The sequence below is a fragment of the Phyllostomus discolor genome, chromosome 8 (genome assembly GCF_004126475.2).
Source record: "Phyllostomus discolor isolate MPI-MPIP mPhyDis1 chromosome 8, mPhyDis1.pri.v3, whole genome shotgun sequence".
NCBI classification, from domain to species: domain Eukaryota; kingdom Metazoa; phylum Chordata; class Mammalia; order Chiroptera; family Phyllostomidae; genus Phyllostomus; species Phyllostomus discolor.
Genome location: NC_040910.2, coordinates 50927118 through 50999206, shown reverse-complemented (window position 1 = coordinate 50999206; position 72089 = coordinate 50927118).

Here is a 72089-nt window from a genome sequence, read left to right as displayed (position 1 = left end):
ATAGAGAGAGAGAGAGAGAGAGAGGGAGAGAGAGAGGAGCACAGGTATGAAAATGGCAATGAATAAGTACCTATCAATAATAACCTTAAATGTAAATGAATTAAATGCTCCAATCAAAAGACATAGAATAGCTGAATGGATAAGAAAGCATGACCCACGCATATGCTGCCTACAAGATACCCACCTCAGGACAAAAGACCTACACAGGCTGAAAATGAAGGTATGGAATAAAATTTTCCAAGAAAATAGACAGGAAAAAAAAAAGCTGGGGTAGCAATACTCATATCAGATAAAATAGACTTCAACAAAAGGGCCATAAAGAGAGACCCAGAAGGTCACTTCATAATATTCAAGAGAAGAATCCACCAAGAAGACATAAACATTGTAAATATGTATGCACCCAACATAGGAGTACCTAAATACATAAAGAAAATCTTAGAGGACTTCAGGAAAGATATTGACAGCAACTTCAGGAAAGATATTGACAGCAACACAATTATAGCAGGGGATTTTAACACCCCACTATCAAAAATGGACAGATCTTCCAAACAAAATATCAACAAAGATATTGTGGCATTGAACAATGCCCTGGATGAAATGGACTTAACTGATAGAGATATATAGAAACCTTCACCCCAAAGAAGCTAAAAACACATTCTTTTCAAATGCACATGGAATATTTTCAAAGATAGGCCACATGATAGGACACAAAACAAGCCTCAACAAATTCAAGAAAATTGAAATCATACCAAGCATTTTCTGAGATCACAAGGGACTGAAACTAGAAACCAACCCCAAGGGAAAAAATGCAAAATCATGGGGATTAAATTATTAAACAATGAATGGGTCAAGAATGAAATTAGGGAAGAAATAAAAAAGTTTCTGGAAACAAATGAAAATGAACTCACAACAACCCAAAACTTATGGGACACAGTGAAGGCAGTCCTGAGAGGGAAGTTCATAGTGATACAGGCCTACCTAAAAAAGATAGAAACATTTCAAACAAACAGCCTAGCCCTACACCTACAAGAAGTTGGGGAAAAACAACAAAGACAGCCCAGAGCAAGTAGAAAGAAGGAAATAACCAAGATCAGAGCAGAATTAAATGACCTAGAGACTAAAAGCACAATTCTAAGGATTAGTAAATCCAGGAGCTGGCTCTTTGAAAAGTTAAACAAAATCTACAAGCCTTTAAGCAGGCTCATCAAGAAAAAAAGAGAGAAGATCCAAATAAACACAATCAGAAATGAAAGAGGAGAGATTACAACTGATGCCACAGAAATACAAAGGACTGTAAGAAATTACTATGAAGAACTGTATGCCAAGAAATTTGAAAAGCTAGGTGAAATGGACACATTTCTAGAAAAATATAATCTTCCAAAGCTCAATGAAGAAGAAGCAGAAAGCCTGAATAGACCAGTAATAGCAGATGAAATTGAAGCAGTAATAAAAAACTCCTGACACACAAAACCCCTGGACTGGATGGTTTCACAGGAGAATTCTACAAAGCATTTAAGGAAGAGCTAACCCTTATTCTTCACAAACTATTCCAAAAAAATCCAAAATGATGGAAGACTCCCAAAATCTTTTTATGAAGCCAGCATCATCCTAATCCCAAAACCAGATAAAGACACAGCAAAGAAAGAAAACTTCAGGCCAATATTGCTGATGAACATAGATGCTAAAATCCTCAACAAAATACTGGCAAACTGCATCCAACAATACATGAAAAACATCATACACCATGACCAAGTGGGATTCATCCCAGGGATTCAAGGATGGTACAATATTCTCAAGTCAGTAAATGTAATACATCACATAAACAAAAGCAAAGACAAAAATCACATGATCATATCAATAGATGTGGGGAAAGCATTTGATAAGGTACAGCACCCATTTATGATAAAAACACTGAGCAAAGTGGGAATAGAGGGAGCATTCCTCAACATAACAAACACCGTATATGAGAGACCTACAGGCAACATCATAATCAATGGGCAAAAACTAAAATCTTTTCCACTAAGATCAGGATCAAGACAAGGCTGTCCACTCTTACCACTTCTATTCAATATAGTATTGGAAGTTTTAGCTACAGTGATCAGACAATAAAAGGAAATAAAAGGCATCCAAATTGGAAAGGAGGAAACAAGACTGTCATTGTTCGCAGATGACATGATAGTGTAGATAGAAAATCCTATAGACTCCACCAAGAAACTGATTGATCTAATAAATGAATTTGGCAAAACAGCGGGATACAAAGTCAATATCCAGAAATCAAAGGCATTTTTGTATACCAACAATGAAATAGCAGAAGCAGAAATCAAGAAAAAAAATCCAATTTGATATAGCAAAAAGAAAAATAAAATATGTAGGAATAAACCTAACCAAAGAGGTAAAAGACCTGTATTCAGAAAACTATACAACACTAAAGAAAGAAATCAAGGAAGACATAAACAAATGGAAACATATACTGTGTTCATGGATCAAAAGAATTTACATCATCAAAATGTCCATACTACCCAAAGCAATTTACAGATTCAGTGCAATACCTATTAGAGTAGCAATGGCATATTTCAAAGACATAGAACAAAAACTTCAAAATTTATATGGAACCATAAACGACCTGGAATAGCTGCTGCAATTTTGAGAAAGAAGAGCAAAGTAGGAGGTATCACAATACCTGATACCAAACTGTATTACAAGGCCACTGTAATCAAAACATCCTGGTACTGGCATAAAAACAGGCACATGGACCAAAGGAACAGAACAGAGAGCCCAGAAATAAACCCAAGTTTCTACAGTCAATTATATTTGACAAAGGGGGCAGCAACATAAAATGGAGTAACAATAGCCTCTTCAACAAATGGTGTTGGAAGAACTGGACAGCTACATGCAAAAAAATGAAACTCGAGCTTCAACTTACACCATACACAAAATAAATTCAAAGTGGATAAAAGATTTAAATATAAACCATGATACCGTTAAAGTCCTAGAGGAGAACATAGGCAGGAAAATCTCAGATATTCCACAGAGCAATATTTTCACTGATATGTCTCTTAGAGCAAGGAACATAAAGGAAAGAATAAACAAATAGGATCTCATCAAAATAAAAAGCTTCTGCATGGCTAAAACAAACAGTATTAATATAAAAAGAGAACCAACTGTATGGGAAAACATATTTTCCAATGACACCTCAGACAAGAGTTTAATCTCCAAAATATATAAAGAACTTACACAACTCCACTCTAAGAAGACAAGCAACCCAATTAAAAAATGGGCAAAGGACTTGAACAGACACTTCTCCAAGGAGGGCATACAGAGGATCCAGAAACACATGAAAAGATACTCAATATCGCTAGCTATCAGAGAGATGCAAATTAAAACCACAATGAGATACCACTTCACACCAGTCAGAATGGCCATCATATACAAAGCAACAAACAACAAGTGTTGGGGAGGTTGTGGAGAAAAGGAAACCCTAGTGCACTGTTGGTGGGATTGCAGACTGGTACAACCACTATGGAAAACAGTATGGAATTTTCTAAAAAAACTAAAAATGGATCTACCTTTTGACTCAGCAATTCCACTGCTAGGATTATATCCTAAGAACCCTGAAACATCAATCCAAAAGAACCTATGCACCCCAATGTTCATAGCAGCACAATTTACAATAGCCAAGTGCTGGAAGCAACCTACGTGCTCATCAGTAAATGAATGGATCAAAAAACTATGATACATTTACACAATGATACTCTGTAGCAGAAAGAAAGAAGGAGCTCCTACCCTTTGCAACAGCATAGATGGAACTGGAAGGCATTATGCTAAGTGAAATAAGCTAGTGAAAGACAAATACCATATGATCTCACCTTTAACAGGAACCTAAACAACAAAACAAACAAACAAGCCAAGTATAACCAAAGATACTGAAATAGAGAACAGGCTGACAGTGATCAGAGGGGAGGGAATTTCAGGGGAAAAGGGGAAGGGTTTATAGGAACAAATATAAAGGACACATGGACAAAAACTAGGGAGGGTAGAAGTGGGAGGGAGGTGGGGAGGGATGGGTGGGTGGGCTGGGATGGGAGTAAAAGACAGAACACTGTACTTGAACAACAATTGAAATAAAATAAAAAAAATTAAAGAATTGAACTTGGTACTTCCGTAAATTCAGTCCAGCTCCAGGAGTCTCTGCTTTGGCAGGAGGCACAATGGCTCCTGGTTAACAAGTCAAGCACGGACTTCCTTGGGCAGGTAGGATAGCTGTGACAGCTGGGCTGGAGGGGGTGGGAGACCAGGAGCCCTGTGAGAGCTGCAGGGCTAGGGGCTGTGGATGGTCCTTCTGGCAAAGCTCTCAGCAGTGGAAGAGTGGGAAGGAATGACAGCTTGGCCCCGTGGGGCAGGGCTGTCACATGCAGGGGCCCACAGCTCTGAGGCCTGAGTCATGCCCAAGGACATCTCTGTGGGAGCGCCGGACACTGAAGCGGCACTGTGGGGCATCTGAAGTGCTTTCACAGGCGTGACCCTGTGTCCTGATAGTGACTGACGGATGGGATGGCTCATCACGGCTTTATAACTGAGAGATTTGGGATGTGCACATATTAAGGGGCAGAGGCCTTCGGCTGTGGGCCCAGCTCCACTCCCTCATTGCTGGAGCTGCAGCCAGTCACGGAGTGCACAGGAATGATGGTGTCATCACGGATGGAGGATGACTTCCACTGAATGGTCGAAATGGTACAAGTTTATGTTGAAAAGTGCAAGCTTCAGTGATACGGAAACTTTGCTTACACAGAATCCTGCTCTGATTTCAGACGAAGAGGCATCTGTGAGGCACTGCTGCAGATCAGTGTTGCATGGATATGCAACTTAGTCCCCAGTTGGGTCACTGAGATGGGAGGCGCCACACACATACACACACACAGCCACACCCGTGAATCATGCATTTAGGGACACACAACGGGGAGCAATTTGGCAAATAGTGAAGAATCGTGCTTACCCTCCTTAGCTTCACCTGGAAGTGGTCTCAGCAAGGGCAGTGGGCTGCATCTTGCAACCCAGTGTGGGCCTGTGTGGCGGGGACTACCTGCTCCTGTGAGGAAGAGGATGATAAAGACAGTGACTAAGGGGGAGTGATTGCTTATCAAGGGACAGGCAGTCCACTCACAGGTCCACGTATTGCTACTCCCATTATCTGAGATGCGGGAACTGAGGAACAGAGTGATGTGCCCACAGGGCCTGATGCTGATGTTCAAGTAGACAACTGCTGTTTCCTGCCTTGTGGAGACATGGACTTCTGCTTGGAGCTTAGTCAAAATTTGAGTCCTTGGGCCACTGTTTCCTTACCTTTCTTCCTTCCTTCCTCCTCATCTTCCTTTCTTCCACATTTCTTGAGTGTCTACTAATCCCAATCAGCCTGCATGCTTCTAGACTTGGAGAAATGAAGAAATGATGGCCTATACCTTTAAGGGATTGAAAGTCCAGGTAGGGCTGGTGTGGCTAGGAAGGTGCAGGTATGGTCAAAAGTGAAATGAATTTATCAGCTCATTTCCTTCCAAGAGAGAATGAAGGTTATAGTAGAAAGGGAACGTGGATTTCCTGTAACAGGTGGGTGAAGATAGAAAGTGGATGGACAATGGACGAAGAGGTGGTGGGAAAATATAAAAGGATTTTAACAGCTTTGAAACTCAGCTCATGCTGGGCCTGGTGCAGCCTCCTCTGTCATCCTCTTTGTGGAACTGTTTTCTTCCAAAGATACAGGGACCTGATGCCTGGGAGGAGTTCAGGCCATGGACCCCGACCCGTAGAGGCAGTGCTCATAGGCAGGCGGGAGGTGGCAGGACTGCTCAGAGAGGAACTGGGTTGAAATGATAAACTTTTCATGCAAGGCAAGGTGACAGAGGAAGAGCACTTGGCTCCTGAGGCCCAAGGCTGTGGATCCAAGGCAACCTTTCTGGGAAATATCAGCACCTTTCATCAGCCAGTTAATTCACAAATATTTCTTCAATGTAGAGCAGAAGCAAGCTGGGGCTTAAATGTGGGGAAGGGAGCAGAGGGACAGAACTCGGGGTGCATCTGCAGGGCCCTGCAGTCTGACAGGGGAGAGGAAGCTGATGTGTCCCCAGCGGTGGGCTCTGCTGTGTGCCCTGTGGGCAGCACCCAGATGGGATAGGTGGGAGTGGAGGTAGACACTGAAGAGAGAGTGGACCTGGGCTGGTGGTGGGGAGAATATTTGTGTTGAGTTGCTGAGAAAGCAGTTCCAGGTGCAGAGAGGCTGAGGGGATGATGGGCAGAAGTGAGAGGAGGGGGGTTGGGGAACTGTGCCTCCCTCCAGGGCCAGTTACGAGGCCCAGGGCTCACTGCCTGATGTTCGGTGCGGATAGAGTGGGCCCACATAGGGATGAGAGATTGGGAAATGTTCTCAGGGTCTCAGGAGAGGAGTCTAGTCTGGTGGTAACAATAAGTTCTGTTTTGCCAAGATGCCCAGGAGAGATCCCTGTCCCTCTGTTTCCCTGTCACCAGCATAGCAGGACAGGCCTGGAGAAGGCCTGGGGAAGCTCACGGCCCTGGCAAAGAGGCAGCATCGGTGCCTTCAGTCATCGTGTCTGTCCCTCTGCCCCTCTCCTCAGTCCGTGTCTGCTTTGTGCTCCATTGGCTGGTCTGCAGGTCTGTCTTTACAGGCCTATCTTTCTCCCGTTCACTGCTTACTTTCTATTTTGGACTCTCATCTCTCTCCCTGACCCTCTGCCCCTTCCTCTCCAGGCTCTTTCCCATGTTTTGTTCAGTGTGCCCTGGCTCTCATCCTTGAGGTGTGACCCTGCACATCCTTGATGTTTGGTCCTGCTTGTTTTCATAGTGATGCTCATAGGGAATGGAAAGGGCTGCCAGCGTCCTCTCTTCCTGTCTGGAAGGAAACACAAAGCTCTGCCAGGCCAGGGGGTGGGAGCATCTTCCACACCAAAGTTCTGGGCATCAGGAAGGGAGCCGGCAGGCAGCAGCTGGGTGTTTTACACCAGCAGGTGGGTGCTGCTTCCATGGCAGTGTCAGGCAGATGCTGATTCCTCGGTACAGGCGGGGCACATGGGGGTTCAGATACGGTCTGGAAGGGAGGAGAGGAATGGGGGCGTGTCTCCCTTCTGTATAATAGCCTCTTTCTGACAAGGAGCTTCTGTTTTCCCTCCTCCACTGGAAAGCTTTTAAGAGCGCTGGAAAGGACAGGCAATTACAGGAAGGTTAGGTGCGCCTGATTGGCTGTTGTTACAAATCACTCATTGTCATACATGGGGTTTGCAGAGGAGGCCATCGGGGGACTGAATGCTGTTTAGGGTAAGTGATTTCTGTTTAGAGGAAACGAGCAGATGGAGGCTTGACTGACACTCATTGCCTTTCTGCCTGTTTGCTGTTGTGTTGATGGTTTTTCTAGGCAAGGAGGGGCCGTTTGAGATGCTTACAGGATGTATGGATGGGAAGGGGCTAGAGGTCAGCCTGCTCAGCCCACCCCACCTCACCCTAAGACCCATATTGACCTTATGGGAAAACAGCCTACAAGGCAGAGAGGAGACTGGTGCAGCCTCACACAGCAGGCCAGGGGAGGTGCTGGACCAGAGCCCATGGCCACACCCCAGGCCAACGTTCTCACTCAGAGCAAGGCCCGAGCCAGCGGTCCACACAGACCTGGGATCCCATTGACCTGCCCTGTGCACAGCTGTGCAATGTGACTGCATCTCCTGTGGCAGCCCTGCTGCTCCAGGCCCCACACCCGACCTGACCCACAGCCTCTTCCTCTGGGTCCTCTCACACACTGTCACTTGCAATGTCCCTTGACCACATGATGTCCCCAAGAGGCAGGAGGCAGGAGGCAGGAAATACATCAGGACTGTCCTAATGTTCTCAATTCCACGTCTGTCTGTCTGTCTGTCTGTCTCTCACACACACACCCCTCCTTTACCTCCTTTATCACAGAAACACTGCCATGATGAGGAAACTTCCTCAGACCTTGAAATCTATTCCATCTCAGGCATCTAAATTAACACGCAATTTCTGGGAAGGACTGAACCGTAAACAACCAGGAGACAGTAATAGTCGAGGAACCCACCAAATGATGAACAAAGGTTGTAGAAGGAAGGCCATCACAAACAAACATTAGCGAATCCAGGACTTTCCCAGCAAAAGTTCTTCCACAGTTTTGCCAAAGAAAAACCCGAGGCGGAGGATGGCTGGAGAACACACTGCGGCCCTGTGCCTTTGGTCAGCGAGCTTTGAGGGTGGACTCTTCAGGGCTGACTAGTGTGCCCTCAAGAGGTATGTGAAGTCCTCACCCTACTGCCTCAGCGTGTGGCCGTCTTTGGAAATTGGGGATTCGGAGAAGTAATCAAGTTAAGGTGAGGCCATTATAGTTGACCCTAATCTAATATGACTGGTGTTCTTATTATAATGTTTGAATCCTCACCGAAGGATATGTTCATTGAGTTTAGAGAGAGAGGAAGGGGAGGGGGAGAGAGGAAGGTGGAGGGGAGAGAGGGACAGACGGAGACAGAGACGTGAGAGAGAGAAGGTGGAGAGGAGCCTGGACTGGGCGCCAAGCCCACAGCAGTTCTGGAGTTCGGATGACGCTCCAGCTAACCGAGTCGCCCAGCCGGGGCTGGTGTCCTTACTAAGGAGAAACGAGGACCCAGACACAGCTACACGCAGAGGGGGACACGGGTAGAGTGCCAGGTGAGGGCAGGCGTCCGGGTGATGAACGAGCCAAGAAACTCCAAAGATTGCCAAGAATCCAGCAGGAGCTAGAAGAGAGGCATGAGACAGATTTTCCCTCACAGTCCTTGAAAGGTACCAACCCTGCCCACACCTTGACCATGGACAACTGGCCCCCAGAACCCGGAGAAAATAAATTCCTGTTGTGTAAGCCACCAGTGTGTGGTCCTTTGTTAAGGCAGCCCTAGGAAAGGAATACAGTGGCCTTTCTTCTCCAAGAACTTCCTTCTGTACTATCTTTCTGTTTTACCTCCTATTATTTACTTGGACTCTACAGCTTAACTTTATCAGGGTGACAACCCCTGGTTGTGAGGTGGGTGTTAATGTCATAAGGATTTGGGATAAAAGATACCACAGTTATATACTAGAGACTGAGGGACAAGCAGGGGAATCCATTCATTTGACCATTTAACAAGTAGTTGCTGAGGGCCTACTATGTGTCTGGCACTGTGTTCTGTGATGGGGACACAAGGACATGCAGAACACTGACCTTGCTCTCGAGGGCTCACATTCTGGTGGGAAAGATGGGCGTGTAGACGGGCAATGTATTATTGAGCGTTATGAGAGCACAGAGTTGGGAAGAGGTGGGAGGAGCCAGGGAAGGAGCCTGAAGAAAAGTCCACAGGAGCTGAGCCTTCAAGAGTTCGTCTAGATGATCAAGTGGGGAAGGCTCTTCCAGGCAGAGAGAGCATCATGAGCTAGGGAACAGGGATGTGGAAGAGCAGGGGGGTGTGAGTGTGTGTGTGTGTGTGTGTGTATGTGTGATGTCCTGTATCACCATGGGTTCATCCACACGTACTCTGCCAGCCTCTGCAGGGCATGGTGAGCAGAGTGGACCCCTCACCAGCAGAGTGATGCTCACTGTTGGAAGGGGTCTTCCATCCAACTTGGAGCCCCTGTGAGTGTGGGCCAGGTCAGGGCCTCTGTCTGCACTGGAGCTGGTCCTTACTTTACTAGTGTCATCTGCCGAGGCTCCCAGATGAAAGTTGCTGAAGTTGTCTTTCTGAAAACCTTCCCTTTCAGTGGAAATTTCCTTTTAGTTTCTAATTCTTTAATCTAACCTTGGACACGCAAGTCTGTTCAGAGAGTTCCTTTGTTTCTCTCGACCAGACTCTTTCTAGCATGTATATACGTGTGTGTATGTGTTCATGTATGTCCTCTTCAAATTTTTTTTAACTAAAAAAAATTAACTAGTTGGGAGACTGGGCACAGCTCTTGATGATGCTTGGGAGCAATACCTTACTCCTTACTGGGTGAATTTAATAGGCTGAGCTGGGAGGATGGAGAAAAAATCAAAGGAATAGCTTTACACAAAGATCTAGTGATTTGGTAAAACACCTATGCCCAGCCTCACGGTGAAATGCTCTCACAAAATCATAGCAGGCTTCTCTGTACACACTGTTCTGGGACCAAGCTCTGAAAAGCCAGATGAAGAAAGTCATTAGCATTGACCTTAGTGCCTAGAGGATGACTAAGGTGTACTTTACTGTTGTGTCCATTGTAACTGATCTTATGGAGCGAGCAGTGGACCAAGAATCAGGAGACCTGGTTGTACTGTAAATGACCTTGGGCACATCACTCCCATTCATTGGAGCCTGGGTTTCCCTATATACAAAATGTCCCTCCCAGTTCTGCCATTCTGTTATCTCTCCTTTGTATATGCTCATCTTCAAGGCCCGGGAGATGTTAATTGTGCTAACGTGGTCATTTGCAAGTCAGGCACGTGTGAGTAGGGCACACACAGTAGAGCCAGATTCGCCACCTGGTGCTTGTGGCTCACAAGCTGGAGGGGTGGGGTCAGGTCCAAGGCCCATGTGTGCGTGTGCATGTGCATGTGCATGTGCAAGTACATCAACTCCTTTTCCTTTTCCTCTGAGACTGGGAGCTATGGTGGAGTTCAAAGGACAATTCATAGCTCAGGGAATGACTTTTTGAAACAGAGTGTGAAGGTAGAGAATAGTGATGGGAGAGGGTCCTAATTTAGACAGGGCTGTCAGAGAGGATGTCTGGGGGTGGGAAGGAGTCGGCCGTGCTGGGGTGAGGGGTGGGCAGGGACATCGAAGATAGTCCAAGGGGAAGCAGCAGTGTGTGCGTCTGTGATGGGAGAGGTCAAAAGAGATGGCGTATATGTAAATGCCTTGTCAAACTCTGGCATTACAAGGATACGAGAGATTCAGATTGGATCTGCTAATGCCATGTCTCTGGTAGCCCTAAAGTCTGCCTCCTTTTTCCTCTTGAACTCTTACAAAATGTGTCCCCACCCCAGTGTTCTCCCATGACCCCACATTTTCTCAGGTGTGGGTAGGTGTGTGGGGGGTGGGCGGGAGAGGATAGTGTGCGTGTGAGTGTGCACATTTCCACGGATGCATGGGGAAGCAAGCAAGTGGATTGCAGGCCTGTCACCATCTCAGCTGAGAACATCTGGATCACCGCCCTGATGATGAAATTAAGTCCATTTCACAAATAAAATCAGTTTGCAACTCTGAGCCAGGGACCAAGTGGTCTGGCCCACTTTCCTTGCTTGACTTTTTCTGAAGGTAAACAGGTTTGCAAATTGTGACATCCATGTCAACTGCTAAAGGTACGGTGGAAACTCTCCGACAGAACAGATAAACCTCTCAGGCTGAGGACAGACTACTAAGAGCCAGCAGCTCCAGATGCAATATTTGGTGCTCACATCCAAGAAACACTCACTGTGGTGCGTTCAGAAGGGATGCCCTAGGGACAGAAGAGCTGGGGAGGAATCGCGCTGGTGGGAAACAGAAGCTGGTACATCACCTTCAGCCTTCTCCAAGGACCTGAGCTCTAAAATGTCAGTTCAGGGAAAAAAAATAAAAGAATATCTGAAACACTGGCAAAAACAAAAACAAACCAAACAAACAAAAAGAAAAAAAGCCCCCAAACCAAAGGTTCCTAATCTATGAGAAATTTAGGTTCAGCCATGCTAATGCTTTGATGAGGAGATACGAATGGGCAGGGGAGTATGTGGGAAGTACCGCGGAAGGCACCGCCGGAAGAGCAGCATGCAGTCCTGGGGGCTTGCTGTCCTCCCCTGCCCTGTACTGTGTTCTCAGGGCCACGTTCAGAGGAGCGGCCAGGCCTTCGTGTCCTCCATTCACAGTGAGACTGTGCTTTCCAGCTTGGTGAAGTCTGAGAATCAGGATGTTAACCCTCAGATATGCATCACCTTGTCCTGTTCCCTGCCAGTGTTCTCGTGAGCTCTCCTCACCAGCGTGCACAGGTGTGTGTGTGCAGGGCAGAAAAGCAGGTGGAAGGGGGAAGGGGAGCAGAGAGCTGCATCCCAGAGCCAGGAGGGTGTCTCTGGCCTGGCCTGACAGCCACTGATGGCTAAATTAGAGTAACCACCTTAACGGGGAATACTGTCTGTCACCTCTGAGAGGTGATTAGAGGATGAGGCAAAGGGCGTGGCTCTTGACTGGGTGAGCTGAGGTCCAAGGAGGCATCTACCTGGGGGGCCTGGTGGAGAAGCTCAGGCTGAAGGCCCATGCTCCTGGGGGCCTCTGGCTTTGACAAGACCAGCACTGCCTGGCTCCAAGCTTCTGTGTGTCAATGATGCAGGATTGTGTTCTGCTACTGATTCTCCTAGTTATGCCTGAAAGGCATCAGGTGGAGCCCCAGTCAGCCTGCAGAGAGAAAGCATAAGACCAGGGAGTGGTGGCTCCCTCCCCTGCTCTAAGTTCTGGGGAATTTACAGAGAGCCAGGCTCCTGGCCCTGCAGATATCTGGCCTCCCAGGAGTCCCCCAGACCATCTATCTATTACCCTGACCCTGTGCCAAGCACCTGCTGGCTGAGACAGGCCTGCTTCCTGCCCCTGGCCCACAGGCCTGGGCTCCTCCCCTGTCCCTGTGCCTTCCTTCAGGGGAGGGGGCCACCCAGCTGCTTCCCCGTCAGGCTGGAGAGTGAAAACCATGGTAAAGACAGACGTGACTTAGAGAGCTCTCCTGTCATTCCCTCTCTGCACTTACCCATTTCTGCAAATCCATCTGACAGGAACTGAATGGTGGCCCCCACATTCATGTGTTGAAGCCCTAACCCCCAATGTGGCTGTATTTGGAGACAGGGCCTTATTTGGGGAGACAACTGAGCTGAAATTAGGTCATAAGGGTGGGGTCCTGATCCTACCAAACTGGTGTCCTTATGGGAGGAAGAGACCCCAGACAGCTCCCTCAGTGAAAGCCCAGGGCAAGGCCATGTGAGGGCACAGCTAGAAGCAGGCAGAGAGGCTTCCACAGAAACCCACCCTGCTGACACCTTGATCTTGGACTTCTAGGCTCCAGAGCTGTTGTTCAAGCCACTGAGTCTGTGACGCTTGCTGTGGCAGCTGGAGCAGACCCCTCCTCCATCCCCAGAAAGGATCTGGAGCGTCGGGCTCCTCTCTTCTGTCTTGTCCAAACCTCTGATTCTGAGGCTGCGCCCCTCCCCCAGCTCAAACAGTGTGCTGCAATTTGGTAGCAACAATAAGAATGGAGTCAAGTGATAGGGTTAGAAAAAAATTGTGCTGATAAAAGATTCACAGCTGTAATATACAAAGAGCTCTTAGAAATGAACAAAAAGACAAAGTGGAAAATAGGCAAAGCACAGGCATCAGCAGCTCACAGAAAAGCAAATCTAAGTGGCCAATAAGCACATTAAAACAGGCTAAAGCTTACTAGGAGTCAGGAGAATGAAGATTAAAGTAGTATTTAAGTTATCACTTTACACCTATCAGACTGGTAAACATTAATAAGATCAGTAATATCTACTGTGGCTGGCAGGGGTGATTTGCATCTATCTGGTGTGGAAGGAAAGGAACTTGCCCATAGGTGGAAGCACTGGTGAGTAAGAGTTGTTTGAAAGGAAGTGCCCCCATGGGGACTGGGCTCAAACACAGTACACCCCCACTATAAATATTATCTAGGCATCACAAACGAATGAATTTCCAATTCATTAATTTGGAGAAATTTGCACAAAGTGTGAAGCCAAATGCAGAGAAGTATGTAAAATGATACTTTTTGTGAAATAGAAACAAGCTCCTCTTAGATCAATATATGGAGTAGGAGGAGGGAGGGGGAAGGCATGAGTCTCCCCAAATCCCCAAAGAATACTGATCTAACACAAACACACATGCACACCATGTCTGTGAGGCAATGAGCTGTGTCAGGTGATCCTGTTCAGTGCTATGGGATGCACACTTACACCATGAGCGAGTGGTCATGAAATCGTTGTTTTACGGTGGAGAAATTTCAGGTAATTTCTTTTTTTCTTGTACTTCTGTGTACTGTTTGAACAGATTCAGTGGGCATTTATTTTTATGATAACACTGTATTTTGCTTTCTGAATCTTGGTGGATTAGCCCACTTCTGACCCTGCCCCTTCTTCAGCCCAGCTCACGACAGTCCTGTGCAGGTCATGACGTGCCCTCGGACCCTCCTTCTGGGAAAAGGGGTGTGTGAACCATTTAGAAGCACCTTCTGAGAAACTCGGCCGCAAGCACCAGATCCCTTGCTGGCACTTCCTGTCATCCCCCCTTTCAGCCCCATCTCCTTCCTGAGGACCCTGATGCGGGGGGAAAAAGCCTCGGCGACGACTCCGCCAGTGTCCGTCTCCGGTCTCCTACTCTGCACTCTTGCACCAGCTGCCTGTGGGGCTCCACAGGAGCTGCAGCCCGGTCTTACCTGGCAGCGTGTCCCTCCCTCCATGACTGGTGATCCTCTTTGGTGAGCCCCCACGAATCCTGCTGTGCTTTTCACCTGAACATGCCTTCTCAGAAGAGTTCCTTCATTTCCTTAATCCCCAAAGTCCTTAATTTCCTCAAATCCCTTAATTTGAATTTCCTGAATCACCTTTCAGAGTATTTTCCTCTCAGTCCCCCAAGCCCACCTAGCTGTTTACCCTATTGTATTTGTGCCATTCTGGATGAAACTCCACTTCTCAGAGGTGCTGGCTGTTTGGGCAGGGCTAGGAGGGGGCTCCTGGAAGGGCTCATAAAGGACCCCCATAGCAGGGGAGGTGGAGAAATCCAAGCCAAGACCTGTGTGGGGAGCATGGGGCAGGAGCCTGAAAGAGCTGGGACACACAGTGAAGTGAAAGGCAGGAGCAGAGACCTGGGTGAGAGACAATGAGGCAAGGAACAAGCTTGGGCAGGAGCAGGCTGGGAACAGAGGCGCGCTGTGGGCTCAGCCTCTAAGCTGCAGGGTCGGGGGCAGCCTGGGGTGACAGGAGTCAGGCTGCACCCAAGGTGCAGTGGATTGGTGGAACCAGGGAAGGTTTTAGGGAATTGGAACTCAAATTGAATCCTGGAGAATAGATAATTTTTTCTTTTATCTTTTTCTGTTTTGTTTCTAATCCTATGCATATTTGAGATGATCTTATCACATTAGAGCTGAAAAGAACCTTAGAGCTCATTCAACCCTAGCTGTCTAGCATAGTAGCCAAGAGCCGCTTGAAACATAGCTGGCTGACCTGAGATGTTCACAAAGCACAAAATATGCCTCCAACTAGGGACACTTAGTATTAAAACAGTAATATAAAATATCTCACCAAAAGTACAGTGGACCCTTGACCAGTGTGGAAGTTGGGGCGCTGGCCACCAGTGCAGTCAAAAATCTGCATGTAATGTAAGTTGGCCTTCCACACAGGTGGGTTCCCCACCATGCACTGGAAATAGCGTATTGATGACATACTGCATTTTGGGATACATTACACAAGATACGATCTATCATGAAAATATATCTTTGGGAACCAACCGTATGGGAAAACATATTTGCCAATGATACCTCGGACAAGGGTTTGATCTCTAAAATATATAAAGAACTCACACGACTTCACAACAAGAAGACAAACAATCCAATTAAAAACTTGGTGAAGGACCTGAATAGACACTTCTCCAAGGATCACATACAGGGGGCCCAGAGACACATAAAAGGATGCTCAGCATCACTAGCCAGCAGAGAGATGCAAATTAAAACCACAATGAGATAGCCCCTCACACCTCTCAGAATGGCCATCATAAACAAATTAACAAACAACAAGTGTTGGAGAGGTTGTGGAGAAAAGGGAACCCTAGTACACTGTTTGTGGGAATGCAGACTGGTGCAGCCACTGTGGAAAAATAGTATGGAATTTCCTCAAAAAACTAAAAATGGAACTGCCTTTTGACCCAGCATTTCCACTGGTGAGATTAACCCTAAAAATCTTGAAACTCCAATTCAAAATAACCTATGCACCCCAATGTTCATAGCAGCATTATTTATAATAGCCAATTACTAGAAACAGCCTAAGTGCTCATCAGTAAATGAGTGGATCAAAAAATTGTGGTACATTTACACTGTGGAATACTATGCAGCAGAAAGAAAGAAGAGGCTCCTACCCTTTGCGACAGCATGGATGGAACTAGAGAGCATTATGCTAAGTGAAATAAGCCAGGCTGTGAAAGACAAATACCATATAATCTCACCTGTAAGTGGAACCTAATGAACAAAACAAACAAGTGAGAAAAGTAGAACCAGCAACAAGGAAATAAAGAACAAATTGACTGTGACCAGAGGGGAGGGGGTGGGGGATGACAGGGGAAAAAAGGGGAAGTGTCAAGTCAAGGGACATGTGCAAAGGACCCGTAGACAAAGACAATGGGGGCCGGAGGATTGCATGTGGGAGGTGGGGGTGGGTAGAGCAGGGGAGAGTAATGGGGGAAAAGTGAGGACAACTGTAATGGAACAACAATAAAAAAATAAATAAATACAAAATAAAAAATGTATTTCGTGTCTTTCTTTTTATTTAACATGGTTACTAGAGACTTCAATAATTCATCTCTGGTTCGCATTGTATTTCTATTGGACGGTGCTTGCTGCTCTAGACTAGGGCTTGGCAAGTCTTTTCTACAAAGGATCAGACAGTGACTGTGGAGCCTAGGGTCTCTGTCCCGACCTGCCAGCTCTGCCTTGGCAGTGAAGCGCCGGGACAGTCCATAGATGAGTGCGTGTGACAATGTTCCAGGAAAACTGTGTTATGGGCCCCAACATTTGAATATTCCTTAATTTTTATGTCACAAAATATTTTTATGATTTGACCAATTATTTGAAAATGTAAAAATAATTCTTTTCTCATGAGCCAAACAAAATAGCCAACAGACCGAGTTTGGCCTGTAGGTTTCAGGGGGCTGACCCCTGGCCTAGTCTGATCCCCTAATCATAAAAGTGGGGTAATCATGCTTGGAAAGGGAGAGGGCACCCAAGGGCATTTTAAGCTAATACCGGAGTTTACTAGATTGTCTGCCTGGTTTATTTACTTCCTTTCTCAGTAAGTGAGCAAGACAGTAAGTATTCCTCGACGGATAAAACTACTATTCTATGGATGTTTAAAGCCCATTTAAAGATGGTTCATCATGTCTATCCTTCATAAAATGTGTATTTGTTTTTTGTGATTCCCCAGAGACACTTCTTCGAGTGTAAATCTGACTGAAAGAGGTTCAGTTGTTTCTTTCGATGGCGTCTGGGTCTGTGGCAGCCCTCCTCACCAGTGATAGGAGTCTCTGTGACTCATGCTTCCCAGGGACACTCAAGCTCCAACAAGAGCATAAGGCCTCTGTGGTCTCAGGAAACACCTGGGTGCTCCGGGCAGCTGGGCTTGGATACATCTGTTAAACACAGAATGGAGGGGAGGGTTAAAAGTTCGTCTTGACTCGGTTGACAAGATGTACTGAATGCACCCTTCTTGGCTGGTGGGTACTCCTCCCACCCTCATGGCCTTTGCTCATCAGGATGGGCCAACATGCTGATGCTCCTGGATGGCCTGGGGACTGCTCCAAGACTGAGTGGGGATCAATACCATGGCAGGGATCACAGGTATGAGCCATTTGAAGTTTGAGTGCCTTCCAGGTAGAGACTTCAGCAAGCATGACATTTCATGGTTCCTAGAACCCCTCATGTGAACCGTGTCCCCAGTGTCCTGGCCTGGCCTTCCCCTCCATGATTGTTTCATGTCTTTCCTTTGAGAAGCACGAGGTCTTACTGAGGTGTTTCTCTCTGTTTGAAAATGTGATGGTTCCCAATTTTAAAAAATATATTATGAAATACTAAAGCCATGAAAGATTTAAGTATTGGTATAACAAATACCTGTGTTCCCAACGCTCACAGATAAGTGTTTCCTGGGCTTGATTCCCCATTGAGTCTCCCCACCCTCTGCACAGGTGATCTCTACCTTGACTTTGGTATTCATCACTCATGTGTTTCATTTTTATTTTTAGTTTATTTATTTTTTGATTTAATCTTTATTGTACTTTTATCCATTACCATTTAGTCCCTACATCTCTCCCTCCCCTTAGCAATCACCAAACTGTTATCTGTGTCCATGAGTCCTTTTTCCTTTTCACTCCATCCCTTTACCACTCCCCAGCTGTCATCCTGCTCTCTATCTATGAGTCTGCATTTCATTTTTAATATATATATATATGCATCTCTAAATGTTATGTTCTGTAGATACTAAAATGTTACAGTAATTTAAAAAATACTATAATGTATGTATTATACTACTTTTAAAAACTTTGTATTGGTTTTTATTTTTACTCAAAATTATGTTTAACAGATTTATCTACATCATATATTAAATTTGTTTATACTGCTGAATAATTTCTCATACATGACTATATTTCAATGTGTATGTCCATTCTCTTGTTGATGAACATTAGGTTGTTTCCATTTTTTGTTATATAAATAATGCTGCACTGAATATCTTGGGTGCACATTTCTCAGAATTTAGGGTATGTACCTCGGAAGTGAGTTCCTGGGTTCTAGAGTCTGTGCATCTTCAGCTTTATTATGTGGTTCCAGGTGGCTCTCCAATGTGACTGCACCAATGCATGCTGTATAGACATTCTTCACCAACACCTGGAGCCTCGTTCCCTTTTTGTTGCCATCATTAATCTGATGGTTATGATATGGTAGCATTTCAGATTGTGTATTTTTCTGATGTCTATTGAGCTTAATTTTTTGTGTGTTTTTTCATATTTTAACTGGATATTTTTCTTCTGTGAATTGCCTGTTCATATACTTTGCCCATTTTTCTATTGGGCTGTTTTTCTCTTGACATATTCTGAAAAGTAATCCTTAGTTGGTTCTATGGCTTGCAGATAGCCTTGCACAGGTTTCAGCTTGTCTTTTTCACTTTAATGGACTGTTTTGACAAAGAGAAGTTTTTGACTGTAACATGGAACAAGCTCTGGTGCCACATGGTGTCCTGGTGGAAGTGGGGGCGGGGGGGGGGTGCAGAGGCAGGGGACTCAGGAGCACAGATTTCTGGGACTTCCCTCATGCTTCTGCTCAGCGAAGCTCTGTGCAGATGAAACGGAGGCTCAGGCTCGAGGGAAGGATGGCAGCCTGTGTTCTCTGCTTAGTGATTTTCCGGGCACTTAACGCACTACTTTGAACTCCATGGTAATATTTTCAAAGAACCTCAGTCGTCAAATAACTTAATTAAACATTACTTACAAAGTTTAATATTCATTATTTGGCTGCAATTACTGTCTTTGCCCCCTCCCCTCCCTCTCTCCCACTGAAGTACTCTCTCCCCTCTCTTATTCCGAAGGTCTAATTAGGCTAATGGCTGCTGCTCGCAGCGACCTTATGTCTGCTGAAAGACAAAAAAGCATAAAGGCTCTCTTTGGTTTGCCCTCCCCGACAGTTTTTGCATGCGGCAGCCCAGCTCCCGAATACCGTGTTTCTTTTCTTTCTCAGATGCCTGATTCCACTTGTGCCACATAGCAGAATTAATGATGTGTATTTGAGAAAGGCTTGGCAGCCAAATTGCAACAAACTTGAGAGAAGGCTGGGGCACTGGAGAGAGGGAGGGATAGGAGAAAAGCTCTGGCCCTTCCAGCACCGACTCACAGCAAAGGCTGGGCTCCGCAGGCTGCTGGCAGGGAAAGGCTTTCAAAGGAGGGGCACAGGCACAGAGTGAGGCGGCTTCTTTCTTAGTCTTTCTTTCCCTGTCTTGGGGCTTAATAGCATCCTCGACTCCCCTCTAAGCAGGTTTCTTCAAAGGCTTTTGTGAGTCTTTGCCCAGCTCTGCCTGCAGTCTGCATCTGCTGCCTCTGGTTTCACCCCATGGGGGGCGGTGTTGATACCACCGCTCAGGCTTATGTGAGAGGAGGAAGCCAGCTGCGGGGCTGTTCTCTGCTCTGGCTCCAAGGTTGAGTCTACACATGATGGAGCCCCTTTCAGGTGCCATGTGTGGGTGTATGTTGGGGTGCAGATGTGGAAAAGTCCCATCTCAGGGGAGACAGGTCAGCCCTGCAGGGAATGCACCCCCAGTCAGGTCCACATGGCAGTGAAATAAGCTTTGCACTGCTTAGGGGGTCCCTGAGGAGCAGTGAGGAGCAGCAGCTGAGGAGAGGGTTTGGTTCTGACAGAGGCCGGGAGCAGGGGCGGGAACCAAGAAAGACTGACTGTGGGAGTGATGGCTGAGCTGCACCTTAGGGTGGAGGAGGTGTTTAAGTTAGGCAAGGGAGGAATGGCATTCTTGGCAGTGAAAAAGGAGACCCTGTTAAAGGCATGTTGTGTTTGGGATACTGGGCTGAACCCTATGGGGCTGGAATGCCAGGGGAACTTGGAGGAGAGAAGGAGGAAGGTAGTGTGCCCGGGAAGGTAGGAGAAGATGAGGTGCACCTCAAAGCAGTTTGGATCCCAGGGGGCAGGCCTGGAAATCTATGCCAGGGAGTTAGGGTTTTTACGTGGGGAATATACCACAGATTTACATGTGGGGGACAATAGAGTCAAACGTGTGTTGTAGAGAAGGGGGAATTCAAGGGGAAAAGGTAAGAGACAAAGCACAAAAGAGATGGGAGCTAGGGGACCAGCTGAGTGGAAGGTGGGGAGTATGGACTCAAAGTTCCTTGGAAGTTGGTTGAGTAGGACTTGGTGATGTGGTGGTGGTTGTAGACAGAGGGGCTAGCCATGGGGGTCCTACTGTCACATCTAAGGTCCCAGTGAGCAAACCCAAGTGGAGTCCAGCCTATCCCCAGGGTCTGAGGAACAGAGCAGGGAACAGGGCTTGTAAGCAGTTTCAGGGAGGGGCTGAGGGCATCAGGACTTCAATCTAATTCAGGGTTCAGGGCCTGGCCTCAGAACTAGTGAAGAGCCCTGAAGGTAGCTGTGGTTCAGGCAACCTCTACTCTCTGCCGCCAGGAAGCAGACTTGCCCGCCTATTGCTTCCGCATGTCCCTACAGGTCAGGTTTGCACCAGTGCACCCAAGCCACCTGGATGAGGAGCCACAGGAGAACTCTCGAGCTGATGTACAGGCAGCAGAGGATCCCTTCCCTTCAAATTTCTTTGCATCTGCCTGCTCATGTTTGGGGTCCTTTGCAGAGGTGAGCCTTTGGATAGCTGGTTAATATTGGGGTCACCTGGGCAGTGCTGCAGGTGGAATGGCCTACCTGCACACCAGAAGGATCCAAAGAGGAAGAGAGGGGAAATGACATGTCTCCAGGACACGGCAACTGAATGGCAGAATTGGAACTGTCACCTGGGGCTTGTAATGTCTCTTGCTGTGATTCTGTCTAACAGAACAGAGAGAATATTCTTGACTCCTCTTAGGTCTTAGACACACAGGCTACTGGTTGACAGACCCCTGGGCCTGCCTGCACTAATGGCAAATCTGCAGCGGAGGCATATATTCAGGGGGCTCTTTGTGCTTAAGGCGAGGCACCAGAAGGTTGGGCAAATTCAGTATGGCAGAGCCTGGTGGTTACGAGGAAGTGCTCCAGGTTCGAGTCTTGTTTCTTCTGTCTATTGGGCTGGCCAAAAGTTTGTTTAATTTTTTCTGTGTGATGGCTCTAGTAGTGCTTAGTTGTGTTTACTTCATTTGAAACAATTTTGTTAGATTGTATCGTGATAGATGTCATATCAGTGTGCATTAAAAATATCAAAATGGGTGAATTTTTATGTGGCCATTTTAATATTGAAGGTGGAAGAAAATAAGCAACACGTTTGGCATATTATGCTTTATTATTTCAAGAAAGGTAAAAACTCAACTGAAACACAAAGAAAGATTTGTGCTGTGTATGGAGAAGGTGCTGTGACTGATTGAATGTGTCAAAAGTGGTTTGCAACGTTTCTTGGTGCTATTGACATTTTGGCCAAGTAACTCTTTGCTGTGGGGCTGTCTTATGCGTTGGGAGATGTTTAGCAGCACCTCTGGCCCCTACCCACTGAAAGCCAATAGCAGGAGATAGCTGACATACTCAGAATATCCAAATCAATAAAGCTGTTGGTGAAAATGAAAATGTGTCTTTTACTTTATGGACAAAACTAAATGGACTTTTTGGCCAACGCAATACTAGCCATGTGTCCCTGGGAAAGTTACTTAACTTTTTTGTACCTCAGTTTCCTCATATGTAATGTGGGTCAGATGACCGTCAGTTCCAATGCTCTTGGCCGATACCTGCTGTCCCAGTGTAATTATTAATGATACCACTTTCACTGCCAACAGTGTCTTTGTTCAGATGGTAAATCATATGTTTACCTTAAGTACGGGATGATAATAGTGTCTGTGGATCATACAACCACATAAGCTTATAAAAATTAAATATGCGAAAGCTCCTGTGTTAGTGTCTGAAAATACATAGGCATCTACTGCTAATTATATAGTGTGCATTGCATTAGTTTCCTAAGGCTGCTGTGACAAATTATCATGAACTAGATAGCTTAAAGCAATAGGAATTTATTCTCTCACAGCCCCGAAAGCTATAAGACCGAAACCAGGGCGTCAGCAGGTCTGCACTCCTTCAAAGGCTTTGGGAAAGAATTCTTTGCCTCTGCTGCTCTCCGAGGGTGGCCTGTACTCACTCCTTGGGGTTCGTGGCTTGTGACGGATCACTCCAATCTCTGCCTGTCTTCACCTGGCCATTTTCCCTCTGTGTGCACCTGTGTTGAAATTTCCCTCTTGTAAACATACCAGTCACTGGGTTAGGGTCCACCCTAATCCACTACGACCTTGTCTTAACTGGATTATGCCAACAAAGACTCTATTTCCCAGGTCACATTCACAGGTTCCAGGTGGACAGTAATATTGCAGAGACGTTGTTCAACCCAGTACTGCTGCACGTATCTTATTTCCCAATCACACTTTAAGTCACTTGGCTCTTATGCCTAGCAAACACTTGGTGTACTAACAAGCACATAGTAGGTCGCCTGTTCATTGTTGATGGAGACACTGTTCCTAAAAGGTGGTCTTTGTTGGTTTATTGCAGGGCAAGGCTGGGTGATGGAATTAAGGGCAATAAAGAGGAGAGAAAACAATCTTCCTTCTTGGCAGGTCTTCCTGGACTCACTGGGGAGTCCTGGTTCCTAGGCGTTGTCCAGCTCATTGCTGGCTCAGCCTCTGGACAGTCTTTCAAAAAAAAAAAAAAACCAAAGAGAGAGAGAGAGAGAGAGGGAGAAAGAAAAAGACAAAAAATCTTCAAATCACTTTTTAAAAAATTCAACAACACAAATCAACAACCACACACACGAAACCCAACAAAAAGCCCCCTCGGCACATCACAAAGATGCTGATACCGAAAGCTGAAATAGCTTTTCCATAATGCAATGAAATATATTAAATTCAATAGACATCAAAGGAACTTTGGGAGCAATTGCTGAATTTCCGAAATAAACAGGGTTTTCAAAGGAAACAAAAACAGCACTGGGATCTTGGGGGAGCAGGCACATTTTTGAGGGGGCAGAGCATGGAATCCTCAGGCTCTTGATCAAAGGGTGAATCCGTTAAAGGGAGGGAATGAATGAAGCCTTGAAAACTGGTTTTGATCCAAACTGCCCCAGGTACGGGTGCTGCCTGCAAATGGCAAATCCGTTCCCAACTACGGGAAGCCGGCGATATCTCTGTTTTCAGCCTTACATTTTTCAGGTTATTCAAAACGAGGAAGTAATCCCAGACAAAGGGATCCAGATAAGTAAAATACAGCCCTGTGTGGGCTGCAAGCCGCAGAGGGCCTTTGTGTCTGGAATGGTTTGATGATAATTCTGGCACCGCAGTCTCAGAGACATTAACTTTTTAAATTTCCAAATTTAAGTGTGTGTCTGTGTGGGTGCGTACCTACTTGTGTGACAGGGTGTCTGCCAGAGAGGAGGGACGGGCGCCCCAGGAGGGATTGACTGCGGTACATAAACCTGTCTGTGTGGAGGATCCCAGCCTCTCAAGAGGGGGCATCGGTCCCTCGGGTGGGGGAGGGGTCTCTGAGATCCTAGATGTTCAGAGCCCTGGGGGCTGGGACTCACTGACATGACCAACGAAACAGAAGCGAGAGCCAGGTAGGTTACGAGACTTGAGCCGCATCACATGGGTTCACCAGTGGTGTCCCTGCACCAGCTAGTTAACCGCTTAGTACAGCCATGTCTTCCATGTATACAGCTGTTTGAACAACAGGAGGATTTTCTGGAGCAGTCGGAGACCTCCCAAACCCACAGTGCCACGGTTCTCCACCCTGGGTCCTTATCAGAATCCCCTCCTGTTTTCTGAAACACACATTCCCACGACAAGTGAAGCTGCTATGACCATTCCTGAACCAGCCCGGGTGTGTGGACGGACGCTTGCATCCCCCCTGGCTGTGCAGAAGGGCTGGGCCATGTGGCAGGCGTGTGTTCTCCAAGGTGTCTGTGTCCGTTTGCATTCCCATCTGGGGTGTGGGAGTGTTCCAGTTGCTCCACATCCTCACTGGCATCCGGAGTGACTGGCCTTTTTAAGTCTAGCTATCCCAACAGGTGTGTAGTGACACCTCATCATGATTCTAATTTGAATTTCCCTGATGATAATGGTGTTGAGCATCTTTTCATGGGCTGATTTTCCAGCTGATACCTTCCTTGGTGAAGTGTCTATTCAAATTTTTTCCTCAATTTTTAAATTGGGTTGTTTCTTTTCTTCTTCCTTTTTTAAGAAAAATTCTCACTCAAGGACATATGCATTGATTTTGGGTGCAGGAGAGAGAGAAAGAGAAACATCCATCAGTTGTTGCCTCCCCTATGCACCCTGACTGGGCATCCGACCGGCAGCCTAGGTATGCGCCCTGCCCAGACTCCAGCCGGCGACCTTTTGATGCATGAGACAGACGGAGCCACAACGGTCAGGGTAGGGTGTCTATGTTCTTCTTAGCAAGGTTTGAAAGTTTGAATGCCAGTGTTCATACAAGTTTTATTTGTAAGAGCTGGAAACTGAAAACACCCCAATATTCACTGCCAAGTGACGGGGTGAACAAGGGGTTGCATATCTTAGAATATGACCCACTTGGCAGTAGAAAGACGAACTGACACACACAACCATATGGCGGAGCCTCACAACAACCACGCTGAGTGACGGAAGTTAGGCAAGAAGAACACCTACCACACGATCCCATAAACATAAAATTCCATAAAATTCGAATTAAGCTACTGGGACAGAAAGTCGGTCGTGGTGGCCGGCGATGTGTGGGAAGGGGTGGGGAAGGGAGGCAGAGGACGGTTGCGAAGGGGCTTGGGGACACAGCTGGGAGACAGATACAGTCACTAACTTCAGTGTGATGATACTTTCATGTGTCAAAGCTTATCGGATGGTACAGAGAATAAGTAGCATAGATGGTAGGGAGAAAATAGACAGGGGGAGGGCAAGAATAGTATGGGAAATGTAGAAGCTGAAGAACTTATGACACATGGACTTAAACTGAAAGGGGGGGAATGTGGGTGGGAGGGGGTGTGTGGGGGGAGGGGAGTGAAGGGGGGAAATGGAACAACTGTAATAGTATAATCAATAACATATATAAAAAAAGAAAAAAACTTATCAGATTTCCACCTTAAACATCCATTTATTGTAGGAAAAAGATCTGTACTAAAATGAAGATTCCTGGACTCCACCCTAGAATGACTGTATTATAAAGAATCCAGAAATCTGTGGCAGAAAGTGATATAAAATGAAAACATACTACTTTAAACATTAAAAAAACCCCTAGGATTGAATTCTTCATCACCCACTCACCAACTGTGTGTGACTGAAACAGCAGTCAAGACCACATAACCTCTTAACCTCTTAGCACCTCAGCATCTGCACAAATGCAATAATAACTAGAGAAATACTTTTCCAGTGCCCTTCTGAGGCTTAAACTCAGTTGCCACATGGAAGTGCCTGGCATGAAGGAGATCTCCATAAACGTGGGTTTATTTAATTATCATTTTCCTAAGAACCCCCGAAAAGGAGTGGCTGGCTCTGGGCGTGAAGGCAAGGTGGGGGCCGGAGAGTGTGTGCCTGGTGTGTGAGCACACACGTGTGCCCAGTGGGGCTGAGCCAGCCACTGGCGTCTGCACGAAGGTCCCCGAGGCTCAGGGAAGGGGGATTATCATGGCAGCCACATCTGCCGACTTCACGACTTGCCCTCAGCAGCAGGGAGCGGCCCCAGCTCCCACCGGGACAGCAGTGATTAATGTTTGCCTCCTTCTGCACCAGGGCTCCGGGCTGGGAGCTGCTCTCCCTTTCTGCCATCCTTTATCAGGGTTCACTGGCTAACCGGCTTGGAGGGCGCAGCCAAAGCCCAAGGACCACAGCCTGAGTGGGCGCTTTCCTTTACTTCCCTGCCTTTTGCCCCCCTTTGTGAGCTCTCTGCCTTTGCTCCACTGTCAGAGCTACAAAAGCCCTCCAGGTGCATGTGCAGGCCGGGTGTGACACATGTAGTGACACATGTGCACACACACATGCTCGCACACATCCGGGGCCAGGGTGATGAATAGCAGCGCTTGAAAGTCTCCTTATCGCAGCGGTGCACTCGGCTGCGACGTGTGTGCCGGGGGTGGGGGTGGGAGAGCAGGAGGAAGGCCTGGGAAAGGCCAGAATGAGAAAGCCCAGCTCCTGGCTTCGCTTGTCCCTGCCCTCTTTGTCTCGATGAAATTTCAGATGCTGCTGGGTGTCTTGTCAGCAAGTCTTTTGCAAAATAAATGGAGGCAATATTTAAAAAAAAAAGCTGATTTCCCAGGATTTAGCCTACGGAGCAGATGTGTACAAATACTAGTGCAATGCCTGCTCCTTTGCGTAGGTGTGGGTCTTCATCCAACAGATAAAAGACAGCCAAGAAGGAAGAAAAAACCCTTTATCGAGTGCCTACTGTGTGCTGAGTCCTTTCATGTACACAAGCTTTTATTGCTCTTGGGTCCGCCCCTTTGTGGAAGGTGCTCAGTAAACATTGCCTAGCCTGAACAGAGGGGAGAGCTGGAGCGTGGAGGGTGCCCCCCTGCGAGTCACTGACCCCTGGCAGACAGAAACGACCCTGCGCCGAAGAAGTGTGGCCACAGGGGCGGGGCCTGAATTTATACAGCACCATACTTTCCCAGTAAATCAGACCACTTTTTAGAAACTTATTAACTGGCTTCATTAAAGACATCTCCTGCTTAACTATTAGGCTACAGGGTACAATAACAGAATTAAAAGAAAAAAAACCCTGCAGGCAATGAAATAAATACTTTTGTTCTGGAGACAGCTCTGGAAAACAGGATGCATCGTCTTCAAAGACAAGGGTGTGGAGTGATAGAGACACCCTTGTCACCCACTCTTCCCACCACATCTCCCTCTGGGGGCAGTGAAAGCAGGAATCCAGCTCTTCTGGAACTTTCCATCTTTGTTTCACATATTGCCAACTGGTCTTCCCAATTCACTCCAGTGACGGTGGTACTAGGAGTGTTTGATGCATGTATTTCTCATCAAAATGTCACTACTCGAGGTGGTAATTTTGAGGACGGAAAGCTTGAGGATGTTTTCCAGATAAACAGGGTAATAGGTAGGAACAACCCTCAGTTGAGATAAATAATACACACGGGGAGTTGTCACCGGTCTCTACCACTTGCAGCCCTACTACAACACAGGCAGGTGGTGCCAGCCCCATTTTACTGTTGAGGAACCTGAGGCTCAGTTTAAGAAAGTTTGAAAATTGTGCTGAACCCCGGCCAGTGTGCCTCAGCTGGTTGGAGCACCGTCCTGTAACTGAAAGGTTGCGAGTTCAATTCCTGGTCCAGGCGTGTATAGGAGGCAACCAACCGACGTTTCTCTCTTGCATTGATGTTTCTCTCTCCCTCCCTCCCTCTCTCTCTAAAAGCAATGAAAAAAAATGCCCTTACATGAGGATAAAAAATAAATAATTAAAAAAATGTGCTGAAGGTCAGACAGTAGTGAAACCTGGACTCTGGTCTCAGACGTCCTGATCCCTAATGCCGTTTCCTCAGTGCCTGGGTGGCGCTTTTGCGAAACTGGAACTCCAGGCACACTGTTTGAGAACACTGAGTATTGCAATATTCACATCAGCTTGATCCTGGCAAATCGAGGGGTTCAGTCTTCACAAGGACAGCACACTGCTGGGCTTGCCTCCGCCCCCGGGGAACCGGCAGAGCCTCGCTCACGGAGGGAGGCAGGCTCACGCTGACCTGTCAAGAAGTCAAAGTGGGTGCAGATTCTCAGAACTTCTGCCTCCTTTGGCCTCTGGCACTGTTCAAGAAAATGCCACTTCCTCTCTTTGGTCCCCAGGTGGTTTCCCAGTCTCAGTGTCTTCCAATACAACAGCTTGGAATTGGGTGGCTGATTCACATGGATGACTGGCTTTCAGCTACCTACTCACAAATTGTTGATGGTCACCCACCCAATCTGTCCTGGGCAGCCTTGTCCTGGGTGCCAGGCGGCCGAGTTCAGAGAAGGATTAAACGTTGAATTCCCCACTTTCTTGTCTGTTGACAAAGGCTTTGTTCCCAGTTCACTGGAGTGATCTGACTTTGGCCTTTCAAGGAAGGACATGGCATTAACATTCTGGAAGAGTGGCAGCACCGGTAGTAGCAGGAGAATCCTTTCCGCACACACAGAGCTTTGGAGCGTGTTTACCAGTGCCCGCTGAGTAGCCACATGCAGCTCAAATTCAACCTCCCAGACTGAGTTGTTCTCTTCTCTGCTCCCTTCACTTGCTCCCGCCCGACTCAGGAACTGTCTCCGCGCTCAATCCGGATGATCCGTTCTGCTCTCCACATCCAAGCCATCTCCCAGTGATGGCAGATCTTCCTCCAAGGTTTTCAATTTATCCAGTTTTCCTGAGCAGCAACCCTAACCCATTACTCCAAGCCAGGTCCTGAGAACACACGACCAGTCTCTTCACACGAAATTGGAAAAGTCGAGACTTGGGCTCCCAGATCCAGGCAGATGGGCTGTGTATACCGACCTCTGGGCAATCGGATGCTCGCTTTTGGGACTTGGAGTTTGGAGTAAAAGCTATAGGGAAAGCAGCAGGGGTGAGGAATTGGTTGTAGTGGTCGGTGCCGCAGCAGCACACTCACCTGCACAGCAGAGCCAGAGATGCCGCTGGCTGTGCAGGACACCAGCTACAGAGATGTGGGCGGCCTCCTAGCCGCCTGGCCTCTGAGCTGCTGTAGCTGGGGCCTGGGCTCCTTACCTCCTTGGTTCCCACTTCTTTCTTATGTCAATTCTGTGAGCTTCCCCATGGCATGATGGTAATTACTTATGCTAAATAGGTTTGTTTCTGTTGCTTACGGCCAGGACCCTGACTAGGACCTGCTCCTGTGTACTGTGTGTCAGGCACTTCCCAGGCTGCTATGACAGCAGAAACGAAGGGCAAGCCAGGCTCAGGGGCCTCTGAGCACAGGTGCCTGTGGACCGCAATCTGGGGCCCAGGTGGGCAGCACTGATAAGGACTCAGCCTCACCCCCTCCAAGCTTGTCAGAGTCCAAGGAAGACTCAGAGATACGGCCTTTAAAACCCTGAGAGGAAAGAGGATGTCTACCCACAGAGAAGGTTTTTAAAGGACTGGCTTTTCAACTCTAAAGTATGACATCTATTTAGCGGGGGAAAAGCACCGGCTTCCCAAAGTTACCAAGTTTATAGTCAGTCTGTTCCTAGTGGACAGAAACAATTTTCTTCCATAATCATTCTGCTGTCCAAGAGCATGCTACCTCTTCAGGTGGCTGTGAAAAGTCAGGAGTGAAGCTGTTCTTGTTACGGAGCCAGTAACTTTTAGGAAGGTTGCAAACAACCTTTATTTCTGAAACTGGAGCTAGACGGTATCGCCCCGGTTTTTGTCTTGTTCAGTTATCTGTGTGTGTGTGTAGTCGACTCCCCGCTAGTCACGGCAGTCACCTTCCCCAGAGCCGCGGTGAACACTGAACCGGTGAGTGCCAGAACGCCTCCTCCAGGGGAAATGAAGGATAGATTCCTGCTGCCCTCTGGTCACAACATTTCTGCTCACCAATCAATGCATAAGCTTATTTTAGATGTGTTTGTTTAATAGTGTGCATGTATATGTGGTGTTGACTCAGTAGCATCATACTCACAGCCTGTCACAGCACTAAAACTCGCGCCTGAATGCAGCAAACCCCACACACATCATTTCCCCATGAGGCCCAGCACAGCCTTCTTGCACTCAGGACCCCAGGGCAGCACCCCAGCACGATGCTCTGGGGCCACTTTTAAACAGCAAAATCACCATGAAGAAGCACAAAAATGCAAACACGAGGTGCTAGGTAGACTTTGAGAAAGACATTGTTTCTGGCATAGGAGTAAAACAAGAAGGTAGAGCAGAGCATCACCTTGTTTGGTCTCCACTGGGAACAGGTTGTTGGATGACCTATGACCCCTCCACATTGGGACCCTTCTTCCTGTCCTGACCCTGGTTTGGATATTCCCTAGCTGCCTTGGGTTCTCCTTCCAGTCAGGCATGCCAGCTCTGGGGAGCAGTGGTGACCATCTTTCTTCGCCTTCCTCTCCAGCCTCTGGCACATGGATAGCCAAACCCTCTCCATGGGTATCCTTGCCAGGCAGGGGCACCCAGGAGTCCTAAGGACCTGGGTGAAAATAGGGGGGCTGCCTCTGTGTGGTAGGGCTGAGGCCAAAGCCCAGGGCAGCCCTGTGGTTCTGTGCAAACCGACCCGTCCCCACCCGTGGGTGCCTTCTTCCTGCTCCACACCCCTCCTCCAGCCCTCTCCCTTTCCTCTTTCCTCTGCCGTCTCTCCTCGTTCTCACTTGGCTTTATCCAAACAGGCAGCCCAGTGGATTTGTATCAATAAGAAGCAATCAGGAGCAGCTATAATACTTGCAATCAATATATAATTGCATCAGGGTTATTCCATTACCTTGGGCCTCCTGCACTGATTACCGCAGAGGCCTCCTGATTCCAGCAGCTGTTTCTCCTGGATTCGGAGTTTGGCGGAGAAATTCAGAGTCAGGGTTGCTGTGTTGAGCCCCAGGGAGCCTGCCTCAGGCCATGCGTTCCACTGCGGGGCCCAGAGGTGTGCAGGGTCAGGTCTGACAAGGAGGAATCAGACGCCGGGGGCAACAGTTTCCTGGGCTAACAGGAGGTGGCTCCAGGGATGGCCTGGGGTCAGGCTGCAGGGTCAGCTGGACTGGGACTGAGAGGGGTCAGTTGGACTGGGCCCACGGGTCCCTGTTCCACATTAGTTGATTTGACTTGTACAGCATGTTTCAGTAGAGACCATGCCTTTTCATGCACGACCCCCACCAGCCTGTGGCTGATTAGGACGATCCCCATTTTACAGATGAGAAAGCTGATCCCAGGAAGGGACAGGGCTCAGCACCACTCAGCCTGGAAGCAGAATAGCCAGGGCTCAAATTCAAGATTGACCTTAAGGTTTGAATCCAAGGCTTAGGGCACTTTCTACTGTTTCCAGAAACAGACAATGAATCAAAGGAACAGAAATGCCATGGCCTTTGGATTGCACTCACGGGAATAGTTCGTTTGGCTTGCCCAGCAGCTCCATGAGAGGGCAGCACAGTGGGCTGGGCCCGCGCAGCGGGTGAGAGGGGCAAGGCTCAGAGCAGGGCGGCCCACTGCCCCAGCCTGTCCTAGCCTGAGGCGGCGCTCCTGTGATGCTCAGGGCTGATCTGCAAGTCCTGGGACATTAGTTCAGGTGGAGCTCTGTTGGTTTACCAGAGTGTCCGAGGGGGCGGTGTCCTTTTCCACACCCCCCCCCCCCCCACCTTCCAGGTAGCTGCCAGTGTGCCACTCTTCTGCTTATCTGTGGAGACCAACACAATAACCAAAACAATCTCCTTGATTCCGAGAGGGCTCACTGTGCATGTTGGCCTGCTGCACGTGTGGTCACAGCAGCAAACGCTTGCACAGCATTTACCGTGCCGCGCACACCGTTCTCAGAACTTCACGAATGTCAACTGTGTGTGTGTGCTAATCCACAGCTGACCCTTTTACAGAGGAGAGAGCTGAAACGCAGGTTAAGGACTTTGACCAAGATGGTAAAGCGAATGAGGGCTGCAACCAGAGTTGGAATGGAAGCCACCAGGCTCCCGAGTCCGCCCTCATCTCCCGTCTCACCAGTCTCTGTTAAACGTAGGTGATAGCAGGTGTTGTCAATGTGATCTTATGGAAAGCTGAACTGAGGCAGAGGGTAAGTTCTGGTTAAATGAATGAATGAATGGATGAATGAATGAATGAATGAATGGGAGAGTCCTATGACTTACCTAAGAATACAAAGCGAATGATGCCAGATTCCCCCAAATCAAGGAAATACTAGTCAGCAATGAAAGAGAGAGGAAGAAACAACAAAGATGAAAGGCACAAAACCGTATGTTGAGGGAAAGGAGCCTGACACACAGGGCACCTTCTCTCTTCCAGGAGTCCCTTCACATGAAGTCTGGGAATTGAGCAAACAAACCTACGACGATAAATTTCAGAATTGCGGTTGCCTATGGATGGTGGGATTGGTTGGGAGAGGATGTGAGAGAAATTTCTGGGGTGATGGAGATGTCCTTTACCTTGATTGGGGTGTTGATTACATGACTGTACCTATTTCAGGACCCTTGTTGAATTGTACGCTTAAGACCTATACATCTCACCTGTAAGTTTTACCTCCAAAAAATTAAAAGCATCAAAGGACAGATGAAATAGAAAAGACAGGATTCACAATATGGGGTGTCTGATGCCAGAGCTGTGCTCTGCCTGTTGTTTGCATGTAACACTTTCATGTACTGTCGGTCACAGGTGGTAGTCCATGTGAGCCGCCTGCATTAGGGTGATGCTCACATGTGGAGGAGCCACTGATCAGGAAACCCATTGAGCTGCCTTAACTGTGCACCTGCTCCTCTGGGCCCTGCTGAACTGGCTGGCGCCTGCCAGAGGAGGTGGGCCCTGACCCGCCTGGAGCAGCTTCCAGTCTGGGAGGTGTTAGTACCAGAAAGGTTGACCCAGGTGACAGCCTGGCTGGGCAGGACTCCAGTCCTGCTCTGTAGGAACAGGGGTGCTGAACATGTTACAAAGACAGAGTCCCTGCTGTAGGGAATAAGGATGGATTCTACCTGCTATGTGTGAAACATAAGGTTGGAATTGGTTTATGGAAGAAGCAGAAGCTCAGGAACGAGAGTGGGGCACAACGTGAGAGCTGGGCTCTCAGAAAACCTGACTTTGGCTGAGTTGTGGGCCCTGAGTCAGTGTGGTCTAGCCTCCTCTGTTCTTCAGTTTCCTCATCTAAAAAAACAAGATGGTGGGAATAATGACAGTACTTCCCTCTGAGATTAAACTGTTTAATATATGCAGGGCAGCTGGACGTTGGAGTGGTGATTATCACAAGGCTTATTGAATTAGAGCTCTTAAAGTGTACTCACTGAAGGCACAGTGGCTGCTGGTCCTGGGTGGGGTTTCACCTGGGGACTGTGGGGAGTGGCTCTAGGGGTGGGCTGAGGGGATGAAAGACAGGCACCAGGCTGCTTGTATTAGAAGCGATAGAACAGATGTCCTTGTGCCATTTCACAGGACAGCGTACAAGGCATCAAGGCCCGGGAGGTCAGTACTTGTCTGAGGTTGCACAGCTAGTCTGGGGGAGAGCCAGGCTCCTTATCACTTCCCCTCCTCCCTTGGCAGGGCTGCTGACACTGGCTGGGAGGCCCATGGCCCTCCCCAGCCCTCCAGACTCACTACCTGGCCCTGTGCAGGGTGACCTTGATTGGGAACCAGGTCCCCTGTGATCCTCAGTTTGTATCATGGAGGGCGCCCTGTCTGGGACTTTCCTGCTAGTGAGGCAGCCTCCTTGTTACATTCTGGCTTGTGTTTATGTCAGAGGTGCCCGTCACCATGTCACCTTGTCACCTTGATCATGTATCTAGCTGTCAGAGGCAGGGACTCAGGGGCTGACAGTCTGCCATGTTTTTGGAGCACCATTCTTCACTGTGGGTCTCTGATCCTGACCCCAATCTTTCCTCTGGTCTTTGTGTCCCTACACCTGGGGGTGTCTATATCTGTAGCAAGTCAAGGCTCACCTTTCTGGAGAGAGAGAGTGAGAGAGAGTGAGGGAGAGCAAGCCCAGGAGGAAGGTCTTTAGCTATAACTAGGGCAGAGAGGGGCAAAAAGCTCCTCTCGGCCCCTAGGAAGCTACATGGGGAAGAGCTATGAGGAGTGGGGTGGCAGCAGATGCTGGGTGGCAGTGGACTCTGAGAGGTGGCAGCAGCCACAGCTGGAGATGGCTAGGAGAGGGGCTGGGGCAGCAGGCAGGCAGTAGCTGGCCCAGCTTCCTGAATGCTCTTACTTGGTGGGACTCGGGGTGTCTCCCAAGAGCAGCCATCCTAACATTTGCATCAAGAGAAATTTCAGAGTGCTCGACTCCTTCCAAGACAGAAAATATAAATAAATAAAGGGAGTCATTATACTCAGGCAGAATTGGTTTAGTTGTTAGTCTCCTGAGCTTGCTCATTCATTCATTCATTCATTCATTCAACAATGTAGGAGTAGTGATTAAAGCACCTGTTTTGCATCCAGAAATTAGAAAAAATTGATTTTGGCTTCATTTAGAGAGTTAAAATAGTTAAAATGGAGATTGGAAAACCTTAATGTGGAGGGTGGTAACTCAGAACTTGAAAGCATAAATTTCTTTCTATGAGATTAAGAAATATCTTAACACGTGATTAACACGATCCATAAAACTGTGTGTGGTGCCACAGAGCAGCATGTGTGAGACCAGCTAAGCCTGGCTTTGGCAACAGGTGTGTGCTGTAGCCAGAGGAGCTATTCTGCACCTCTCTGCTGAATTTGCAGGAAGTGGGTCTCGGGAAAATCCCCTTGGGCCCCAAGAAACTAGCTTGGTTTTCTGCCAAGACTCAAGGAAGCCCCCAACTCAGTGGTCTTGGGGCCTCTTGAAAGGAGACTAGGTGCTGTGCACGTATCTTGTAGCTCTGTATCAAGGAACAGGCTCTACAAATGCCCCAGCATTGATTGGCTGATGGGTAGTCTCTAGTTAGCATAGAGTCTGTGTGTCCAGGACACCAGTGCATGCTGTGATACAACTTGGTCTCCCTCTAAGCTTGGGTTATGTGCTGCTCTGCTGTGGGCTGCGAGGACATGGAAGGGTGAGCCTTACCATTTGGTGTTTGTGTTGAAACTCTTCACAGTCCTGCTCAACTGTAGGGGGTACAAGGCCAGGGGCAAACCACATGTCCTGCCCCATAACAACCACTAGTCTGGGTGGTTTTATGTCATGCTTGGAAATGAATAAACAAAAGGGGACATTCCATAAAAGATCCAATAAAAAGACAACAGGAATAGAAACAATAAGAAGAAAAACAGGTTGAGATGAAAGTAGATTGCAGAAAAGATGGCTGAACTATAAATGAAATGGAAGGATACCTAAATCCAGTAGAACAAGTAAAATTCATATGCATATTGTAAAGGCAGGTGTTAACACTGGTAAAATTCAAACTGCTGAGGAGAAGAACAAATTCACCTTGTCTTCAGAGGGAAAAATAATGAGAGTGAAGGGAGATAGTGGGTATGGAGAAGAGGGAAAGAGAGCCAATCTAGGAATTATAGGTATTGCTGAGAATTAAACCAGAACAATCTATTCAGAAACGGCAATCAAAGTCATAATTTAAAAACGTGTCTTGCAAATTGGCCTAAATATTCAGGCAAAATCAGCCTAAGGGGAACTGCATCCACACACATCCTGGCTGAAAATTTGAATCGGAAAGACTAAGTATTATAAGTACCCTAGGATCAAAGAAACAAAAACACTTAAAATAACCCCAAGGTCTCTGTAAATCCTCAGGGACAATAGGGCAACTATCTGTGTGGCACGGACTGGGCTCCGTGTTCATCAAACCACTTTGCTCTCCTCTTGCACACACAGGAAGACAAAGTCTCTCAGTTTCCTCCTGTACAGATGGGCTGATGGACTGTGGGTAGAAGTGCCCTGTGCCCCTTCTGGTGTGGCTCCCAAAATTTGCTATGTGATCTGCTATGTTCTTCTCCTCTTTCTTCCTTTCTCTGCCCCTTTGTCAGCCAGAGGAGGAGGGCATAGCAGGGGACCCCTGGTGACAGTAGAAAGAGCCAGGATTCCTGAATCATCTGGAAGACTACCTTTGACCCTCAAATGGGCTCTGTAAGGGACGTCACTGAAATTTCAAGGTCATTTGTTGTAACTTACTCTAGTATAAAAGGCTACAGAATTTTGGGAGAACTAAATCTAGATTCAAGTATTTTAAAAATATTTAGTTAAGCTGTCATATAGGTGTGAGCACAAGAGAAATACAACTTTAGGAATATAGGAGTTTAGCACATATAATAGCCCAGTTTCCTTTCTGAGAAAAGTACTTAAGAATATATTCCATGCTCTGGCTGGTGTGGCTCAGTGGATTGAGTGCTGGCCTGTGAACCAAAGGGTTGCCGATTCAATTCCCAGTTAGGGCACATGCCTGGTTTGCCAGTCAGGTTCCCATTTGGGGGTGCACGAGAGGCAACCACACATTTACGTTTCTCTCCCTCTCTTCCCTTCTCTAAAAATAAATAAATAAAACCTTTTTAAAAAGAATATATTCCCATCAATAGAGAGATGTATCAAAACAAAGACCCAAGCACAAGGAAATCATTGAACAATGAGCATGGTGGTGAGCACTGAACTGGTTAACTGTGGACAAAGTCTAGATAAGCTTTGCTAACATGGGTATAAAGTAGCATGGAAAGTAAAAAGTCATTCTCAAAAGTGATACAACAAACAAATGAACAAAAAACCAGAACTGGTTCTACTACCCCATTTTATCTCAGGAAAAACAAAGAAATTGGGTGAAGGAAGAGTAGAGAATGGTAAAAAGGGTCTAGTTTCCTCATCTTAGGGGGAGAAGTGACTTTTAATATTATTAGAATGAGGAGGAAAAATTATTTTTAAAACCTAAATTAGCCACTGAAAGAGATTAACACATGCTTTCTACCATAGAAGCTATTAGAGAAAAAATCAAATGAAATAATACATGGTGTTTTTAGTAAATAAAAATTTTAAAGTGATAGAACGTTACAAGGAAAAATTAAGCAGATAAACTAAGAAAAAGCAAGGACATCTACAGTCAGAAATAATAAAATGAAGTGACAGCAATAAGTCTAGGTATGTAATTTATGGCAATAAATGGAAAGGGTTGACCCTCCCACTAAAATACACAGATTTTCAGATCGGGTCGAATCATGGATGTCAACTATATGCTATTTACAAGATATAAATCGATACAGAATGATTGACAAGGAAAGACAAAATATACACATAAAAAGCTTGGAAAAAGATATCAGTAAAAACATAAAACTACAAGATTGACAATATTTCTGTAACAACATAGAACTAGAAGCAAAAAGAAAATTATGGATGGAATATAAAGTCCAGAAAAAAATGTAGCAATTATAAACCAAATAGTAGATGATGCCATATAATTTAATACCAAAATATTGAAAGCAAAGCATTAGAAAATATGAGGAGAAAATAACAATAAAGTATTTGTGGGTGATAATAACATTTTTTCTCAGAACTTGGCAGATGACACAAGTAAAAAATAAGTGATGGAGTAGTATCATGAGAAATGGAATTAATAACTTTTATTTAATAAAATATATAAAAATACAAAAAAGAGAATACATCTTTCTTTTAACCACTCTTAGAACTGTGACGAAACTTAAAAGATCATTCAATATTGAAACCCAGTATTTTTATAAAATTTGTTTACTGACTACCATAGAATAATAAGTAGATAAAACAACAAAGTTATTTTTAAAAAGCATATTAGAGGTATTGGAAACTAAAAACTGCTCAGCTTAATAATTATTGGGCCAAAAAAGAAATATAAACTATGAAGTAACAAAATCAGAACACTTTATATAAAAGCTTGTGGGGTAAAGTCAAAACTGTACAAAGGGCAAATTCATAGACTAAATGCCTTTATTAATAAATTAGAAATAAAAATAAAATAATTAAATGCATAAGCAACAGAAAGAAACTAAACAAAAAACAGCTGAAAAAAACAGAGGAGCTCTCTTGAATTAGAATAGTAGTATATAGATCTAAAAAGTCTAATAGAAAAGGAGAAAAATGTGAAAACTTAGGTGTGAGACAGTGGGTAAAACTATAGCTACTAAAATTATAACACATTGCACAAGATTGATATCCTATATTTTATAGTATTTTTAAAAACTTGAGCATAAAACATGATCTTATAGCAAGGCATTGATCACTAAAATGGATTCAAAAATAGAAAACATAAGAAAATTATAAAAAAATAACTGCCGTAGAATTACCTTCCCCAAAATGTTCTTGACTTAGTGTTGTTGATCAGTTCAGTTGATCATATTTCAAGATATATGTAATTTTGGTGGGAAATTAACCATTTCCAATCATATAAAAAGATGGAAAACTTTCAAAATGATTTTATGAAACCAACATAGCCCTCAAAATGAAACAAAAGCAAAGAACAGTTTGATTTCCTTTATGGAGAGGAAATAGCCAACTTTAAATAAAATGTCATGAAATCACACCCATTGCTATGTTAAGAAATGAATACTAAAACATGTCCAGTTAGACATTATCTCAATAATGCAAGAATAACCTATTATTATAAATTCTATTAATACAATCCAGGGATCAGTGAGGCAGAGAAAATTTCAGTTGGTGCCCTAAAGGCATTTGATAAAATAACAACCATTAAGAAAATCTCTTGGTAAAAATTTAACGTAAAATCATTACCTCAGACTGATGTCCAATGTGATCCACGATGGTGAAACGCAAAGGGATGTCCCCTGAAGTTGTAATGGGGTGAGGATACTGCAGTTCTCCTGTCACCTGACAACGTGCACACGTTCCAGCTCCACAACAGCAACAAAACAGTATTGCAACGTGATGAAATACCTTATGGCCGTGATTCTCAACGAGGGGCAACTTTGTTCACCTGGGAACCTTTGGAAACGTCTGGAGACATTTTTGGTTTTAAAGACCAAAATGAGGGGTGCTACCAGCATCTAGTGTAATGGACCAGGGATGCCACTAAAACAAACATCCTCCAAGGCACAGAACAGACTCTCCAGTGAAGAAAGCCCACTGGTTGGCTTTCTTGAACAGCCACAAATGTCAAACCAGACTTGTCCCAAACTGAGCTCTTCCTGTGTGCCAGGTAGCGCGGGAAATACTTTATTTAATCTTATTTAATTCTCACAAAACCTCTATAAATCAAGTGCTATCAGGACAACCTTTTCACATGCGAGGTCGTTGGGACATGGCTGATGGTGTCTAAGCTGTTCAGGTCACAGAGGTGTTAATGAGAGAGGCAGGGCTTGGAACCAGGCAATCTGACTCATTTTAAAGATCCCAATGAGGTAACCTGTTGTCATTAAGTGAGGAAGAGGATTCAAAATGAACACACACACACAGTGTGGTCCATTGCAATGTCAGAAAACACCATACACATGTAAATAAGAGTGACTATGTTCTAATTGTTCATAGTGGTAGGATTTCTAAGGTGTCTTTAATGGACATATGTTATTTTGTAATCAGAAAAAACCAGAAATCCAGTAAGTCATATAAGTGAATCAATGGATCTAACTGTAGTTTCAATATTCTGTTTTAAAGACTAAGTCTAAAGAGATGGTTATGCTGTCTCTAGGCTGATGTGAAACTAACTTTGAACACACACCGCAATTCAAGTGCATGCACTAGAATCCCTTTGGGGCTGGAAATCCTGCCTGAAACTGGTGTAAACGAACAGAAATGAATTGGCTCCTATAACTGGTGAAGACCAGACTGGAAAGTCTGGTGAAAGAGCTTTGTTAGCGTCAGGCAAGGCTTGATCTTGTAGCTCAAAGTGCTTAAACTCTACTCACTTTCTGCATTTCTTGACTGTGCTTCCCCCAGATTGGCTGTTTCTTCAGCAGGCTCTCTCATCTCACATTCAGCATGGAAGAGCAGATCTCTTGCTCACCGTTCCCAGCAACAGTCTAGATGTCCTCTGTGGCTGGACCATCTGAGGTCACATGGATGTGCTGATTAGCCTGGATGTGGTCTTGGGTCCCATTTCTAGAGCCAGAAATGAACTCAACTTCCCTGATGTGCTGTAGTTCCTCCAAATTGAGGGTGGTGGCTACTGGGAAGTTGGAGTATTTACATCCTTTGGGAAATGGATGGTGGGGATTCACCTAACCCAGGTACACCACAGTAAAGGACTTCTAAGAATGAAGTCCCTTTATTCTTAGAAGAGACAACTTTATTAAATGTCTACTTATGCACATTTATTATCTAATATTTTAGATACTGTGTCCACTGTGTTCAGAGTAAGGTGAGTCACTAAAAGATGGATTTATAAAGCAAGGCTTCCTGGTGGAGGTAGGTCTCCACAGAGGTGTCCAACCTTTTGGCGTCCCTGGGCCACACTAGAAGAAGAGTTGTCTTGGGCCACACCTTAAAAACACAAACACTAATGAAAACTGATGAGCCAAAAAAGGTTTTTAGTAAATTTACGATTTTGTGTTGGGCTGCATCCATAGCCATCCTGGGCTGCATGTGGCCTAAGGGCTGCAGGTCGGACACCAGTGTGAGCTGGATGGGCAGAAAGGAGACAGCCGTATTTGGTGTGTAAGAACAGCATGGGCCTGGCCCAGTGGTGTACAGGGAACTGCATGTGTGAACATGAGGAAGAGCAGCAAGGAGCTGCAGTACAGAGGAAAGGGCTTAGCTTCAGAAGTCACGTTGTGAAATCTGGGCTCTGAAACTCTGTATCTTCCAATGGAGAAGCGATACCAGGAGGAGCCTTTTCATGTGGGGTGTGCACAGGCTCGCTGTTAATATTTTGTACTACCAGGCTGCTTTCCTGTTCTAGCTTCATTTTCCACATCTGTAAAGTGGAAACAGTATACTCATAAGATTGATAGCCATATTAGATAAGATGAGGTTTTTTCCAAGACTCTGCAAACTGTGAATTAATAGGTGTTGTAGGAAGGGGGTTTTAGTGGGCCCAGGAATGTATTTAGAATATAATAGGGTCCTGGAGGGCAGGCTTAGGCTGTAAAAGTTAGAGGAGTAGTTGGGTCCCCTCTGCCTGTTTCGTGGCTGTCCTGACATCTTGGGACTTTAAAGTTCTTCTTCTGTTTCCCCATGACGCAGCCAACTTGTGTGACCATCGGAGTGGGGCTATAGAAAGAGATGGGCTCCAGGGGGCAGGACAGCCCAGCTGGGCTTCAGGGAGGAGGGGCCAAGAAAAGCAGTGTTCTGTGGGCTGGGGGGGCACCCTCGGAGGGGATGAAGTGACTTCTTGGGCTGAGACTGCCAGAGACGATTATAATTCCAATGCATGAAATTAGCTTGATTCTGTGAAATAGTTCCATCAAGGAGGCTGTCAGGAAATCCATAGCATGCCATAATTAGGTCCACAAACATGCTGAGGAAGCAGGAGGGTCAGAGGCGAAGGAGGAGCTGGCTGTGGCAGAGCCTCTGACGGTGTGACTCCCAAAGCTGTGGGCAGTGGAGCCATGCAGGAGCGGCTGGCTCCTCGCCTCTGCCACTGACTAATCTGGAAAGATGGAAATTCAATCTGGCAAATATTTATTGAGCATTTGCTTCAGGCCAGGCTGAGGGCAGCAGCAGTGGGCTAGGGTTGGTGGCTGATGTCCCTCTGTCCAAGTCCCGTTCAAAATGTGCAGGATGAGAAGTTACTGGAGTTGACACATGATCAGTGAAGACGGGCCTCTGAGGGAAAGAGAGGAGAGGCATTTGTGGACACTTTGTTGTGTCTGAACTTACAAATACAGCTGATTCTGGTGCCAGAGCTATGCCTGCCATTCCAGTGGTGGATACAAGGCCCCTTTTGTACCCAAAAGCTCTTTCTTGAAAATTTAATACCATGCTCTTTGGAGAAGGAGGACCAAAACTCACAATTTCCTAGCATTTTTGCTCTATGCTTACCTCTCTTATTTCATCTTCTCAAAAATATAATGAGCTAGGAATTTTTATCTCCATTTCATAGATGAAAAATTGAGACTTGGGATAATGAGGTAGTCTTTTCAGCATGTTTCTGAAAGTAATGGACATTTCTGGACGAGTCATACCTCAGCCTGAATTATTTTAAATTGTCATAGTGGCAATCAGATCAAGCTCGCGGCTGATAATGATTTTGCTCAGAAATTGGAATTGGAGAAGTAGAGGTGCTGGTGTGGAGCCTAGGATTGTAGCGAGAAGCAAGATGGTAACTGTGAGCAGAAGAAATGGGGGAGGAGGTGGGAAGGTTTGGGTGAGTTTGGGGACGAACAGCCTAGACAGAGTGTAGGAAGCTGGGCAGGAGGGAGCAGAGGTATTGAGTGGGACGTGGGCACGCTGGGCCCTCCTGCCTGGGGGCGGCGGGAGGGTCTGAAGACTCCCTTGCCCCAGGCCTGACCACTCTGTGCCTGCTGAGCACACTCTAGGCAGATTTCTTTTTCAGCTTCTCATAGGAAAAGCCTGTGATTTTCCAGTAGCTGAGAAGTATTGGTTGAGAAAATGGGAACACAGTGAAAAGCATTTAAGTCTCCTGCGAGAACTTGAGCTTACCAATCAACATACAGACAGACGCTACTGCTTTGAAAGAATCCACTGACATAAAGTCAAAAGCAAGAACAGAAAATGCTGACCTTAAAGGTGAAGTTAAAGGTAAAGGTCAAAGTTTCCAGCAGCACCCAAGTTGCACCTGTCAGTCTTGCTTGTAAGGAGGCTTGTATTTGTTCCCCGGTCTGCTGTTAATGGTGAACCATTGCTGTAAATAAAACAAATGTATCAGTGAACTTCACATCCATGGATTCTTTACGGGTGGTGTTCTAAGAAATAATAACTTTTGGAAGTGAAATACATCCTTAAATTGGCAATTTTGGCACATGATTCTGTGTGGTGCTGTTAGGAGCACTTGCTAGGAGATCTGGATATTATTTTGTTCTGTTACTGCCCTAAATGTTTATGTCTTGAATATTCACTGTAGGTTATAGTTCTTTGCAAATCCTTGAACAGAGAAATGCAAAGGAAAATGTGAGTGCTGCTCTGGGAATACAGCTACATTAAATCAGAAATGGATTTAAAAATCTGAATTAGCAAAAGCAGTAATGAATTTGAAGGCAAGACCAAAACCAGATTAAGCAGACAAAATTTTTTTTCTGTTAAAAAAAAAGCTTATATAAAGCAACAGTTACCTAATAGCCAACTTGAACTTGCTTTTGGACACATTCTTACCAATTTGCCCAAGTCAATTGCAAGATGGAAAATATTATTTATGTCTAAAATATTTGTCACACACAAAAAGGAATAAGACTTGGGGACAGGGCAATTAATGCCGTGTGTGCTTTAGAATTCCACTTTAAGGGGCATGGGTAGAGGTGGAAGAGGGCATGAGGGGGATAAATCGTAATGGAAAAATACAAGAAATAGAAAAAGAAAAATCATTTTAAGACTGATAGCCTTAAATATTAAAAATTAAATATTGTGGTATTTTCTTTTAATTTTTAAATGGTTTTATTTGGCATTTATTTCTGTTACAATTCCTTTCTTTTAATGTTTTTGATGATCAAATATCAACAATAGGGAGAGATGATTTGGACATATCCTGGAGTATATAATCTTGTCATAATATATTGGCTCATAATAAAAATCAATCATGCATTTATTATATACTTTCAATAGAAAACTTGCAATGATCCTGTGACCCTAAACCAATTCACTGTCTAGTTACTCATGATTGTTATTTAAAACATACATAGTGCTATAAAAATGCTGAATGACTTATGACTTGGGAGTTCCCAAGGATTACCAGGAATTCCAATTTCTTGTTCTCAAACCCTGAAGACGCATGTCCACTGGGAAGTGGAAAACACTACCCCATGAGGATGGGGGGCACCCACACCTGTGTGCCCCTGCCCTCTGCCGCTCGCCTTGCTGCGTCACCCCAGCCTTCACAGGTGTAGCGATAGGACAGCAGATGGGGGAGGGGTGGGCACAAGAAAGACTTGTAGCTGGGTGCTGCACGGGGACATCTTTCTCAGGAAAAAGATCTGCTCTGAGGAGAGAAGTTGGGACTGGCCATGCCCCTGGGGGCTGACTTTATGTGATGTGTGTGAGTTGCTCATTTTCTAGAGTCATCATGTGCCTATTTCACTTCTCTCAACTTCCCATCCTCACTCGGGGCATCTGGGATTGATGTTGGGTGGCGGGTGAAGGGACATTGTCTGCACTCCCCTCCCCCCGAGTCCCTGCCCCACTGCCACTTCCACATACTCTCAGGCTGTGGCCTCTTGGGGCCTCTTCTGGTCCTGAAGAGACCAAAATAGTTCCTGTTTGTGGAGGCCCAGCCAGGCTTTGCGCTCCATTTGTTTTGTGACCCTTTAGCAACACAGTCTAGAACTTGCTGGGATTAATCCCAACAAAACTTTTCATAACCAGGTACCCAACGGCATTAATAGCAGCTGATTCAGGAGCGTAGGTGCTAACAGTTGAGAGTATTATAAAGCTTACCTATTAATGTTTATAAGCTGATAATACCTTAATGAGGTGCTACTGGGAGAGATGTCAGCTCTTCAAGGCATCCTCTGGAAGGATTCAGGGGTGTCTAACCAGTGGCCCAGGGTGGCTATGAATGTGGCCCAACACAAAATCGTGAATTTACTTAAAACATTATGAGATTTTTTAAATTATGTGTCACAATGTATTTAATGTGTGGCCTAAGATAACTCTTCTTCTTTCAGTGTGGCACAGAGACACCAAAAAGTTGGACACCCCTGGTTATTCTGGATCTTTGTTTTCCCTCCTGAAAATGGGGATTGTGTGGCAGACATTGTTATTTTTCCTTTCTACCTTCTTCTTGCTAAAAGAACACAGATTTTATTCAAGGACTGGGTGAGTGGTGCTTCATAGACCCTCTCCTTCTCCCGGGGTGGCCGGGGGAGAATGCTGAGCAGACAGAACCGGTCAGGGGAATGCCATTTTCCTCAGCCAAGTCTGGTCGGGCATGGGCTATGCCCCTACAATGGCTAATGAGATCTACGGGGATGTTTCCTGGGAGGTGTCTGCAATATTTTCTTTAGCTGTACAATAGAGAGACTCTTCTTCCCTGCTGACTGCAGCTGCGTGAGGAGACACCGGGCACTGCTGGCCACAGCCGTTCTGTGAGCAAAAGGGGAGCTGCCAGCTTGATGAGAGTGCAGAGCAGAAAGATGGGGAGAATATGGGGCCATGAGGACCTCTATCTGTGACTTTACGACAGCCCGGGAGCTGCTCCATCTCTGTCCTGAGACTTCCTCATGCAAGAGTGCTGAGTCCTTCTACCTGTGCTGTCTGCACTTGGTGGGGAAAGCAGATCAAGTGCAGGTACCCTTTGCCCTCTTGTAAGTGACTTGTGTGGCAAAACGTGTGAAAGGATTTTGAAAAGTTAAAAACTCTATGCATCGAAGCCACTTATCTCTAACACACACACACACACACACACACACACACACACACACACTATCAGCTGGTATAATGTCATGACTTATGACTGGTCAGCCAGTGAAAAATTGGGAGGTGGGAAGTCTCAGTAAGGTTCCTTAGTCCAGATCCTGTTAACGCTGCTGCTGTGCTCCTATGTGAGGCTGTCTCTACCTTCACTGGAAGCCGTGTGCAATAGGGGAAGGTATCTTGCACTGGTTGCCAGAGGACCTGGTTTTAAGTTTATCTCTGCAAATAATTAGCCACATGAGCCTGGATGAGTGAAATAACCTCTTTGAGCTATAGGTGCCTTTCCTGGATAATAGCCTGCATTCTTCTTAGGGCCCATGCCAGTGTCCAGCGAGAGAGCAGGTCTTTTTCAAATTGCATGATGGGAAGGTGATGGTGAGTGTAACACACTGAATGCTTATACCCCTCAAGGGTGCATCTTGAAGCCCTATCCCCCACTGTGGTGGTATTAGAAAGAGGGGACGTTGGGAGGGGATTAGTGCTTTCATGAAAGAGACCCTAGAGAGCTCCCTCACCTCTTTGGCCATGTGAAGACACAACAAATAGATGGCCATCCTTGAACCAGGAAGCCTGTCCTCTCTAGATGTGGAATCTGCTGACACCTTGATCTTGGACTTCCTTGCCTCTAGAACTATGAGAAATAAATGTATGTTGTTTATAAGTTTTCCAGCCCAAACAGACTCTATGGTGATGATAGTGATGCTGATGGTGATGCTGATGATGGTGATGATGATGGTGCTGCTGCTGATGATAATGGTGATGGTGATGATAATGGTGACAAAGATAGGTTTGCTCCATCTGCCATCTGTCTGAAACCTATGAGGGGGTAGATCTCAATGCATCCAAGAGACGTGTTCAGAAAAATGTGGGTGTCCTCCCCACAAGGTGACACCATGAGCCTCCTCGGGATGTGTCTAGTGCCTCCTTCTTGTTCTTTGCTCTGACCCATTTGGAAAGGTCTCAGTTCAGGTGGATTGTTAGTCCTAACCCACATCCAGGCCAAATGATGGTAGGCTCAGGTCAGAGCCCCCCTTTCCTGGGGCTGCCCAAGTGGCTAGCATAGCCCTGGAGGCCAGCAGGGCCTCCTTTTCTTCATTCTGGGTGAACACCCAGACTTGACAATCCTTTTCTTACACATGCGCCTCTCTCCACAAAATAAGTGAATTTTTCTAAGTACATAGGTCAAGTTTTTGTAAATTGAGTCATATTGTCAGTGTGGTAGGAAAGTCTGCTAGCTACAGGGACTCCACGGGGGACCACTTAGGTGGCTCAGCCCAGCGGGTGAAGAATAAAGGTTTGAGTCTGGCCAAGTCAGATCCTCCATTGTAGAGCATGTTGCCTGTCCCAAATATTTCCCTCCATTTCTCTTCCATACTCCTTCCCTCACCAGCCCTCTGGGGCTTATGTGTGGGCACAATGGATCTTCGTTATGCTGGGCACAGCCACAGGGAAGCTTGGTGAACTTCTACTCAAACATCAAGGCCCACTCCAAATGTCCCCTCTTTTCTGCAGCCTTTTTTGATCATTCCATTATTAATGGATTGTTTGGTTTATCTTGATTCCCCAGAGAATTTCAGTACATCTTCACTGTAGCACTTATCACACTGGTGGAGGTATTTGCTTACTTGTCTGTCTCCCTCTGTTAGAATATGAGTTTCCTAAGGGCAGGGATCATGTCTTAAATATCTTTGTTATCACCTGCACTGGCAAGATGCCCTGCATGCAGAAAAAAGTAATCAATAAACATTTGTTGAGTTAAATTGAATTTGTAAATTAGATTTACTTGAGAACACACTTGTTTTCATTTCACAAAAGGATTCTTGGCTCTATAAATTATTTCACCATAGGATCTCTTTAAAGGGCATGTCCCCTGGTGTATCTGCAACAGGATGCAATTTCCAGTGAGCCACATTCTGCATCGTTCTCTGCAGGAGCACATTTCCTGCTGAAAATGGGATGGGCCGAAGTTCACCTCTCGAGTCTGCAATCCAAGCCTTCCTTACATGGAGGAAGAGCCTTCATGAGGTTGAGAGTTCATAGATTCATATATTATTCCTTCTGCCCTTCCACCTGTGAAGAGAACCCCAGGGCCTCCAGCCCTGGTAGATGGGGGCATCTGGGGCACAGTCTGAGCTTCCGAAACAACCCGAGTCCACTGCAGACCTGGAGCTGGTGGGGGGCAGGGCTGGAAGGCCAGTCCTCTTGAGGGGAAGCACACATGCTGCCTCTCATTGCTCAGCCCTCACAACAGCTCATCTCAATTCCTCCCGCAATCATCTGTCTGTTATTACTCATTAAAGGTGGTGTAAGGAACTGTAAAATATCGAGGCTGGTGCTTTTTGGCACTCATGTTGCTATTAATACTGATATCCTTTGTAATGCCAGCATCATAGGAATAGAGGTTCTTACAGGATCCTCAGACACTGTCCTCTTCTCCACTCTATGCTCTCCAGACTCACCCCTCACCTTCTTTTTAAGGATTTTAAGAAGTTATCGATCACACAATAAAAGGGAGCAAGAACTCAAGCCTGGCTTTTATTTATCTGTAACAGGGTGTGTGCTGAAACGGTCCTTCCTTACGCTAAGCTGGAGGGTAGCTTTCCTCTTGGACCTGGTGGAGCATGGCAGGTCCATGATCACTCATTCATCCCCTGGAAATGCACGGGGCACTGCGGTTTCCCTGGTACTGTGCAAGGTGCTGGGGACCTAGAGACAAGGAGTCAGGGTCCTGCCCTTCTCACCGTCAAGGTGGGGTGGGACTCACTGGTGAGAGGTGCATAGAGGAGGTGACCTCACCTGGCTGGAGGCAGGAGGCTTCGGTAAGGAGAGACTTCCTGGAGTTGCTGGCAGCAGAGACCAATCTTGATGGGGGCTGATTTATGTCCCCTCCAAATTCAAACCTCTGGACTCCAGAATGGAACTGTGTTTGGAGATAGAGTCTTTAAGGAGTTGATCAAGGTAAAATGAGGTCACTAGGTTGAGCTGTAATCTAAATGACGGGTGTCCTTATGAGAAGAGGAGATTACACCCAGTGAGGACACAGGGAGAAGATGGCAGTCTACATGCCAAGGAGAGAGAGGCCTTGGGAGAAACCAGCCCTGCTGAGACCTTGATCTTGGACTTGCAGCCTCTGGGACTGTGAGGAATCAGATCCCTGTTGCCGAAGCCACCCGTCTGTGGCACTTTGCCAGGGCTGCCGGAGCAAACAACATGGGCCCTAAGCCTGACGCAAGGAAAGCTGACCAGTAGGCAGCGCCCATCCAGGGTGGTCTGGAAGTAAGAACATGGGCTGGGCCTTGGAGCCGGAGTGGGAGACGGAATCCACAGGAGAGGCTGTTACATAGGAGAGTGAGGGGACCAGCATTCCTTGAGAACAGGGCTTCCTGGATGTCTCTTTCTTCCCAAAACCTAGTGAAGGATGCCACAGAAGCTCCGAGCTACCTGGAGAAGTCCCCATCAAGCAGGCCTGTGCTCAGTGGGTGTGAGGTCACAGAGCACTCCCTTCTGGTGGGCAGAGCAAGAACACAGGCCACGACAGTGTGCTGTGGTCTTTCCGGCCACTGGTTAGTGGCTTTGTGCTTACAGCACTCCTCCCCATTCCTGGTCACACACACCCACGCTTGGTGTCACCATCACCCTTAGTTTATGGATGAGGAAACTGAAGTTCAGAGAAGGCCCTCAGAGGACCCATGTCCTCTTAGTGGGAGGATTGTTTGTGGGACACCTTCTTCTGCCTGTGATCAGCAATGGGCAAGCCAGGGTCCCTCAGATGACCACAGGCTACCCCGTACAAACTCTGCCCCATGTGGCCCCCACCTCAGAGGGCACCCTGGCCCACAGCAGAAACTGAAGCAATTATTCTGTAGTAGGATTTAGGAGCAAACTCGCCCTTTTATTTTCACAAGGGGAGGCTTTTCTTACAAAACTGTCCTGCTCCGGCTCCATATTTTCCTGGCCGTCTCTACTTTAAGTTCTTATGTTCCTCACACTCCCTTCCTTTAAGCCTCCCTGTCTGGGCCTTGACCTTCTGCCTTGGATGCCCTGCCTTTGCTGACCACCCCCAACAGTCCCGACCCCAAGCCCTGTGTCTGGCGTGTGCTGCTCCCCTGGGACCCGGGCAGATGCGCATGGGGTGTTCATGGCTGAGCCTTCACTGCTTTAGGGGAGGCTGGGGATGGCAGAAGCTGGGGAGACCTCAGCCGCTTCAGCCCAGACCTGTGTCCCCACCACAGAGCTGTAGCTGCTGCCCCTCCTGGGTTCCCAGAGGCCAGTGGAAGTCGCCTTCTTGAACATACATTTCCTCAATAGATGCCTCCAGTCTGGGGAAAACCAGCTAACGCGTCCCTACTTCCTGAGAAATAATGACCTTGACCTCTTTGTGCTAAAGGCTAATTCTCCTTTGATATTGGCCTGCTTTTCATTACAAAATGGTCTTGTATTATCCCAGGGCCATGTGGGGTGATGACACCATGTGCAGAGTTCTTCTCCAACCCCCAGGCTTCTCTTCTGAGGGTGGAGAGGAAATTGAAGTTCACCCTCTCCCTTTTGTGAAGGTCCTTCCAGAAAGTACCCAGCCACAAAAAATAGAGGCATTTCTTGAAGAAGATACAAGAAAGATTGTACATAGGACAATGATGCCTTGATCACCTTCAAAGTTATGACCTTCTTGAGTTGGTAGCTGTTTGAATGAATCATTAGCAACTGCAACATGATATTTCTTCTGCTCTGGTAGCAGAGACTGCGGAAAAATTTTGCCACGATACGTTTCATGGCAAGATCCTGTGTCAAAATCTCGGGCACAGTAGTTTTGAGAATTCCTGGATCAGCTTCTGGTTCTCGCACTGTCAGTTGCCGATCTTTGTTGATTGCAGCCTGTACATGTTCAACATTCTCAGGTGTCCTGCTTGTCGCAGACCTTCCAGAATGTGGATCACTTTCAACAGATTCTCAACCATCTTTGAAGTATTTGTGCCATACTTTTATTTGTACTGCACTCATTGCATCATCCCCAAAAGCCTTCTGAATCATCTGAATAGTTTTTGCAGAGGAGTGTTCACACTTAATGCAAAATTTGATACAGATTTGTTGCTCTACTCGCTTAGTCATTCTGAATGTAACAGCCACACAGTATACATGCTCACTCAATGTGTCCACCACTGCCACTGACTAGTACAGTGAAGTCGTCATTGTTCACACATTTCACACATGCACATTCTAGTCCACTCTCCTTGGCTGCCAGGTTACACTGGTGTCATGCAAACTGTTCTCGTTACATTAACAATGGCTGGACTTATTCTGGGCAGGCCTCATATGCTAGGGCTTGAAGCCAGGTTTTTAGGTTCAGTTGCACATCCTTTCTTGCCTATATATTTCGAAGCTGGATGAGTTCTGGCTTGGTGGTAGCTGTTCAAATCCCGGCACACATGAGTGACTGCTCATAAATTGGGGCTATAGCACTTTCACACCTTAGATACCAGGTGGTGTTCCATGTGTTGGCAGGGTCGAGGTAAGAAAAACAAAGTCCCTTCTTTCAGGGAAATTACATTAGGGATGAGAAACACATGAATTAATAACTGCAATAAAAAGTCACAACTCCCTGTGAGCCCCTCACACCTCGGGGTGGACATTCTGGAGAGACTCAGACATGGACAGTACCATGCCTTGCTTTACAAACACAGGATCCCAGCCCAGACAGGGGGGGACAGGAGGGTGGAGCCTGCATGGCCCTCCCGTACATAGTGACTGGTGGCAGTGGCTTGGTGTCAGGGGCGAAACAGGGACCAGACACGTAGCCCCATCCTCCCTCTGGGGTTGGAGCACACTCTGCTCTTCACTCAGGCTTATGTGTGAAGGTCCCTCCCTGCCAGGCCTCCAGCCATTTCCTACACCTCCAAGGTCCTGTGCAGGGCTCAGGAACTGACTGGTGTTCCTGTTTTACTGGGAGCTCCACTTCCCACTTCCTCTGCAGGCCCTTGTGGGAGCAGCCCTGCTCCTCCAGCCCAGTTGGAGTCCTTGTCAGGTGCTGCAGCCTTTCAGGCTGTGTAGTCCACCTTTGTCTCTGCCCTCTCACATCTCCCACGTCCCAGAGGTAGGGCTGGAGTTTCTCCCTCTGTCAGGCAGGTGGGGAGACAGAGACCTCTCATAGGCTCTTGGCCAGTAGAGTTGACAGCTAGCATCCACCCTTTATTTTAGCTCCATTTCTGAGCTCTTCTCCCTCTAGCCCCAGGTCTAAGATCCCCTTGATGTGGCCACACTGAGCCCCGCAGCCCAGCACCTGTTAGCTGTGTGTGTCCAAGCTCCCATGTGGCCAGCGGCAGCTGTGAGAAGCAGACTCCCAACTCCACTTTCTTCTCCCTTCTCCGGGGATCAGCCTGCAACTCTCCATCCTCCCGCCACCCCCTCCCACCCCCCCCCCACCCCCCCAGTATGCTCAGCTCTCTGCCTCCCCAGTGTGACGGCCCAAGTGCAGGCACACAAGACGCTGTCCTGTTGGTACAATGATGCTGATCTGAGCAGGAAACCACAGTGGATTGGGGGCTCTTTCCATAGGTGGGACAAGAGGGCCTCTCTCCTCTGCTGCCTCTTGGGGAAGGCATGAGCCTGTGTGTGGCTGAGCCTTTGCTTTGGTCCCGCCTCAGACTCAGGCTTTATTATTTTTCCAAGCACAGTGATTATGTCCCTCACCATTCCAGGAAATGAAAAGCCATGTTTTCGGCTCAGCGGCCCTGTATGTCTCTGTTGTATCCTGAATTTGATACAAAGTTGATTGCACTAGGGAAACAACTAGAAGGCAAAAGGTCCACAGTGACCTTGATAAGAGAAGGCCTTGCCCAAGGTCTAGGGCAGCTCAGGCTGCTTTGAGCAAGGAACCAGAGGCATGGGGTGCTGTAGCCAGGGGCCTCAGGGCTCATCTAGCTCAGCCCCTGGAAGGCACAGAGGAGGAACAGGCTAGTCCCCACCCCACCTTGATCAGCCCACATGTTCCGGCTGCTCTACATCCTATTTGGTCTGTCTGGAAATGGACCTGCCGCATGATTGCCTTCCCCTGCCCCCGGGGGGAGGCTTTCTCCTGTTCCCCTGTGTACCCCCAGTGCCTGCTCTCCAGGTGGCGCATGGACTCAATGCGTGTCTGGTGAATGCATGTCTGCATTATCAGTGCAATAACAAGGATGGCAAAGAGAATGTGTGAATAACACCGGCCATGCACTCTGGGTGTTTTAAATATCACAGCTAATTCAGCCTTCATTACCAACCTCAAAGAGCCCAGCTTTACTGTTCCCACTGTGTCACCTTTTCAGGTCTTCTCTCCCAAACTCCACGCTATTTTATCAAGATCTAATTGCAGGGAAAATAAAGGAAAGAGAAGGCTTTCCTTCCTTCTTATCCTTAATTTGAAACAAAAATCTCTGCCTAAGAATTATGGCTGATTTCCTTTCTTTTTCTGCCTCTTCTTCCATGCTGGGGTCCGCTTCTATTCCCTGCTTTCCTCCAGCCCCTGCCTGCTTTTCTGGATGGCCTCAGCTCCCCCCCCCCCCCCCCCCCACACACACACCGTACCTGCTCAGGAGCCTTCAGTGTCTCTGCCCTTGGGCTCCTGCATGAATATCTCTGATTTCATCATTTACCACCTGCCTTCCCAATTGAATGTCATAAGCATTGTTTCCCTGGACAGCCTGCTCATTTTTAAAAGTGCATTTGCTGTTCTGTGGGCCCATGTGCACATAAAGAAGACATCCTGAGGCCCGGCCTTCCTCCCAAAGACAGGGACACGTGGCAGAGATGAAGGTGCTGTGTCCTCAAGGGACAGGGGAACTAGGCCCATTCACCTGGGTTGGGTCTGCAAGGGCCCCCACCCCATGGCAACCCCGATGTCCACAGCTTCCTAAAGCTGTTTTCTCAGGCATGTAGCAGGAGCTCACTCAGCACACATGTACTGAGTATTTTTTTGTGTGCAAGGCTCGGTGAACAGAATGAGGAGAGAGTTCTACCCCTTATGGCCCAGGGTCCAGCTTGGAGAGTGGGGCTGTGCTCATGGCTTTCACGAGCCAGGTGCTGTTCCCAGTGCTTGGCAGACAGGCACTCACTGAATTCTTTCGACAGCCTGTGCAGCTGGGTAGTGATAGTATCATCCTCAGCATTTTATAGACAAGGAAAACCAGAAGGAGTGAGGTTAAATAAATTTCCCAAGTGTGCAAAGCTAGGCCACGGCAGAGTCATGAGTGAAACCCAGCAATTCGAGGCTGTGCAGGCTTCCTATCCAGGCCATGCTGGAGGAAGCAGCGCCGAGGTGAGGCGTCTGTGAGTGCTGCACACGGGCAGTCTGTGAAGTTCTGAGAAAAGAGCTCTCCTGGGCTTGGGGAGGGCAGGGACGGCGTCTCAGGGAAGGAGGCACTGGGGTGAGGTCTTCGTGGAAGGGTGAGATTCAGGAGCGGGGTTTCAGGTAGGAAGAATGAAAATATCAGAGACATGGGTTTGGAGGAGATGGAGTGTGTGTGCACGTACATATGGGTGCGCACATGTGTGTACATGTCTCTATGTGTACACATGTGCATATGATGGGTGTGTGCGCATGTGTGTGCACTGGCCTGCCGGGGCTATGAGGAGAGAACAAGGATTCAATTCATCCATGTCTCCTGGCATTTTGTTGAGAGGAGGTTAGGGAATGCAGACACTTATTTGGGGGGCCAGACCTTAAATGGGGGGCCCTGGGCAGGCAGGCTGGGTGACATGTCCCCCCTTTAATCCCACTGCAGGTTTGCTTGAGTTTTCTGTTTTTTTCCTGCCTTTCTAAATGTGAGCCACCTGCCTGGGGCAGGCTGCCATTCCCAGTTTTTTTCAGCTGTCATGGTATTAAGTATAAAAAAACAGCCACATATATTTATTTTAGGTTATTTACAAACGGTAATGTTCAGCAGGAAAACAAATTGAGATTTCTGGGCAAAGAGGCAGCATCTGATGCTGGAGAGAGATTTCTCGTGGTTCTGATTCACTGGGACTGCGGTGGCAGATGCATTTGGAGGAGATGCATTTTGGGGGAGGGGCCCTGCCTGGTGGCAGGAGGCAGGCGGTGTGGAGGGACAGGAGCAGAGGACGGGAAGGCAGGCAGAGGGTGGGCAGTGAGGGCCTTGTGTGGCATTCCCAGCGTCTCCCCACCTGGGCACGGGCATGCCGTCTGGCTGTGCAGATGAGCAGTAACCATGCCCGAGTCGGAGGGCCGGCGGGCGGAACGTTATGTGCCCGCTGCCTTGTGCCGCGTGCCGTGTGTGTGTGTGTGTGTGTGTGTGTGTGTGTGTGTGTATTGTTCCTGGGTGATGCAGCATGTGCCTACCCTCGCCTTTCTTCTTGAGGCAGTGTGACCTACCTTCTTCAGCACGAATCAAGCAGAGCACTATGACACCTTTCCCTAAGGGGGAGGCGCAGGGGGAGAGAACGTGCAGGAGGAACATTTAATCTCATGTGATTCAAAGTCGTGTGACTAGAACCCCAGAGCAATGGTAGCCATTTCCCCTGGAGCAGTTGCTTATTCCTCCTGGGCTCCAGGCTCCGCTGAGGTACCCTGACGCCTACCTCTGCCCAAGCTGTGCCCCGCCCCTTCCTCCCCTCCCGCAGGGCTGGCTCCTGGCCTTGGCGGATCTGGGACTTCCGTGGGAGTCACGGGAAGAGACAACGTCATGTCCTCCAGGAACTGAACCGGCAAGCATTTAGGGACTGCAGCCGCCGCCTAGCCTGCGGAAGGAAGACCCTGTCTGAGAATGAGCCCGGAGCAGGAGGAGGTGAAGTCGATGGTGACACCATTTGAGCCGCAGGATAAACTCAGGCGCGACGCTAGTCAATCTCGGACTTCTCAGTTGGGTTCGGTGGTTGGTTCTGGTGCTCTCCTTACCATTTCGCACCTGGGAAGCCGTCCCAGATAATACTGTGCTGACCACAGTTTGGTAAATGGAACAGCTGAGAGTGTGTGTGGGGGTGGTGGAGTGGCCTAAAAAAGGCCTGCAAGTGACGTCAGACCTGCTGACCCGAGGCTGCTCCTGGGTGCTTATCTGGAAAAGCGCCCACCTATGGAGGTGGAGCAGGCGCTGGGGACAAAGTGTGAGTCTTGGCCCTTCCATGCCTGTCCATCAACATACCAGTTGTGACTGAGTGGGGGAGAGAGACAAACACTGTCTCTCTCCTCCTCGGAACCTTGGATGTTGTCCCAGCTCCTCGATTTATGGCTGTGGAACTGGAGACCCAGGGAAAAGGCACGGCTGGTCCAAGACCACACACTGCCTAAGTGACAAATTCTTTATGTTAGCTTGATTTTGCTGGGGTATGGATTTGTTGGGGGCCGAGGGAGAGCAGGTATAAATACTTATGAGTCTATGTTCACATCCCTGGAGGGACCCTGGACTGGGGAGCCCACTGATATGGGCGTATTTCTTAGAGGGTGGGTTGCAGGGAGACAGTGCCAGGACTGGGCTGGAGGTGTAGTGTCTAATGGAAGGACTCAGGTTTGCAGGATCCTGCCCAGTCAAACCTGTGCCTGCCTGGGACTCACTTTTAAAGCAAGCCTCTGCCACTCTCTCTTCCCATCACAAGACTGCCTGGCTCCATCTGGAGTCCACACTGCTTCCTGGCCTCTCAATCTTCCCTCTGAGTGGAGTAGGGCTTCATTAGCAGCTGGGTGAGGGTGCCCCAGGCTGGGTCCAGCAGGGAACTGACTTTGGGCTGGTAGCCAGGGAGGGCAGGGCCAGGTGGGAGAGTGTCATTGGAGAGGGCTCTGCTCAGAGTGGCTTCTGCTCCCCAAATGACAATGCCAAGCATTCATGGAGGTCAAGGTCATGTCCTCTCAGAACCCCTCTCCTGGGGAAGGCCACTTGCCTCACCCCAGGTCTAAGTTAGCTGTCTCTTGCCTTCTAGAAGAAAAGAACAAAGATACAAATATGTATACATACACACGAATATAAATGCACACACACACATGCACCCCACACAAACATGCAGGCACACACGTGCACACAGAAATACCACACACCCACACACATGCACACACAGACACACATCTATACACAGATGCAGCATGCACACACACATGTGCGCGCACACACACACATGTGCGCACGCACACACATACCCCCATGCACATTCACACATGCACACACACAAACACATACAGAGGGTGGGAGAATTCGACTGGAGGACTGCCTTTTAGTTCCCCTCTCCTTCTGGAGCCCGACTCCAGGTCCATGCCCTCCTGCAGGAAGGAGGTGCTGACAGACCCCAGGGCCGGCGGCCAGGACTCCTCAGTGTGTTCACACAGTCAGCAATTCATTCTATTGCTCTCAGTGCTTCCGAGCCCCTCCCATTTGGATCTTTGGCAGAGCACCCTCGGCTTTGCAGACCGCCTCTGGCTTGCAGAGGCTGTGTGAGCCCATCTGTGTGAAAGATCTGAGGAACCAAGGGGCAGCATAGCTCTGCCACTGCAGTACCCTGGGCAAGCCACTGCCTCCTCCCGGTTGGGGGTTCTCCTTTTTGTGTTCATGTGGTTTTTCAAGGTCCTTGGCTCTGACTTCTAGACTCTTCTCCCATCACTAAGTTTTGGTTTCACACCTGGCTCCCCAAAGCTCACCTGGTCAGTCTGCCTCAGCACCAATGGGAGAATGTCCCCCCTGAGGCCTGGGGTGCATGGGTACTGGTGGCCAGAGCTGACAGACAGCACACAAACCTCAGGAATAGCCTTGCTTGGCCTGAGAAGTGTCCCATGAGCCTGAGGGGCCCTGGGATGAGCAGGGCAAGGCCGAGTCAGGAGGGGCAGACAGTGCTCAGGTTAGTTGCATCTGATTCTGAATCCTGTGTAGACAAAATCCAGGACAGATCATTTCAAACTGCCACATGCAAGTTAGCTGGATTCTAACCCCACTTCTGCAACTCGAGTACTGCACGTGTGCGTGTGTGTCCACATTTATAATCTCCTCACTCAAGAAGTTATTCGCTCCTTCTAAAAGGAGAGGCCGAGTCGCTGATAAATTGCTGACTCCTTCGACATGAATACTGTTCAATTACTCTGGGATGTGTTTGACTTGACAAAAGCCTTTGCTTCAGCACATTTTTCCTGTTAACCAAACCATTCATGTTAATGTAGAATCAGCCATCGTTAGCGCAGACTTTCAGCAGCTTTCAACCACTCCCGTGTCTTCTTTCTTCCCTCTATCATTTTCTCTTATGATTTAATTAGTGTGAGTCTGGAATCCTGGGCTTTTAATTTACCCAGGAAGTTGAACAAACTGAATTTCGACACCTGCTGAATTCTGAGCCAGGCCAGCTGTCTGCTCCAATCCTCACCCGCTGCACTTGACGCTGGGCTGCTGGCTCTGTGACCTCTGAAGCAGGCCTTTGGGGCAGTGTGTGCACTGGTCCAGAACTTGGGATTCAAGTTCGCCAAAGACTTCTTACTGTAGTGTGTTTTCACCCCTTCAGGAAGGGTGGCTTTCGTCTTTCCTACGCCATGGTCTGTGTTGTCCATTTGATCTCCTGGTGTCCAAGGAGGGCTGGGTGCCTTAGAGACCACCAAGGGCAATGGCTTTCAAGCTTGTTACTTTTAGCAGTGCAACACTTATCAGAGAAGATCTTGTGCACAATGCTAAAGGTCCAAGAGAGAAGAGCAAAGCGATTCTTCCCTCTTCTATCTCCCATACCCACAAACCCCTTTCCAGAACTCCAGGGCTCTGCAAATGCAGTCTGAGCTCTGTGATCAGTCAAGGCTCCACCAAGAGAGATTGTGACCGGACCAAGCTCAGATACAACCATCTGCAAAGTTGGATTGTGAGGCAGCTGCTCCAAGGGCTCTTGGCAATATTCACTCTGCCCCTTCTTCCAAGGCTCTTCCCAAATACCTTCTTCACAAAGGCTCTCTCCACACTTACAATACGTTTTGTTCATTTTTTACTCCACATATGTTTGTTGAACTCCTCCTATGTGCAAGGCACTGCTTTATGTTCCGGGGAAATAGCAGGAGGTAAAAATGTGAAAATTGTTGCTCTCTCAAAGCTTATGTTCCATTGAAGAGAGAAACAATCCAATGGTTAGTTTGGTAGGTATTTGGAGAAAAATAAAACAGAAAGGAATGCCAGGGATGGGGTGGGTTGCAATTTGAGATTTGTGTCCTCTTACAGGAGGAAGACAGTGCAGTACTGACTTGGAGTTACCAGGAGAGAACATACAAGTATCTGGCTGAAGACAAGTTCAGGAAGATGAAATAGCAAGTACAAGTGTGCAAAGGTCAGATGCAACTAGAGAATCCAGGAGGAGTGATGAGGCCATTGTAGCCAGACTAAGGGGTTTACGGGATGACAAGCAATAGGAAGCTTAAGAGGTAATGGAGCCAAATCATTCAGGAGCTTTTAGGTCATTGTGAGGGCAGTGCTTGCACCTGGTGAGTCAGAAGCCGCTGTGTGGGTTGAGTTGGGGGACACCATGCGCTGCCTCCATGCTGAGGTCATGGCACCCGCCTCAGTGTTGGGGAACAAGTTTGAGGTGCCAATGTGGGGGGCAGGGAGACTCCCCATCAGCAGTGGTGGTAACCTAGACCTGGGTGCTCAGGAAGGTGGAGAAGGGGGTTTGTATTCTGCATGTATTTTGAGGGTCCAGCCAACAAGATTTGCTGAAGGGTTAGTTACAGGGTAAGAGAGTAAAGACTAGTCAAGGGTGATGCAGTTTGTAGCCTGAACAAACAGAAAGATGTCATTAACAGAGACAGGGAAGATGGTGGAAGGAACCTGTCGGGGGCAGGGTATTGGAGGCTCAGTATCGGAAATGTTACCTGTAGGTACCTGTCACATGCCTGAGTGATGAAGTGATGTGCAGGGTCTGTCCAGCTGCGAAGTCCTTCAATCCCCCAAACATGGTGGTCCTTTTCAAAAGTACTTCACCCTGTTCTGTGCAGGGTCACAGTCATTTATGCAGGTGTCTGAGTGTCATAGGACAGTGTATGTACTGTGGTGTGGGGACCTTCTGCATGCCTGTCTCTCCCACTGTCTCAGCACAGTGCTGGGCAGATGGCTGCACTTAATAAATGCTTATTGCCTTGAAGGCAGTGAACATTCTAGAAGAGTTAGAGAATTGGAAGAGCAGTAAGACATAGGCTGGCATCTTCCAAGTTGTTTTCTGCTGAACATTAATCCCTGGGGATGTTCAGTTAAAAAGCAGATTCTGCAGTCAGATGGGGTTGGGAAGCTCTGTATTCCACTCCCTGTCTTTGAGCGTCACAAAGCTCAGCTGCATTTGAAAAAGGATTTAAAAATCCTTCAAAACCCATCTAATGCTGTCCACCTTCACATGCTGCAGCCACATCCGGCTACTGATGTCTGTCTTTATACAACTTGTACAACACCCCTGGAGCTGGTGTTGTGTGGGACACGCCATGAGATGTGTGGGGAGACAGAAATGACGCTGGAAGTTAGAAATCCAATGACCCAGATTTGAACTCCCACAGTGGAAATTAGCTGAAGAGTATTGCCCATCTGGGTTTTGTCTCCTCATCTGAGGGTTAGACTAGTTGGTTCTATGGCTTGAATGTGCAACATGCAAGTTTTATTCATTTCTTTCATTAATGTTTCTCCCTGGGGTAAGGCTGCATTTTAGCAAGTTAGTCAGGACACCTTAGATTACATTTAGTATCTGACATATCTCTTCTTGTTGCCACAACCCCCTCTCAGCTTCCCTAGGAAGACCTATGCTACCTCCTGGCATCGATCCTTCCACCCCCAACAGTATACGTGTCTCTGTCTTTAACCCCACCCTGTACTTTCCCTCTCTGGGAAACACGCTGAGTGCCCGAACTCTCTTGGATCTAAAGCATTGTGGCTGGTGGTAAAAATTTCAAGATTGTGGAGTGACACACAGGTGGGTCCTGTTGTCCTCCCTAGCATGTTGGAAAGGGCACTGCCTTCTTGGTTTATGTGTGGGGGGTTTGGTTGACACGTTAAGAAACTGGCTATGGAAGTGTAGGGAGGGCATGAATAGAGAAAAGATGTTCAGAAGAACTTGGCTCAGTATAGCTTAAACTGGATTTAAAACATAAGTCTTTCAAATGCATGGCTGAGCTGGTGGAAAATAGTGGAATTCCTCAGAGGCTAGGTACAAGAATGTCTGAATCAATCTGAGTCAGTGAGCTCTGGAGCCAGCATTTGTCCTTTTCGGTTGCACACATAAGAAATGAGAGAAAAGGGCTGAGGTCAAAACACAGTGGGAATAGCCACACTTAAGGCTGTGTCCCTCAGTGGGTGACCTAAACAGTTATGAGGCACACAGAGAGCTGACGAGAAGCCTGCCCTGTGGCTCTGTGTAGAACAGAACAGAGAACATCTCTCCCTGGAGAGCTCTTTTCCACAAACCCTCCCTCATGCAGCTTCGGTCTGAATTTCTATAATATGTGACCTGGAAAACTGTACCCTGAAAGTTCAGTTTTAAGCAGACCCAGGTTAGTAGTGCCCCTCGGCATTTGGAAGAAACAAACATAAACACTCTCTGGAGAAAAACTCTAAATGCCAGCCTGGAGAACTCCCTCAGATAAGCATACTTGGAACACGAGCCCATGATGGGAAATCCATAAACAGACAAGTTCACAAACCATTGTTGGTGAGAGTCAGCAGAAATAACCAACTACACAATCAGAACCATGGAGTCTGTGGGTACTGGATTTGGCAGAGGGTATAAAGCAAAGATGTTTAATACATCATTGGAATTTAAAAAATCATGTTAAAAATAAATTAAGAGATTGTAAAAATTGATTGGGGGATTTAAAAATAAACCGAAAGATAGCCTAGAAGTGAAAAACTCTTATAAATGAAATTAGTATTTAGTGGATGGTTGAAGAGAGGCTGAGTGAACTTGAAGACTGATTCGAAAGACAGTCTGAGAGTCAGGATGGTTTGGGGAGAAGAGCTAGCATCTATATTATTAGAATTGTCTTTAATGTTCTTTTTTAAAAGAGATTTTATTTATTTATTTTTTAGAGAGGGGAAGGGAGGGGGAAAGAGAGGGAGAGAAACATTGATGTGTGGTTGCCTCTCACATATCCCCACTGGGGTCCTGGACTGCAACCCAGGTCCTGACTGTGAATCAAACCAGCGACACTTTGATTCTCAGGCAGGTGCTCAATCCACTGAGACACACCAGCCAGGGCTCTATTATTAGAATTTAAAAAAGAGGAAAAGAGAGAAGAGGGGAGAGGCTACACTGGGCTGTATAATGACTGAGGATTTTGCAAATTGGCCAAAAGACACCAAAGCTGAAGTTCATTAGACCCATGCCAGGTACTCTATGGTGAATCTGCAGGACACCAGAGAAAGAGACCTTAGAAGCAGCCAGGAGCAACAACAAAAACGTTACCTCAAAGAAATAAAAATTAGGCTGACAGATAACTTTTCAACACTGACTGCCAATCACACTCAGAAACTAGGGGAATGAGATCTTAAGATTTAGAAGTGAACATGATTCTCAACTTGGAATTCTGTATCTAATGAACTTCTTTTAAGATTGAGGACAATAAAAGAAAAATTCTAGACAACCAAAAATAGAGTTTACTGACAATCGGCTACCCAAGGGAAATTTCTTAATGTTTTAACTTAGACAAAAAATATTTCAAAAGGAGGGTCTAAAAATTAGCAAGATTGGGGAGAAAAGAAAATAGTAGATGGATAAATTTAAACAAACATAGCCCATATAAAACAACATTAATTATGCCTAATTTGTGGTGTTAAAAAAAATCACTATAGAATGAAAATCCTGTATGATTACATATATCAGGATGAGAGTGATGGGATTTAAATCCTTCTAAGATCTTTGTTTGCTGAGAGAAGAGTGAAGATAGTAATTTATGTAGTAGGCGCTGTGGCTGCTGTGCAGTCATCGGTGACTTTGCATGCACACTGACAGCACCCACCTCTGAGGCACCAGGCTGGTTGCCGTCTCCAAAGCCATGGGAGACCAGCAGGCTCATGCACAAGTGCAGTGCAAAGCTCTGAGTGAATTATTGCCCCTGGGTGCAACTTAACCAATGAAGAATGAGAGGTTATAGAAAACTGCCCGACATTCAGATGCCATTTCTGGAAGTCATTTATCATGCCTCTCAAAAGCCTGGCAGAATCAATCCCCCATGCTCATGGCAGTGACCTTGATGGTGACCCTCAGAAGGGTCTCCTCACCTCCCTCTCTCCCCATTCCCTTAGTTCTGCTTCTTTGGGTTGCCCACCAAATGTGCCGTTTGCCTTTGAGCCCTTGTCTTAGAATCTGTTGCCTGGGGAGCTCATTCTAAGACAATAAACCTTTCAGTTTAATGTCTGTTAAATTTAATTTAACAACTGTTAAAAGAATAAAAGTAGAGGGGATAACTTTTAAAACCAGTATAAGAAAAAATGGAATGGAAGGAAAATTCAGTTAATCTAAAAGAAGGAAGAAATAAGGTTTTTAAAAAAGTTTAAACTAAGATAGTAGAAATAAACCCAAATGTATGAGGAGCCACAATCAGTGTAAACAGGCTATATGATCCTGTTGAAATAGAAAAACTGCCAAACTGAACTGAAAACAGATAATATACACATCTGAGGTATATATGTATCTCAGCTAGAATAGACTTTAAGACCAAGACATTTTTTGAAATGACAAAAAGCTCACTACACATTGATAAAAGGTTCAATTGACTATAAATATGTAACAATTTTAAATCTGATGTATCTAATAGTGTAGCTTCAAAGTATATAAAACAAAAATTGATCCACCCATGAGGACAAATTGACAAATTCGCCATCTAAGTGGGAGACGCGAGCGTCCGGCTCTCAGAGATGGATAGGTCAAGCGGATCAGAATCAATAACAACAGAGAGAATCTGAACAACACATTTAACAAGCATGATTTAAGAAATGTACATAGAACACTGCACCAATAATTGGAAAATACACTTTCTCTTCAGGCACTCATAGAACATTTACAGAAACTGATCCAGTACTAGGCAGTATACACCTCAAGGACTCTATATCTAAGAGACCATATTTTAGGTAATAATAAAATCACATTAGAAATGAATAAGAGAATAAATCATAATAAATTAAAGAGACTTTATAATGAATATATAGTGAAAAATAACTGTGGAAATATGAAACAAATTTTGTAGAATTCAGCTAAATTAGTGCCTACAGATAAAATTATGGCCTCAAGTGCTTTTATTATAAAAAGCGAGGCTGGAAAGAAATGAGCAGCTAAGCATCCAACTTTAAAAGTTAGAGAGTAATACTTGAGGAAAACCCAAAGAAAGAAGTAAGGAAATAGTAAAGAACAAGTCAGAAATGAAAGAAATGGAAAACAAAGATTCAATAGAAAAGAGCGACACAGTATATACATCATTTCTTTGAAAATCCTAATTAAATTGACACATCTCTGCAAGACTGATCATGTATAAAAGGGAAAAGGAACAAGTAAACAGCATTAGGAATGAAACGGAGCATAACTATGCATGGAAGCAACAGAGATTAAAAAGTAATAAGAGGATATCATTAAAAAATCATGCTAATAATTCCCAAACTCATACAACATGCATAAATTCCTAGGAAAAGAAAAATCATTAAAACTGACTCACGAAGAAATGATTCTATAGCCAAGAAGGGCACTGATCCAATATTTAAAAACATCTCTTCAGAGAAGATGTCAGTCACAAACAGTTCCGTAAGTTTGGTGAGCCCGACAGAGCTTCCAAGGAACAAATAACTCTACCTTTATGTGACATTTCAGATAGTTGGAAAGAGCTCAGCATGTCCTCAATGTGAAGCCCGACAAAGCCGGTACGGGAACAGAAAGGCGCGGGCCAGTTGGACTTCCAGCTGCTGCTGCAAACATCCTACACGAAATACTGGAAAATGGGGTCTAAAACCAAAGGTAACCCATTATGACCACATTTGTATTATTCCAGAAATACTAGGTTAGTACAAAGTTAAAAACGTATATTAATGTAATTTAACACATTAGCAAATTAAAACATCTGATAAAATCATTAATTATTTATTGTAAGAAGCCTTAGCAAACTCAGGATAGAAGGAACATCCTTAGCTGATAAACTACATGTGCCTGATATGTATAGTCAACATTTTACTCAGTGGCAAAGTGTTCAAAGTATTCCTTTTAAAGTTAGAAACAAGAAAGGATTCTTGCCACTACTACTTCAACAGCGTGCTGAAAGTCCTAGCCAGGGTAATAGGTCAAGAGAAATATGGCTATGGCCTAGAAAGGAAGAAGCAGTACTATTAGCAGATAACAGGATAAGAAACTCAAAATGATCAACAAAACGTGATTAGAACAAATAAGAGAATTTAGCAGGTTTTCAGATTTTGGTTAATACAAATGTCTATTGTATTGTCTGCAGACATTGGAAAGAATCAGAAAATGTAATTAAAATGCTATTTATGGTAAGATAACAAGCTATCATGTACCTGGGGATAATAAAAATAAAGACTTCCATGGTGCTTATCATGGGCCAGGAGCTATTCTAAGTCCTCTTCTTATGTTATCCCACATAATTTTTATGACAACTCTATGAGGTGGGCATTATGAATTAGTCCCACTTTACAGCCACAGAAACTGTGTCAAAGGGATTATGTCCATGGTCCGCATCACACAGTTAGTAAACTGTAGGGCAGGAATGCAAGTGCAGCATCAGTTTCCAGAATATGTGCTCTTCACTACTATTCTACAATTTTATTTTTGGAGAAAATGACAAAACTTTATTGAAACCCATTTCAAAAGATTGAAATACACAGAAAGGCATATATACCCTGCATTTGGATAGGAAGACTTAATATCATAAAGATACCAGTTCTTCCCAAATTGGTCTATGTATTCAGTGTAATTCCAATAAAAATCCCAACAGGATTTTTATGGATCTTGACCAGTTAACAATAAAATTTATATGGATGGCAAAGCATCAAGAAGAGTCAGTATATTCCTTAAAAATAATAAGAAGGGATGGCAAGAACACTTACCCTATCAGATGACAACATTAAATGCTAATGCTATAAAAATAAAGATGGCGGTGTCGGCGCGGCGATAGACAGGCAAACAGACCAGTAAACATAACGAAGGGCTCATACATAGATCTGCACACGTGTGGAGACTGGTAGGTGACAGAGTGGATCAAGCAGAGACAGGCTCTGAAGTCTGTGGTGTGGTTCATCCAGATGGAGTGCCCTGAAAACCGATTCCCACTTCTCACTCTACACAGAAATTCATTCCAGATGGATGAAGGTCTTCATGCGAAAGGCACAAGTTTAAGACTTTTAGAAGAAAATGCGAAAGAATATCTTTATGACCTTAGAGTGGTTTTTCCTTAACCCCCTAAGGGTGAATAAAAAAAATGGAAAAGCATTCTTTTGGGCTCATTAAAACTGAAAACTCCAATTTATTAGAGGACAACGTACACAAGAAGACTGGCCAGAAACCAAAGGCAGAGATCGTCAACACGCGTGACCGACACCGGTTCACCGTCCAGAACATAATGAAGAACTTCTGTGAATCGATAGGAAGCAGACTCACAGCTCAAAAGAAAGTTAAACGAAAGGTCTGAGCAGCAATCTCACAGCAGAGACCGTGATGGCCGATCAGCGTATAAAACGATGCCGAGCCTTTACAGGAACCATAGCTGCACCTTAAAGTCATACTGTGCTGTACTTTCTCACTGTCCACATAAACGGTAACCGGAAAGCCTGCTCATGGCAAGTGAGGTCAGAGAAGATGCGGGGGCTCGGGAACTTGCCTGCGCTGCGCGTGGGAAAGTGCGCTGACACCGCACCTACACCACAGGTCGTCATCGCCATTGTTAGATGTCGAGGACGCGAGTGCTCTGGGATTCGACAACTCCACTTGTACATGCGAGTCCCAGAGGGTTGCTGCCAGCATGCATCAGGACGGCGGTGCAGGAGGGTTAACAGCAGCACTTTCTTAATGTTAGAAAATTGGAAACCGCCCAAGTGTGCATGCATGGCGGGATAAATAAACAAATTTTTGATTTATTTATGCAGAGGAATACTATACAGTGATGGGAATGAGTGAGTTATGGCTCAGTGCTCCCTATTCAGAAATCTCAAAAGCACAATATTGAGCCTAAGAAGCATTTGCAGAAGAATAAATAGGGTATAATTCTATTTATGTAGAGTGAAATCAGGAAAAATGAAACATTATTTTGTTCAGGAATTACGGTATAGGTAGTAAAGCTGTAAAGCAAAGCAAGGCAATGGTGAACACAACTCAAAGCAGCTGTTCCCCGGGGAGGAGGTGGGGTGTGAGACGGCAGGGGCACGCCTGCGGTTCCTAGGAAATTGGTTGTGTTCCATTTCTTCATCTGGGTAATGGGTACAGATTGTTGTATTGTGTTATTTGATTACTTTTATACTTTCAACTTCATATATACTTTATATATGATGTTTACTATACATGATATTTTTCCAATGAAAAAGAGGGGAAAACGTCTGTGGACACGGTTTTGATTTCAGATTGTGGAGTACCCCATTCACCTTCGCCAAGCTCCTTAGAATGTCACAAAAAAGAAGATTAAAAGAACCTGCTGCATATAATGACACGAGGAAACTGCCTCACCCCTCACAACTAAGTGTGGACGCAGGCTTCTCTGAAGTCAAGTGTCTCTATCCTGCAAAGTGTCTCCATCAGTCCTCCCTGATACTGTGTTAAAACCCTGAGACCAAGGGCAGTGACCTGGTCCCAGGAGGGGTGGGACTGTCTCTGCTGGGTGGACTGTGTGATGCATGACTGAATCTGCAGTAAGGAAGGCTGGGGGAGCAGAAGGAGAGGGGAGTGGCAGGTCATTTGTATGGCCAAGTGACTACTGTATTGACCACCTATTGCAGGAGGATGGCCCAAGACACAGTGAGCTGGAAGAGGGGGAAAAGTAGGCCATACAGAAAGCCCAAACAGCTGTTATCAGGCAGCACCCCCGTCCTGCAGTAGTGAGGGGTGTGGGGTTCTGTGGTCCACAGCAGCCACCTCCAGAAAATCTCTCACAGTGTAGGAGGAGCTGCTTCACACTGAGATGCCCAGAGGGTTATACCCTATCCCTGGGCTGGGGTCAGGATGCAAGGGGACCCTCACACTGGACCCTCCTTGCTGCCGTCCATGCTCCAGAGCTCCCCAGAGGATCCATCTGAAACACGACTTTGGCCAGAACCACACTCTGCCTGAGCTTCTTCTTCCGTTCTGTCCAATGTCCTCACTCCCTACAGGTTCCTTGCAAGAATTTCCCTCCCAGTCTCTGCTTTTAGGGAAGCAGATGTATGTGAGCTACAGTGATCTCCTAAGCACTTAAAAGGCAGAATGAACCTGCTTCCCGTGAAGAGGAGAGGACAGATTTGTGAAAAGAAATCATTCACAATATGCCCAAAGGCATGGTGGGAAGGGCCCAGCTCTTTCCCCCACCTCCTCTTACATTGTTCTTCAGCAGGTAATGAGCCTCATTCACATATACTTCATGATTTTGTAAAAGGATACAAAAAGGCAATCTTTGCATAAGAATGGTAAATGAAGACAGGGAAGGGTGGAGAGGGATAAAGAAGCTAAAAGTCAAAAGCAGATGAAAACCAAATGTGACAAAAGGAAAACTTCAGGTCAACATCAGATTGAACCATATGAAATTGTGTTTGACCACTGCTAACTCACAGAAAGACAGTGTCATATGGTACAATCTGAATAGCTTTCCAAATTCTTAGAGAAGTCACAGACAACTTAATCTCTCTAAAACAGAGCTCAAAAAGAAATAGATGGTTTAAAAAGAAAGTAAGCAAGAAATGGCATATACGTTGCTTCTGAAGAAAAATGGAAGATAAAAACATAACAGAGATGAAAGCTACATTAAAAGCAATAAAAATAGAATGAAACCAACACAAACAATGGCATGTGGCTTGAAGAACTCATACTAAACAAAATGGAAAAGTGCAATGATATAATCATGATTATGGAGGTGATGGATACTGTTATCTTGGACAGGGTTCCCTAGTAACAGGCTCTGAGTGGAGAGTTGCATGCAAAGGGCTTTACTGGAGAGTGTCCTCAGGGCAAATGAAACACAGAACTGGGCAGAGGGAAAGCCAACTGGGGATGCACCTGCAGCTGAGGTTTAAGCAGATTCCAGATGGAGCTCTAAAGCAGGATGACCCTTCAAAGTTGTTCAAAATGGGAGAAAGAGGACTAAGCTTTGTTTCCTCCCATTATTGTGGTCCACTCTTGGCCATGGGCTGATCTCCGGGTGCATCAGTTTCCAATGGTTGAGAGCTAGTTCCAGGAAGGTACACAGGGGTAAACCCTTAGTAGCTGATGTGCCTGGCAGCTGGGAGGCAGTGCCTTGGCAGAAGAAGGAAGCTGGTGGAGCAAACAATGTAGTATCCACTGGAATCCACCTCTGGCACTTCTCAGATCCACTTGCTTCTCATGGTAAGTTTGTCCCCTCTGGGAATTATTTCCTCAGGATTCTCATTGCTCTTGCTCCCATAGGTCTTGCTTCTGCTGAATCATATGACTTGCAGGCATGGTAACCTTGATCTGCTATAGGGTCCCTCCCTGCTGTGGACATCACTGAGAGCTGGCAGCCTTCTCTGTCTCCTGAACTCAGTTCAGAGAGGTCTGGGTGAGGATTGTACTTCTTTTGCAGGGACATTATGAAGTGCAACAATTTGTCCTTTACTTTTGAGAGATCAAGCATGTCCCAAATCCCTGGATGTTAAATACTTGACTGAATCATAGATGGGTCCTTCTCTCTGTAGAATGCATGGATCTTGCTAAGGTGGCCAATGTATTGTACTTGCCACTTACTGCTCACCCAGGGTAGGTGATAGAATGGGTGTCTTTGGTGTTCTGCAGTTACAGGATCTGATCTTTGTTATTGGCCTGGTTGGTAGGAGGGGAGGTGGGGGAGATTCTGAGAATGATGAGCATTGTCTTGGTCTCATTTGAGGCTCCCACATGATCTTCAAGAAAGAGACACTCACGAACTTCTACAGTGGGCCACTGCTGCATGTCTAGCAAGTTCTGGGGATCTGAGAGTTCAGGATTCCCCAGCGTGGTGTCCACACACACTATCCCAAGTCTCAGGGTCCTACTCCTTTCTTGGTAGGGCCCTGACTTTTGCATAGAAGACCTGCTGGAGCCAGGAATCCAACTTTTTCTGTGTCTCTCCTGAGCTTCTGAGCCTGGTTCTCCACTTTGTACCCAGTGGCGGCAGCAGATAAGGGTTTTCTTAAATGCTGCCAAGGAAACCATCTCTGGTTTCACATCTTGTCTTGAAATGGGGGTAATCACAGTGAGCCAATCATCACTCTTCAGCACTCAGTGGTGGCTCCACAGCTGCCCCAACCCATCGCCCTTAGGGTTGCCTCTTACCTCGTACTCTTGTGTCCTTCCTCCAGCATCACTTGCACCTGAAGCTTGTCTGGCTGTGTCCCTGACATGTTGTTCTGTGTAACTTGCTTATCTTCTGACCCTAAAGACAGGGTGCACATTTTACCGTGTGGATTTTGGCCCATTAGTCCATCCTGACAAGATGCTGAACCTCGATCTCCCATTCACTGTGTCATCCTCCCAGTACTGTATCATTCTGATTTGGTTTATTGATAAAAATATTGAACAGGACAGGGTCAATGCTGATAAAAACGTTGACCAGGACAGGGAGGAGATAGGTTCATGAGACATGCCATTAGGCCACATGCCTCATTAGTCTCACTAATTCAACAAATAATATTTATTGAATACTTAATGTCTTCGGGGACACCTGCCTCACACTGGAAAGAGAAAGGTGAACAAGAAACATCTTATGACCATAAGCTTCTATGACTCTTCATACAGGTTTACAGCAATCAATTTACTTTTTTGTGCTTGGATATTCAGCTAGGCTATAAATACACCAAAATATACTATTGTCTAACCTTGTGGTTCTTAGAAATTTTAACTTAATGGCTCAGTAAGAATCTTTTTTAAAGATTTTTATTTATTTATTTTTAGAGAGGGAAGAGAGGGAGAAAGAGAGAGAGAAAAACATCAATGTGTGGTTGCTGGGAGCCATGGCCTGCAACCCAGGCATGTGCCCTGACTGGGAATTGAACCTGCGATGCTTTGGTTCGCAGCCTGTGCTCAATCCACTGAGCTACGCCAGCCAGGGAAGAATCTTAGTACAAATAATAAGAATAAGGGGGGATACAAATGGATTTTTTCAAGTAGTAATTTTACAAGAGAATATTATTTTAAAAAATTCTAATAGCACTATTATTTCATAATTTAAAAGGCACAGCCCCTTCCCTCATGGAGTTCAGGCCAGTGAGAGCCAGACCTGAAACACAGAAACAAAGGGATAAATACATAGCACATGTGGGAACACTTGCCACTAAGGAAACTAACTGGGCACAGAGAGGGGACAGGTAGAAGTACCCAGGAAAGGCCTTCAAGGATGTGACATTTAAGCCTGTTCATGAGGGAATGTAGAGGACTTGGCCCTCAGAAGGGTCTGAAGCAGGTGAGTAGGTGCAACAGGGGAGCTGGGTGTTCTGGAGACTGAGAGGAGGCTAGTGGGGCTGCAGCATGGTGAGCGAGGAGGGGCATCCTCGGCTAAAGGCAGCAGAGCATGGGAGACAGCGGGCTTAGTGCTGAGTGGCTGCCAGGATGCTGCCCGTTCAGCCATCGCAGGTGACTCGCCCCTTAGCATCGTCCCACAAGACCGCCAGGTGACATGAGCACTGGGCTGCTGGCTGTCTCAGCAATAGTGTGCAAGTCCCCTGAGCATCTTGCTCCTTCAAGGCCACGTTCCCAGAAGCCTAAAGGAAAGGGATTATAGCAGAGGATGGTGAACAACCTAGGATGTACCAGACTAGAGTCCTCCATGGCTCAGTGGCAAAGCCTCTGTCCGAGAGTCTGGCTGGCACTCTGTGGTTTGCCTGAGCCCTTCACACTACCAACAACATGGCTGAGTTAGAGCAGGTGGTGCTCCCTCAGCCAGAATGAGGGGTTTGGATTTTATTCTAGGTGCCAAGGGAAACCATCAAATGGATTTGAACAAGGAAGTAACACAATCTGAAACATGTTTTAAAAACTTCACTCTGTGTGCTGTGGGGGAAATGGATTATAGGAAGACATGAGTCAAAGCAGGAGGACCAGTTAGAGGACTATTGAATGAATCCAGTGAAAGAAAGTGACTTGAGCAAGAGCGTTCACACTGGGGATGGACAGATGTCAATAAGACTCAGATAGAGTTAGGAAGCATAAATGATAAGATGCTGACCCATTTTAACCCATTAGATGCTGGGTAGTATGTGGAAGGAAAAATCAAACCTAATGCCCAGATACCTTGTCAGAGCTACTGGGTATATGGGGGTTCCATTTCCATTGATGGGAAAGAAGGAGAAGAAATAATTTTAGGTGAGAACAGCATGGGTTTCCCTTCAGAAATATGAAGTTTGAGATACTGTAGGACATTCAAACATCACCTGGGCTGTTGAATATATTAATCTGGAATCCAAAAGAAAGTTTTGGGCTAGAGGTAGAAATTTTGAAATATTTATTGTATACATAGGAC